The sequence below is a fragment of the Moschus berezovskii genome, chromosome 20 (genome assembly GCF_049115385.1).
Source record: "Moschus berezovskii isolate FMDL1 chromosome 20, NW_MosBer_1.0, whole genome shotgun sequence".
NCBI classification, from domain to species: domain Eukaryota; kingdom Metazoa; phylum Chordata; class Mammalia; order Artiodactyla; family Moschidae; genus Moschus; species Moschus berezovskii.
The window spans coordinates 57,338,104-57,402,859 of NC_142479.1; the positions used below are offsets into that span (position 1 = coordinate 57,338,104).

The 64,756-nt window shown below is 50.7% G+C and overlaps 1 protein-coding gene across 1 annotated transcript; it reads right to left on the minus strand.

Annotated features, from left to right (window-relative positions):
* Positions 1–19,271: 19,271 nt before the first annotated feature.
* WNT9B (Wnt family member 9B) lies at positions 19,272–44,017 on the minus strand. Its single transcript, XM_055408107.2, has 4 exons — positions 43,898–44,017; positions 25,286–25,539; positions 24,453–24,718; positions 19,272–23,613 (listed from the first exon to the last, which is right to left on the minus strand). The coding sequence occupies exons 1-4, from the start codon at positions 43,975–43,977 to the stop codon at positions 23,140–23,142; spliced, it is 1,074 nt and encodes a 357-aa protein (XP_055264082.1). The 5' UTR covers positions 43,978–44,017; the 3' UTR covers positions 19,272–23,139.
* Positions 44,018–64,756: the final 20,739 nt, after the last annotated feature.

The window sequence follows — 64,756 nt, forward strand, 5'->3', positions numbered from 1 at the left end:
AATACACACACACACACACGCACATGCACACACACATGCACACGCACACACACACACTATCTAGGTGTCCGTTGGATTACTCTAAATCCTACATCTACATGAGGAACACGCCTATTCTGGTGCATTGCCCCCTGCCCAGTTTGGACAGCACCATCCATTTCTGACAAGGTTTGCACAAGCAGGCATCTCTGAGCCACATTTCTTCATAAATAATTCACAGCCAAAGACTGAGCTTGATCTAAAGCAAAGGAAAAATGACATCTAATCTCATGTGTTCCATGAGAACACACAGGGAAGCTGCTTAGCCAGGTGGGTCCAAAGCAGGCACCAGAAGGAATCTCAGTGGTAAAAGCCCTGCTCCATCTAGCCCAGAGACAGTGCATGGCAGCAGGACATTGCAAAGAAAACCCAAAGATTTGCTGCAAATGACAACCCTTTTACTTCACTGCCATAAGCATAAAGAGACACCATCCCAGTGTAGTCCATGGGATGCTACTGTTGCCTTCTGGTTCCTCATTATAAGAAATCTAAGAGAACCTTCCCACAGCAGTCTAGCACACTAGATACAAAATCAAGCTCTTGATGCAAACCTACTCGCTGTGTGACAGGGGCCATGCCTACCTCGAGACCCCGCCCCCCCTCACTCCCCTTCCCTGCCTTAGCTCCAGCCACTCTGGCCTTCATGCTCTTCTTGAAATGTGCCAGGCTTCTTCCCTCTACCTCAAATGCCCTCTTCCTATCATAGCTCAGAAGCCAGCTTTTCAGAGAACCCTTCCTTGAGCACCTAGATAATAAGGAAGTCCTTCTAACTTTCTTTTAATTGCATTATAGCTAATCAGAAAATACATTCTTTCTAGGCTTTCTTCTTTCTTATTTGCCTCTCCCCACTAGAATAAAAGCCTTATGAGGGGCAGACCCTTGACTCTCTTGGTCCCTGGAATACAGAGCTTGACCTGTGGATAGTGGTGAACAATGAATGAATGAATGATATCTCCCACCGGGATCACTTTTCTGAGATGAAATGAACCAAAACAAACCAAACCAAAAACAACAACAAAAATGAATAAACATAAATCTCCTTCCAAAGGGCTGGAGAGAGATTAGCTACAACTGTAGTTTTCCCCACTCTGCAACACTGATTATGCAGAAGTGAGCTGACAGAGAAGAAGGTGGAAGACTGACTCATCACTGCTTCTCCTTCTCTAAGGGTGATGGCACTTCAGGGGACTTGAGAAATAGAAAATGAGGGGAAGACAGTGTGAAGGAAGCACCTCTAATGGTAATGATGCCTACACACTCCAGGCACCACGCTCGATGTGTAACACACAGATCCGTGTGCCCATTTTACAGATGAGAACTCTGAGTCTCATGAAGGTCAAGAGACTTATTCAAGGTCCCTGAACACGAAGAAGGTGGAGTTGAGGTTGTGTGCATGCTCAGTTGCTCAGTCGTGTCCAGCTCTTTGCAATTCCATGGATTGTAGCCTGGCCAGCCTTCTCTGTCCACTGGATTTTCCAGGCAAGATTACTGGAGTGGGTTGGCATTTTCTTCTCCAGGGGGTCTTCCTGACTCAGGGATCCAAAGGAATTGAAGTTATACATTAGCAATCACTCCCATTTCCTCCTCCCCCGGATCCTAGGCAAGCACTGCTCAATTTTCTGCTTCTATAGATTTTTTTCTATCCTAGCCATTTCATATAAATGGAATCATACAATAGGTGGTATTTCGTAACATGACCTGTATTCTTGTACTCAGCAGGATGTTTTCAAGGCTCACCATGTACCAGCAGAGATTGGTACTTCTTTTTCTGGTGGCCTAATAATATCCATCATATGGAAGGACCATGTTCGTTTATCCATTCACCAGTTGGTGGACTCTGAGTTGTTTCCAGGTCCCCACTATTATGAATAATGCTGCTAAGAATATTCTTGTACAAGTTTTTGCATAGACATATGTTTCAGTTCTCTTGGGTAAATACTCAGGAGTGTAATTGCTGAGTCATATGGTAACTCTGTGTTTAACATTTTGAGGAATCATCAAAGTATTTTCTAAAGCAGCTGCACCATTTTATGTTCCCACCAGCAGTGGAGGAGGGTTTACAATGCTTAAGGGATGCAGGGTGCTGTTATTTTTACTGTTAAACTGTACAGTTGGCTAGAGCATCCTGAATTTTGAGGTTCCACAGGCAAAAAACCCCAGCATGACTTTTGTTTGGTTTTTTAGTTTTTGTTATTTTTTTAACTTTTTATTTTATATTGGAGTATAGCCGGTTAACAATGTTGTGATAGTTTAAGGTGGGCAGCAAAGGGACTCAGCCATGCAAATACATGTATCCATACTCCCCTCCCATCCAGGTTGCCACATTCCATGCAGCAGAGTTCCCTGTGCTGTACAGTAGGTCCCTGTTGGTTACCCACTTTAAATACAGCAGTGTGTACATGAACATGACTTCTATTTTTGTTTCAGTTGTCTCTTCCCTTCACGGACTCTTTACCTTCCTCTTTGCCCTAATCTCTAACTCTCCTCCAATCCTGTTACCCCCATGATTCTCACCTTTGCCCTGATCACACATCATGTAGTCACTGAAGGCCCTGGTGGACTGGAGATGAAACCAGGCTTCATGAAAATAGCCATGGGCATGGACCGTGGCCAGAGTGGGAGGAGAGCAGCTGAGCAGCCCACTCCCCGCGGAACCCTTGAACTCAGCGGTGGAAACCCTTGGCAAAGCAGGCCAAGGAACCCCATGGGAATTATTTAAAGTGTACACCTTTTAAATCACTATCACTAAGATTTGAGTTAAGAGCCTGAAACTTTTACTGTGTACATTTGTGACATTTTGAAGGTGGCGCTAGCGGTAAAGAACCCATCCTCCAATGCAGGAGATGCAGGTTCGCTCTCTGGGTCAGGAAGATCCCCTGCAGAAGGAAATGGCAACCCACTCCAGCATTCTTGCCTGAGAAATCCCATGGACAGAGGAGCCTGGCAGGCTACAGTCCATGGGGTCACAGAGTCAAACACGACTCTGTGAAGCAACTTGGCACGCACACACTTGTTGGCTGGGGGAGGGTGGGGAGGTGGTAAAAGTCCTTTCCCACATTTTGTCTGGGGTTATCTCAGGGAGGTCACAGTACTGTCCAAGGCTGAACAGTGAAGAGCAGGGTTGGTCTTTGGGTGGGCGGCATGGAGAAGGTGTGACTTAGGGACGTCCTGGCCCCAGTGACCAGTACTCTGATGAAGTTCTGCTCTGTCTCTGGGGCGTTAATGCAGCCTCCTCCAGGAAGTCCTTAGATTCTACTCTCCAAGGAACTTTCTGTAAAAAGAGGAGAACACGTTGGCGGAGACCATGCTCTCCCTCCTGCTGAGCAGGCCCCACTCATGGGTGAACACTGGGTGTGTAGGATCCACCTCTCTTTTCCCCTCTGGAAAGTTCACAGTGAGAATCCAGCACCCGGTGGGCGAGGAGCCCTTTGGTTCAGGCAGTGGAAGAAGTGGCCCAAGAGGTTCCGGGCTATTTCATTGCTGAGCAGTCAGTAAAGGGAAATACTCCCTGAGCCAAGCTGAGGAAAGGGCTTCCCTGGTGGCTCAGAAGGTAAACAATCTGCTTGCCATGCAGGAGACCTGGTTCGATCTCTGGATTGGGAAGATCCCCTGAAGAAGGGAATGGCAACCCACTCCAATATTCTCGCCTAGAGAACTGAATCCCATGGCCTGGCAGCCTACAGTCTGTGGGCTTTGCAAAGTCAGGAATGAGTGACTAAGCATACATCTGAGAAAAGCCATTTCACTAAGTGCCAACAGAAGCTTACTACAAAGTTCCTCAGTCCTCCACATGTTCAAGGATGGGTGACACATTGACGAATCTCTAGTTCAGCATGCTGGCTCATGGTGACTCTAGTTTATGGCAGCCCTGGGTGGGCCCATCTGGGGTTCCAGATGCCTGTGTCCTGTGGGTCTAGGTGGCTCCAGGTGTCAACAGCACCAGGCAAAGGGAGCCCTGGGTTTCTAGGTGAAGCTGGCCCTGGCTAATAGTAACTTCTGATTCTAGGCATCCCTGGCCTGTTTATGACCCTGGGAAGCAATGGCTCTAGCCATTGGGAGTCCTAGGCAACCTGGGTGCTGATGACCCTGTGGCGTTAGTGACAGAGGCCTCATGGTTCTAGATGCTGGCAGGCTTTGGCACTAAGTGACCGACAAGTCTGTGGACATCAGCCCGTGCTAGTCAGAGAGAAAGGGTAGGGAGCTTAGCCAGAATTGCCCCCTGCTCCTGGGGGGCAGCTCCTGAGACTGCATGGTTAAGTCCTGGGCTGCAGGGCTGAGTGGAGCGTCTGAGTGGAGCGATTTGGAAGCATTTCATCAGGAACCGACCCTGCACACAAGTTAGTTATTGTAAGGCACTGATGGGGCGGGGCCAGGGGTGGGGTGGGGTGGGGGGGCAACCCAGATAGCAGCCTCTGCACTGACCGGTGGCTGAACTCAGGCTGGGCTCCCTGCCCTGGAAGCAGGGCAATGCCTGGGGACGAATGGCCCCGCGTCCTCTCGGCCTGGCCCCGTGGGAGCCTGAGGCGACCTCCCAGTGGGCTCTGCCGAGGTCCCGGAAGGGGCTGCGGCTGAGGAAGGTGGGACTCAGCAGGTCCGGGCAGGTCTGCTCCGCCGAGGCCAGGCCCTCTCCCGGGTGGCTGGGGCACCCCCCTGAGCAAGCACGTCCTGCGTGAGGGCCCCTGCCCGGGAGGCCTGGCTAATGACCCTGCGCATTCCGGCCTGCATGGACCCGAGAATTGGCTGAGGGCAGGCCCATTAGCTGGAATTCTCCCAACTACTCACACATCAGAGTGAAAAAGGGGGGGTAGAAGTGAAAAGTTGAAAAAGAGCTAATTATCGCTTTTATCAGAGCGGGTGGGTTGATGGGTCCTGCCCGAGGGCAGCTGGGGCTGCATTAAAGATTAAACGCCAGGTAGGGGGGAGCGGGGCTCGTCATTCCACAGGAGGGAGGCCGGCGGGCCGCCTGGTGGAGACCTGGTGGCAGGCGGCGGCCTTAGATCTGTCAGCCGAGCCCCCGGTCCCAGCGCCCACCATGGGCACATTCCATCAGGGGACCCCAGCGGCGCCCAGCGCTTCCGCCCCGGCCTCTGCGGGGAGGGCAGCTGCTGTCCCTCCAGGGACGCGGGGTCGGGGCAAGTCTAATTATCCAATTGGTAGGTTTCCTGGCACCTGTCTTAAGGGGACTTAAATGATTTCTGCACATCACCCAGTGACCTTAAGTGTGGAACCTCCAAGGACTCAGGGTCAGGGAGTCTGATCCTCCTTGTTATTACCGAGTGGGAGCCCAGGGCCCAGAGAAGAAAAGGGACTAGCAGTCGGGTTACCTTGCGGTTAGTTCCATGTGGTTGTAAGGCCCTCAAGGATGAGGGCTGCATGTTTTTTTAAAGGCAATATTTATTTGTTTGGCTGCGCTGGGTCTTACTTGTGGCAGGCAGGATCTTTCCTTGCAGCACATGGATTCCCTAGATGTGGCATGAAGGCTTAGTTGCTCCACCGCATGTGGGATATTAAGTTCCTGGACCAGGGATTGAACCTGCATACCTTGCATTGCAAGGCAGATTGTTGACCACTGGACCATCAGAGAAATTCCAGGGCTACATCTCTAATTCTTTTAATACCGAAAGTATGGGGGTTAAGGGAACTGGGGTGATTAGCTTAGAGTAATTAAGGCCGGCGTGACTTCATTACGCCATTGAACCCTACAGTGTCTGGGACATGCTGGGTGTTCATTGAGCATTTGATGCTGTGTGGATGATAAAAAGTTTGTACCTGGGGCTGCCCTGGTGGCTCAGTGGTAAAGAATCCAACTGCCAATGTAGGAGACATGGGTTTGATTCCTGATGTGGGAAAATCCACATGCCATGGGGCAACTAAGCCCATGTGCCACAACTATTAACTCTGCACTCTAGAGCCCGGGATCTGCAACTACTGAAGCCCATGCACCCTAGAGCCCATTCTCTGCAACAAGAGAAGCCACGGTAGTGGGAAACCCACACACCACAGCTACAGTAGTTCCAGCTTGCTGCAACTAGAGAAAAGCCTCAGCAGCTATGAAGACCCAGCACAGCCAATAAATAATTTTTTTAAAAAAAGTTTGTACTTAGGAAGAGTGATGATCATTTGGAACATTCTCCAAATCTTGGGGGCTAACTCACTGGCCATAAAGAGTGGATGTAGGTGAGAACCATGGTCTAGAGTCACCAGAACAAACCAAGGTACCAGTGGGGAGTGAGTAGCTGGATGCCACAGGCAGACTGACTGTAGGCAGCTGGTGTCAAGGCAGTCAACCGTGCCAATCCTGCTGTGCTAGTCTTCACTGTGTGTGTTGGCAAAGATGTCCACTAAGCCACCTCCACCCCCACAGAGACCATGGAAGCATGATGTCCCCTATCTGGCCCCACTGGGGATCCACAGCTCCATTTGGCCAACTGGGCTTTGAGGATCTGCCCTTGCCCCTTGCTTCTGTCTCTCCTCCTAGCCTCTAGAAGCCAGAGCCTTTCCAGTTTGGTTTCTTCAGGCTTCTAATCTCAACTTCAAATTTAATACTGTTCTTACCTCTCCCCATGGTGAGTAAATCCTACAAATGACATGTAGGTAAAAACCTGTCCAAGTCAAAGAGACCCTGGCCTTCCCAGCATGTCCCATACACTGTTCCACTGATGTGATCTAGACTAGGCTAGGAGATTCCCTATTAATGCCACGTGGGGGAAATGAAAGAGTCTGAGCAAGAATAGATAGAAAGGATCTGGGGTTCATAAAGGACCACAAGCTGAAACTATACTGGCCACATGGGTCTTCTGAGAGTCAAGCCAACAGGATGCTGGATTGCTGGGAAAGATCTGAAGGTAGAAGCCTGCTCTTCACTATCAGGTGCTTCTTCAAAAAGCTCAGTTAGTCCTCCTAGCCAATATAACATCTTCAACCGGCCACTTACCACAGTGCTAATTAATCTTTTGATTAATTGTATGAATATTTGATTATCTACGTCCTCCACTAAATTGCAAACTCCATGACTACCAGGATTGTGTCTTTTTATTCACCCCTGAACCCCACCTAGCACCTGGCTTGGCACATTGCAAGACTGAATACATATATGTTGAAGGAGAGAGGGGAGGAGAGAGGGAGGGATGGGGAAGAACTTTTTCAGAACTTTCTCCTACCAAGAAAAGAAGCTCACAGTCCAGAGTTGGGGAGCGAGAGAGAGGTGGACGCACATTTACCCACAATGCAGTGTGGTTGGTGCAAATGGAAAAGAATATACAGCCTGATGGTGGGAGCTCAGAGGAGAGAGTGATTCAATCTGGGAGCGGTGGAAGTTTTCTATAACTGAGTCTTTAAGGCGGATCAGGATGAGTCAGGTGGAAAAAGGGAGGAGGGTCATTCTCAGCAGGACTGGATGGGAAAGGCACAGAGGTGGGAAAATGAACCCCATTCAGGAGGAGGTGAGGTGACTCAGCTGAATGGGGCATGGGACACTTCAAGCAGGGCCTGAAGACCTAGATTGGGAGGGCGGGGGAGGTTGAGGAGCTCACCTTGAGAAAAACAGCCAAGGATTTCAAGCGGGGGTGTGACATGCCCAGCTACCAAGAAGTGTGAATGGAGGGACTCAGAAACTCTGAGGACCGAAATTAACTTTCACTAAACACAGAGACCATTTTGGGACTTTCCTGGTGGTCCACTCTTCCAATATAGGGGCTGTGGGTTTGATCACTGGTCGGGGAACTAAGATCCCTCAGGCTAAGTGGTGCAGCCAAATTTAATAAATAAAGAAAAACAGAGATCATTTTGTTTAGAGGCAAGAAAGCTCTGGGGTCCCTGAGGCCCCTGCAGAGGATGGTCCTTTGGCTTGTGTGACCGGAGCTCAAAGAAGGGCTGGAACCTGGCAGCAGAGTGAGATGGGGCCACATGAGGATGTTTTGGAGGGAAAGTTTTAGGGCCAGGTGGAAAGGGAGACATTTCCTGGCAATTTCCCCCTGGCTTTCTCTATGGGCAAACTGACATCCTCTTGACTGAACTGACAGACTGGGACAGGAGAAGATTTGAGGCGCCCAGAGGAGATCCTGCCCCTGCTTGGGTACCCGCGGGAACATCTCAACTCTTGAGCAGTACCGCTGGGACCTTTGCAGAGGGTGGGGAGATCAGGGTGCAGTGTCCCTACCCTGCATACTTGGACACCGAAGACCTTGGATTGAGTTCTGGGTCGGTCACCTTCCACCTGTGACCTCAGCAAGGTGGTCTTCACCTCTCTGAGCCTTGGGCTTCTCATCTGCAAACTGGGATGACAAGTCCCTGTTCACCCTGTGAGCTATTATTGGAGGGTCTCCTGTCTCTCCTTTCTTCATGGAAAGAAAGCCTTTCTTCATGGCTCTGCGATGGAGACCAAGGGACTTGAACTCCCATCCTGCCTTCCCTTTCTAGCTGTGTGATGCTGAGCAGGTCACTTCCCATTTCTATGCCTCAGTTTCCTTACCTATCTATACAGCAGTGACAGGGGTGTCTATACCAGGAGGCAATTGCGGGAATTAAGACGCGGCCTGCAGAGGCCCGGCACACCGCCAACGCTGAAAGTGCTCATCAAAGGGGTCATTTGTCTTCTTTCCCACCTCACGATCAGCCCCCTTCTCAGGCTCAGCCCCCTCCCATTCCTCTGCTCCCACTTTTGTCTCTTTCTGGGAGCTTCTCCCAGATTCCCCAGGGTTCCCTGAGGCTGGGGAGGTCCCCAGAGCTTGGGCCTGAGGAAGGCAGGCTTGTGGGTGAGGTCTGAGGAGTTCTGAGCAGAGAAGCCTTTTCATACTGTTCAGGGGGCTCTCAAGGCAAGAATACTGAAGTGGTTTACCATTCCCTCCTCCAAATCACTGCAGGTGGTGACTGCAGTCATGAAATTAATAGACCCTGCTCCTTGGAAGAAAAGCTATGACCAACCTGCTGCTGCTGCTGCTAAGTCGCTAGACAGCATATTAAAAAACAGAGACATTACTTTGCCAACAAAGGTCCATCTAGTCAAAGCTGTGGTTTTTCCAGTAGTCATGTATGGATGTGAGAGTTGGACTATAAAGAAAGCTGAGCACCGAAGAATTGATGCTTTTGAACTGTGGTGTTCGAGAAGACTTTTGAGAGTCCCTTGGACTGCAAACTAGTCAATCCTAAAGGAAATCAGTCCTGAATACTCATTGGAAGGACTGATACTGAAGCTGAAACTCCAATACTTTGGCCACCTGATGCGAAGAACTGACTCCTTGGAAAAGATTCTGATGCTGGGAAAGATAGAAGGCGGGAGGAGAAGGGGTCAACAGAGGATGAGATGGTTGGATGGCATCACTGACTCAATGGACATGAGTTTGAGCAAGCTCCGGGAGATGGTGAAGGACAGGGAGGCCTGGCGTGCTGCAGTCCATGGGTTCACAAAGAGTTGGACACGACTGAGTGACTGAACTGAACTGAGCAGAGAAGCCACACCTGTGGCTGAAGGAGCTGGACCCCAACACAAGTGCTAGGACTGGTGGCTCTGCCAGGAGCCTTCCAGGCACAGAATTCCACGACTCTGGGACTCTTCTCAGACTGAGAAACCAAGACAGTCCTCAGTGTGGTTCCATCTGTCACAGGACACTGCACTGGGAGTCTACACCAGGGCAAGGAGGCTGAGATTCTAAGACCTCCAGTTCCCTGGAGTCTGGAGCACAGCCCAAGAGGGACCACTCCTCCTGGTGCCCCACCTGCTCCCAACTCCAGCCGCAACCTCTGATGGGCAGGAATCCTGGAAAGCCCACCTGGGGAACTCACAGACTCGCATTCTTCCTCCCAAAGCTTCCTCCAGCTGGGCAGCCCTTGCCCCTCACGGAGCATTTTGGGCAGATCTGGGAAACCACAAAAATGTTAAGCTTAGATGAAGGAAAGTAATGGGCTGTAATCTGAATTGACAGTAGCATGATTAGCCAGCCCAGGGCCGCAGGAGCCAGGACAGCAAGGAGGGAAGGGGAGAGAGGAGGAGGAGGAATGGAGGACAAAGAGCAGACACAGGCGGGGCCCCAGGGAGGGAGACTCTGGCGGGGCTCTCTGACGTGGTGCTAGAGGGGCTGCCTAGGAATCTGGAGGACAGTCTTCCAACAACAGCAATGATAATAGTAATAGTAGTAGCAGCTAATGCTTCTTTGGAGCTGCAACAACCCAGACTCTCTTCTAAGCTCTGTTCTAAGATGATATTAATGAATATTATCCTGATGATGTAGGTAAGGTGTTACTATTACTACCCCGTTGTACAGATGATGGAGAAATTATGCAACAGAAAGGTCCATTAATGAAGAACACCCATCCTAACGACAAGGCTAGGGTAGGGTCTGGCTACTCACAGAGGCCGTCTTCTTCTGTCTAAAGGTCAGAAGTCAAAGACCTACCTCAGGAGTCAGTGAGATGCAGCTACCACGTACCAGGCTGTGTGGGGCCCTCTGTGCAGGGTCTGGAACAGAAGAAAGGATATGTGCTCATAACCACCACCGAGGCTTGAATAATGGGGGCCAAGGGAGTACAGGGAGAGGAGGGAGCAGAAATACAGAGGTCAGAGGTCTTCATGAGCCCTTAGGGGTTGAAGATCAGAGGTTCATGTAGTCAACCAGGAGCTGGAGGCCATGGCTAGTAACATCTGCTGAAGCCATGATAAAATGGTTGGTTACGATATGACTCCCACTTGGGACATCCCTGGCAGTCCAGTGGTTAAGACTCTGTGATTCCACTTCAGAGGACACAGGTTTGATCCCTGGTCAGGGAACCTAGATCCCACATGCCCTGGCGGTCCAACCAGAAAAATAAAATAAAAGCTCTAACTCCCATCTTCTACAGAGGAGAGAGGGGACATGGTAACCAGCATGGCTTCCCTAGGGTCAAGGCACTTCCTTTCTGGCCCCCAGCCAGTGAAGACATGCTGACCCCCCTCCTGAGGGAAGCACTTCCTGTTGGGCTAAGGCTATCCCACTCTTTGGGGCCTGATTCTGAAGGGAGCACCCCTGAGTGAGCAGTGAACCCCCACCCCATCCTGCATCTTGATGGGGTCACCTCCTGACCATCCAACCTCCCTGGAAATCAGATGTTCACAATTTTATTGATGTCATCATGGGTTCTAGTCCGGGACAGAGAGAAGGTTTCGGTTATGCTTAGTGAGCTCGCCTGAGATGGAGGAAATAGTTTCCTTCCTGTTGCAGGGGAGACCTAAGCAGCCAAGCAGAGAACTTTTGAGGTAGTTGGGGCTCTGCTTTGGGGCCAGCATGTGGCTAAGAGGCTGCCTGGAGGGGGGGCAGTGTCAAAATCTGATCATGTGACCTCATGAAGGGTCCTTAACCCTTGTACCCCTCAGTGTCCTCATCTGTGAAATGGGGACAGTGATTGTAGCACCTCGCTCCTGGGAGGGTGTTTGTGAGGGTGAGGAGTTCATTCGTGCGTCATTCACACTCACGACACTGGTTCGCATTGCTATGCTTTGTACCACCTTGGGCCTGAGGCTGGGAGGGGACAGAGTCCCTTCTCTTCCCAGCTTGGGAAGGTCTCCTGGTCTGTGACATGAGGTGAAACAACCTGGGCAACCGTTCCCTGATCAGACAGCTCGGATTGATTTTGGTGCTGTGTCTGAGGATGAGCAGATTCGAGAAGAGCCATGGCCTCCCCACAAACACGACACCCTGAACTCAGGCCTTCTCTGTGCTTTCCTGCCCCTGGGGCTGGATCCTCGTAAACCAAACCACACTGCGGCAGTACCTAGTTCCTGTTGCCAGGAGACCCCCAGACACACGGGAGTGTATCAGAGTCAATGGCAACATGAGGGCCCCTTCTCCCTAGCCCCTGCCAATGGCAGCAATCATAATTGGGGAATAATAACAGCAGTGGTGGGTTTCCCTGGTGGTCCAGTAATTAAGAAATCTGCCTGCCAACGCAGGGGACACAGGTTCCGTCCCTAGTCCGGGAAGACCCCACGTGCTGCAGAGCAACTGGGCCCGTGTGGCACAGCTATGGAGTTCATGTTTTAGAGCCCAGGAGCCGCAACTACTGAAGCCTGAGTGCCTGTGCTCTGCAACAAGCAAAGCCACTGCAATGAGAAGACCTCCTGCAGCAACTAGAGGGTTGCCTCTGCTTGCCACAACGAGAGAAAAGCCCGTGTAGCAACAAAGACCCAGCACAGCCATAAATAAATAAATAAAATAAAATAAAATAAAAGCAGTGGCTACAATACATTAAACACATCGTGTGTGCCAAGCACTTTCTAGAGACACCCTGTAATGCTCCCGATGACCCTGCAAAGTTGGTTTTATCACCCCATGCCGTAACATTTCTGCTGACACCTGCATCCCCCATCCCCCCAAACCCTCATTTGGCCAAGACCCCACGAAGCTTCAGGCCGAAGCTGGGCTATCACTCATCTGCTGAGTCTCGTCTCAATTCTCCTCAGCAGGTCTGCTCACATCACCGACACGGTTCCCAACAGCAGCCTGTACTTACCCCTTGTTAACCCTCATCACACTTAATTTTTATTCCATTTTAAATTTTACTCATCTAGGGGGTAAGCAATGCGTTCACATGACTCAGAATCCAAAAGCCACAACAAGGGATGCAGAGGAAAAGTCCTCCTGCTCTCCTACCCCTGTTTCCCCACCACTGAGTTCAGCCGCCTGGGGCCCAGGGCTGTCAGCTTCATCACACCAAATAGTGATGACTTGTTTATCTGTCTTCCGTGCTTTAGGAACTGGGCCTGCCTTGTTAACTGCTTCATCGCCAGGGCCTGGCACAGTGCCTGGCATATAATAGAAGTTCTGTGTATGTAATCTCTCTGTTTCTCTTTAGGAGATACCAGTAGAGAGATTTTTGTTTTTGTTTTGTTTTCATGAATGAGACTTCGAGAAGAAAGTTAACTTGGCTGTTAGGCTCTAACTCCCAAGGCAGTGCTTATCCAAAGACTCTGTTTATCTGACTTTTTTTTTTTTTCCTGGCCATGCCACACGGCTTATGGGATTTTAGTTCTCTGACCAGGGATTGAACCCAGGCCCTCAACAGTGAGAATGTGGAGTCCTAACCAGTGGACCTTGAGGGACTCCTCTGCTAATCTGATTTATAAAGACCACCTATCCCTTCTTGGATATTTGACCATCCTCTGTGAAATGATTTCATTTTTTTAAGTTTAATTTTTAAATTGGAACAGAACTAGAACCCCTCAATAAATTTCACACAACAAAGAACCACGTTTCAGGAAACAGAAGGTCATTACATTTTAGAATTCCCCCTGATCCTGCCCAATGCTGGCCCCAGTGTCATAACCCCAGGATGTTATTGCTATAGCTGCTGCTGCTCACCGTGGGCCTCAGCCTCCTCATCTGTAAAATGGGAAAGGACCCACTAGGTCTGAAGTTCTATGGATTTTTTTTATATCATCTCTATTTTTACCCCTTATGGCTGATGCTGCTTAGTGCCAACATTAAATGAAGTGATAGCTGTAAAAGCCTTTTTAAAATATGTATTTGCTTATTTATTTGGGGAGGCTGTGCTGGGTCTTCGTTGTTTGAGCCCTTTCTCTAGCTGTGGCTAGCAGGGGCTACTCTTTTTTGCAGTGCAGGGGCTTCTCAGTACTGTGGCTTCTCTTGTTGCAGAGCATAGGCTCTAGGGCGTGCAGGTTCAGTAGTCACAGCTCATGGGCTCTAGACTGAGGGCTCAGTAGTTAGGATGCACAGGCTTAGCTACCCCAAGGCATATGGGATCCTCCCCGGACGAGGGATCGAACCCACGTTCCCTGCATTGGCAGATGGACTTGTGTCCACCATACCACCAGGGAAGTTCTGTGAAAGCCTTTTGATTAAAACTAATATTTGATACCAAGACAACAAATGCATGACACGGGTCAGGACCAACCGATCTGCCCATGTCCCTAGCTCTGGCCCAGGTCAAGGTATAGCACACACAGCCACCAGTCCTCCAAAGAGCTGGAGGGAGAAACAGGAAGGAGAAATTGATCCTGGGGAAGCAGGTGGAGCAGAGCCTGAGGACCACCTGGGGGAGGGTGGGTTGGCCCTGGCACCATGTTTACCACGGGACCGATAGGTGGCTTTCCAACTGGATCAGCTCATGCCCTGCTTAGGGACTCAGCGAGCAGCCCTCATCTTGTTCAGGCTTCTGAATGGCCTTGTTCCTGGTGGTTGAGGCAGCCAGGAAGTCCAAGGGTTGGGAAGGGGAGGCAAGAGGGAATGAGGGGAAGGAAAAGGAGGAGAGGAAAAGGCAGGGAGCTTGGCTAGTGAAGAGTCAATGTATCAAGGAGGCACATGGTGCCAGAAAGCCTGCTACTGCAGAGGGAAAGTGAAATGGGGGAACAGTACAGAGTGCAAGATTCAAACCTTCATTTGTTCATCTTTTAATTCACTCATCCAATAAAATGAAGGATGCCCATGTTGTGATAACTGCTATTCAAGATACAAGTGTAGGCAAAATGATAAGAAAATGTTTTTAAAAAAAAAAGGAGCAAATAACTGTTCGGTGGGTGGCAGGAGTGGGGGAAATTAGGAAGCAGACATATTTCACTAAAGATATTTAGGTCAAGCCATGAAACAATCAAAGGAAAAAACCAGCTCCCAAGTCCTCCCCAGCTCTGTGGCCCATTTCTTCCCAGACCTCTAAATCCCAGGCTGGTTTCTGCCTTCACTGGGTTTGAGCCTAAGCACTGCTATATACTTGCCATGTGACCTCAGGGAAGTGATCTAACCTCTCTGAGCCTCCGTTTTCTCAGCTGTCATGTAGGGATGACACTGACTTGGAGGGTTGTCATGAGACTTAAATACAACAGGGCATGAGAGTCACTTTGAAGGGTGCCTGGCCTCTGTATAGAACACGCTCAAAATGATCCGCTGTAGATGTATAGTCAGTATCAGCAGCCACATCAACTTCATTCTCCCACATCTGGGCCTCTGTCTTTGGGCAGAGAGGAAAGCAGAGGCTGTTCCCATCATCCCCCATCCTGGGCTCCCCCACCCCTCCACCAGCCCTTGGGGAAATATGAGAAGCAGAGCTTGAGGATCTAATGTGTGCCCCCCCACGCCCCTTAATCCTTCCTGAACTTGGGGGGTTGGGTGCGGGGTGGGGGCGGCACCGCCGTAACACCTGCGCGGCTCTGACATCTCCTGCCTCTGGGCAGAGAAAGCAATTTCAGAAATGACATGTTGCCAACAAGCAGAAATCAGCTTCTGAATTAAAATGTGTCGGCGTCAGGCGACCCTGGGCTTGGAGGGCTGGCTGCACGAAGACAGCTGAGATTAGGGCCTGTCAGCCCGGGGAGGGGCTGTGCGGGAAGGGGTGCGGGGACCCCATGGGCTACCTGAGGCCGCCCTGGACTTGTTTGGACAGGGGGGCAGGAATTTGGACCCTGGGTCAGCGCTCCTGCGGCTGTGATGAGCTACAGCCTCGGAAGTGTCCACGCTCCTCTGTGGTGGGGGCGGGGCGGGGAGTCCAGCTCCCCTGGGACCCGCTCCAGCGTAAACACGCTAATGGGCCCGAGAGAGCCAGAGAGGAATGTGGGCCCCACAGCCCCTGGGGACTCGAGGACTACGGATGGGAGTAGAGGGGATAAGACACCCAAGAGGCAGTGAGTCTCTGCTCTGCAGGTATGCAGGGAGGAGAGAGAGGGAGAGGGAAGGAGAGGAACATGAGAGACAGGAGGCCAAAGGGAGAGGGAGGAAGATGCCACCGGGCACACTGGATCCTGGCAATTCCCCAATGCCACCTTCTCCCTGGTGCCCAGGTCTTTGCACAAGTCACGCCCTACACTGTGGGAAAATATACACGATGAAGCTGTTTCATTTCCAGCCCTGCTATTTACTGTAAAGCTTTGAGCATGATGGGGAGCCTCTCTGAGCTTTGGTTTCCTCCTCTATAAAATGAGTTCATGGGGACTTCCCTGGTGGTCCAGTGGTTAAGAATATGCCTTCTAATACAGGGGACTCAGGTTCGATCCCTGGTCAGATAACTGAGATCCTACCTGCCTTGGAGCAACCAACGCTGCATGGCAAAACTACTGAGCCCATGCAACGCAACTAGAGAGTCTGTGGGCTGCAACAAAAGATCCTGCATGACGCAACCAACATGCCACGTGCCGCAACTAAGACCCAACGGAATCCAATGAATAAAAATAGAATGAGATCACTGGTGTATGCACCCCTAGGGTTGCCATATCAGTTAAATGAGATGATCTGTGGAGATGGCACTAGAATTTTGGTGCAATCAGGCACCTCTCACAGTGCTTAATCCCCAGGGATCTTTTTACTTGTCTGTCTCCTTATCTGCAGCTCCCTGAAGGCTGGAAGTGAGTCTTGGCACCACAGCGCCTCAGCACATGCCTGGTACACTGTAGGCAGCCAGTCAGTGTTTGCTGAGCAAGCAGTTCCATGAAGGGACCAGGTGCGAGGTGTGTAAGTAAAGAGCGGGAAATGAAAGCGAAGGGTCCGGGTAGGCAGGGGACCCTGCTGCCACTCTCCCTCCAGTGTCCCCACTCCAATCATAGGTCATCCCTCTGACCTTTCTAGAACAAGGCGTAGGCGTGATATGCTTGCTGGTCAGATAGTGACCCTATTTCCCCAATGGAAATCGGACCTAGGGGATCATTCCACCTGTCTTTAGGAGTCAGGGGGCAGAGTCATCGACCTTGGGCCCATCTGAGGGGGTCACCTCCTGGACTTGGGGTCACCAAGTGGAACAGTCATGTTCCACAGCTCTGGGGACCAAGCAAGGATGGAATGGGGTTGGCAGGGGTGAGGGGCCCTCAGGGGCAGCAAAGAGGGAGGCTGAGGCATTCTAGAGCCTCTAAGGTGGGAAGCAGGTTGGGGAAGCTGAAACAAGGCTGTCTCATGATTTCAGGAGAGAAAATCTCCCTGCCTGACTCCCCACCAGCACTGCTCTGAACACCTTCCCCACTTGCTACAGGAATTCCACGAGGAGAAGGCGTGGCTTCTCACCATGTGCTCAGATATAAGCCATCAGAGAAGAAACCCAGGACTGGAGAAGATTACAGAAGGCAATGGGTATGCGCTCAGGCATGTCAAAGGCCTGAATTTGAACCCCAGCTCTGCCACTTATACAGTGAATGTTTTTAGCTCCCCAACCTCAGTTTCCTCATCTGTAAAATGGGGGTATCACTTCTTACCATGCAGAGTGGAGAAGCTCTAGTTTATGAAGAATGCCAACTAAAAAATACATAAGGGATGATGGAATTTAAAAAAATCTCCACTTGCAATTGATTTGAGCAAGGATCGTCACCAACGGATGCTAAAACTTTTGGGTAAAACGTTGCTGGGAAACAAGATGGTCTCAGAATCTTCAAGTATCAACCCCCATGACAGACAAGGTGAGTCATGAACCACAAAGGGAAAAGGTAACTTTATATGGGAGAGAGCTGGAGGAAACCACCTTAATCAAGTGATGAAACTGAGCATCACCGGTAATGCTGAGAAACTCCTGACAGACTCACAGAGAAGGGCGCACACCACTAAGCCGACCTCTTGCCAAAATATTTATCCGGAATCTAGTTATAAGGAAACAATCAAACAGATCTCAGTTGAGAGGCATTCTTCAAGACACCCAGTCTGAACTCTTCAAAATATCAGTATTGTGAAAGCAAAGAAGGCAAGGAGACTATTCTAGAAGAGAGGGGGCTGGAGAGACATGACAAAAAAATTCAATGGCCAATTCTTGAGTGGATCTTGGATCAGAGAAAAAAAGCTATGAAGGATATTTTGAGGGGCAACTGGAGAAATTTGAATGGGTAACGTATATTAGATAATATTGTGTCAATGTTAAATCTCTCTGATGGGATCATGGCCTTGTGGTTCTTTTGGAGAATGTGTGATAAAGTATTTAAATGCCTTGGTGTCTACAGTGTCCTCACATAGGGATCAATAAAATAAATATACATATATTTATATATTTATTTATACATGTATTTAACTAGAGAGAGAGAAAATATGGCTAAATGCTTTTAAAAGGGGGTCTGGCACAGATGAAGTACCCACCTGGTGATTGACTCTCCAAGTCCTGATCCCCAGGGAAAGTAGTGGCCCTGAGCAGTTAAGGCTGGAGGGGCCCAAGGGTCTGTTTGGGAGCTGGTTTGGGGGCTGGAGAAGGGAAAGGCTCAGATATGGGTGGGAAGAGGCTGAAGGCAGTAGAGGGTAGACAGCAGACAGGGTTTAGAGGCTAAGACCTGGGTCTGCAGTGAGTCACTTAACCATTTTTTGCCTCAGGTTCCCTCTCTGTAAAAAGGGAAGAAAGGCGCGTGCCTCGTGAGGCTCAAGTGAGGAAACAGGTGAGAAATCCTTCGGTGGGCTGGAGCCTGCTGCTGTGGGTGTGGACACGCCTGTCACTACTCTGGGCCCAAGAACACAAGGGAGCAGGAACACGTTAAGACAGGCAGGGGGGTGGACCTCACTCTGCCTCCCTCCCCGGGGACCCCGTGTGGATCCCAGAAGGCTGAAGAGCCAGGGCAGGCAGGGCCAAGCCTTCTCTGCTGCCCTTTGTTCTGAAAGGGGCCTCCTCTCCCATCAGACCTCCAGGAGCAGCTGGTGGAAGACACGCATTTGCACCTCCCAATGCATGCTGGGAAGACAGTGACCAGGAAGGGACTTGAGGCCAATGTGTAAGTGACTGAAACCATTTTATAGCCATGTGTCTTGTGTCTCTTATGGGACCACAAGTCCCTGAAGGCTCCTGCTCTGCCTTAACTTGCCCCCACCCCACCCTGCATGGCTGGCCACAGGCTGTGGGCACTAGAAATACTTGTCATCTCCAGGAGGGCACCTGGGCTCTGGCCTGGTCCTACTTGGTGTTTAACCTTTAGTGGGTCACCTCGTTCCTCTGGGCCTTGGCTGACCCAGGATCCATAAAATGGGACGATCCATCGCTGTGCTCCCTCCTTCCAAGGGGAGGCAACAGTGCAGAGGCAAGAAGTCATACTTTGCACACATACGTGTGTCTGAGTCCTTTTGATGTTTACCTGAAGCTATCACAACATTGTTAACAGCTATGCCTCAATACAAAGTAAAAGTTTTTGTAAAAAAGAACTCATCCTTTGGCGATCATGCACTCTGTGTTCTAATCCTGACACCGTTGCTTGTCATTAGGAGCCTTCACCCCTCACAGCCTCTGTTCTTGACCATGAGATGGGGGTGGTCACGTCCAACACACAAGGTCATTGCTATAAAGTGAGACAAACAGGTAGCAAGAGCTAACACGTGGTTTATTGATTTATTGTCTCTGTGTAGAGGGGCAGCCCCACAAGGCAGGGACTTCGTCTCCTTCCCTGCTACACCCCAGCACCCCGGCTGGTGCCTGGAGCTCAATGGGAGCTCCCTAAACCACCACTGACTGCCTGGATGAACAGAACGGGTGGTTGATATGTGATGGCTCCCACTGTGGTTCTCAAATGTGCTGAGACATAAAGCATTTGAAGGTCATGATGGTTGAGAAAGGAAATTCGGGGAGGCAAGAAGTAATCTTCAGGGCTGGTCTGTCTGTTGGCCAGCAGAGGACACCAGAGAAGCTGGGTTTATCCGAACCAGGGACAGACATGATGTGCCCACAAGAGCCAGCAACATGCATGAGTGAGGTGTGTGTATTGAGGTGTACTTGGCAAACTAGGGAGCCTCCATGTATCCTATCTAATAGGGCTCCATGTATACTGTCTAATAGCCAGTTGACTGTGGCCAGGGTGGGAATGAAGGACCAGCATGCCAGTGTAGCTGATTTTACAAAAGAACCCAGAAATCCAAAGGAAAACAAATCATTTTTAAAGGAAAAACACAGGGACTTCCCTGGCCATCCAGTGGTTAAGACTCTGTGCTTCCAATGCAGGGGGCAAGGGTTTGATCCCTGATGGGGGAACTAAGATCCCACAGGTTGGCAGCATGGCCAAAAAATAAAAACACAAACGAGAGCAAATAAAACCCATCTTTGGGCTGGGAGGGTCCCTCAGATACAGCCAAACCCTCTCAGGCGGTATGGGCAAAGGGAGGGAGGACCCATTAGAGACCCTGGAGTAGCCTCCACAGGGTCTTCAACTCTCTAGGCCCCTCAGGCAGTCCCAAGCCCTGAGACACAGAAAATGCTGACATGCTGTCCAGATCCAAGAGGCAGGGTCACACAAGCCTGGGGGAGCAGCCACTTCCCTGGGTTCTTGGGCTCCAGGTGTATCCAGACTTTGGGGCTCCCAGGTCCAGGATAGATCAGCTCCCGTCACTTGGCCCATGTCGATGCTCAGGAAATATTCAGTGAAAGGACCTCTTCAGTGTGACTTTGAGAATAGCCCTCCATCTCTTGGCAGCATATGTGCAACGGGTCGTGATGTGGCCACATCTACCTCATAGGGATAATGGGGAATCGAGGGACACTAGAGGGACCGAAGTGTTTCTGAAGATCAAAAGTGCTTTCCAAATGCCAAGTGTGGTCATCCTTGTTATCATTATTATCATAAGCAGGACAGTTTCTCCAGAGCAGAAGAAGGGGTCTGGGACCCAGAAGAGCCGAGAATTTACAACGACTTCACAAGGAGGATCTGGATGAAGCCCATCAGAGTTCATGCTCAGGGAAGATGCTGCTCACCAGCTCCAGGACAGAGCCAGCCAAGGGACGTGGAGTCCACCAGACCTCTTCCCTGGCCACCCGGAGTCCAGTTCAGTGGGGACCCCAATCAGGCCAGCTGTATTTCCCCAGATATACACAGGCTTCCATCAGGATACACAACCCCCACAGATGCTGCCCATAAAATATAGAAACTATATAAATAACATAAATATTCTCTCATATATATCTTAGCTATATAAATTATTTTCTTTGCCCTAAAAACTATATATATATATATATATATGTGAGGTAGACAAAAAATACCCTGTGAATGTTTCCCTTAATGCTATAGAATGAGTGGTCAGTGGTCACTGGTCCCTGGGGCCCCAGTTGGGCTGAGATGGAACTTTGGGGCAATTGGAAGAGAAAGGGGTGGGAGCAGGGAAGAAAGAGAGGAGAGACAGCTGGACAGCAAGGACCTGAGGGGCTGCGGGGCCCTGAACCACATTCTAGGCTTGGTCAGTGTTACTGGCCAGCCGTGGCCTCAGTCCCTCAGAGTCCACCCTTTATCTTCCTGCCACCCCTGCACTGCTGGCTGTGGACCTGGGTGCGAATGGCATGTCGGAGGATCAGCCCTCCTCTTCCTGCTGCCTCGTGCCTCGGGTTGAGCCATGGTAGAGGCAGAGCTGGGGTCTCAGAAGAAAAGGATGGATTGGGCAGCAGAGAGAAAGTCTTCATGCAATGGGGGCATGGAGGGAACTGGGGAGACAGCCCTTTCTCCTTCTCTTCCTGCCAAGATGTGGGCCTGCTGCTCGGGTCAGCAAAGTCACTCTCAGGAGGGGTCTCAGGTCAGTAGGGCTTCTCCTCAGAGCCTCTGCAGCCAAAGATCCTTCCAGCATCCCTCAGGAGGCTGTGTGATCCACCGAAGACAGGGCAGGGTCTCCTTGCCCTCGGAGATCACAGGGAGCCCCCGGGGGCTGCTTCCTGGGGCTTGCACAGATGGTTTCTCAGCACTTGGCTAATTCCGAAGTTTCCTGTCCCGGCAAAGGGTCAGCAACTCTGGGTTCAGGGAGAAAGGAAGCTGACAGAGGGCGCGGCAGGGCCAGCAGAGCAGCCAAGGGCGTCCCGAAGGAGGTCACTTCCTCCCGGCTGGCATCGGGCCCTGCTCTGGGAAAGCACACGGCTTCCAGCGAAGTGACCCCTGCAAGGTCTGCATCCTGATCCAGAGAGGTGTGTGCTGCTGAATGAGAGCCCTCAGCCTGGCAGGTCCCAGGGGTGTGCCTGCATGTTGGAGTGGGGAGACCTGTGTGTACCCATGGGTAGTACCAGCTCCTCTCGCCTCCCTCTTAGGGCCTTAGTAGGTAGCCCTGAAAATGTCCACAGTATCAAAAGGAATTAGCAGCCACTTCTCCTCCTCAGGTAAGAGCCAAGGTGGGGGGCCCTTAGTAAATGAAAGAGGCCCCCAAAGAGCCCAGCTTAGCAAACAGTTCCCATGTTCATAATTCCCACCCAAGCAAAAGCCTTAATTAGATGAGTAGCTGTAGAAGTAGAAATGTTACTGAATCAAAACTCACACACCAACTCTCCTATATCATGAATGCTAGCTGTGCAGGGCCTCACCGCACAGGGTGACCCAGGCCACAGGGAGTTGACCCAAGTGGGCTCATGGGGGGCTGCTGAGAAACCGAGGGGTCTATGTCTCCCTGGGCAACCTCGGTGTACTTTCTGAGCCTCACCCTGGGGACTGGGCTCGCGTCCACTGGTGTTTTTACTGAGCAGCGCTGGTTGGGCGTGGATTACTCAGCTCTCAAGGGGAGAATGAGGGCTGGTGGAGGCAGATTTTAAAAACCAAATCACAAGGATCCAGGGCACATATCTGAGTCCTGCTTTCCTTTCTCCAGACCAATGGCTCCTACCACCTGGCCTTTCCTCCCATCTCTAGCACAGCAAAGCTCCAGGGTGGGGAAATGAAGGTGTATGACCCCTGGGGTTGACTATCACCTGGGTGGGGCCTGAGGGCTGACCTGACCCATCCCAGCCAGACTCCAGCCTTAGCTTCCAGCTGACCCTGCCTCCCTGGGCCTTCTTGGCCCAGAAGTTCACCTCCCAACCTCTGGCTGGCTTTAGGCCACTAATCCCAGGGTTAGTGATGGCGAGATGTACTCTCTCTCCTCTCTAAAACCTTAGTCCTGCCCTCCTCTGGGTCTCCCTTAGATCCCTCCACATCCTTTCCACTCTGTCCTCCTGCTCCAAGTCCTCAACCAGGCTGGGGACCCTCAGGTTCAGGGGTGGGGCTCTCCTTGCTGAGAGCTGAGAGAGGGGAAGACTGATGGGAGTCAATGGGGAGAGGGATATGAGTGTGCTGGCACGCATGTGGGTGATCATAGGCATGCCACATGCTCCTGCCCGGGTTGGTGGGAGCGAAGCGGGGCAGGGCGGGGCAGGGGAGGGGAGCGGCTGGACAGCTGGGCCGCCTGGAGGTGGCTCGGTGCCATGGGGGGTCCTGGCAGCGCCTGGCTGGCACACTGGGCAGTGGGCCTAGTGCTTACAGGTGTACACAAGCTCCTCCCGCACACACTGCTGGCACTCCACATAGCAGCACCACTGCACCTGGCAGTGGCAGGAGAAAGCCGCCAGGCGGCTCTGGGTGTCGTAGCCCCGCCCGCAGCACAGGCTGCTGCAGCTGGCCTCGCGGGAGCACACCCTGCCCCCTGTGCCAGGCGAGTACTTGCTGGGCCGGCAGAAACTGGGGGAGTCCTCCATGTAGACCAGGTCCCCAGGCCGCGGCGCCGGGCCCTTGGTGGGGCTGCCTGGTCTGGCCGGTGCCCACAGTTCCAGGTGGCCCAAGGCCTCATTGGTGGCACTGGACACCTTGACGGCCGAGTCGTAGCGCAGCTTCAGCACCTGGCCTGTCTCGCGGAACGGGGACAGCTGCTTCCAGCAGGTGCGCACGGCGCAGGAGCCTGACACGCCGTGGCACTTACACGTGGTCCGGAGGCCACTCTTCACGGCCTGAGAGGAGAGGCAGGAGGGAGGCGTGGTCAGGGGCCCCCAGGCCGCAGCTCCCAGAGCATCAGCTGTGGCCAGGGAGCCGCAGGAGGATGGGAGAGAGACAGGGGAGTCCACATGAGGCGGGCAGCTAAAACTCAAGCAGGTCCATGTGGCACATTAGTGCAAACTAGCTCTAGGCGCCCCTTCTCCTGGGCAGAGACGGTCCTCACACCTTCGTGAGAGCAGCGGGGCCTGGATCTCACCCCCAGCATCTCCCCTGGCCCGAAGTTCCTATGGAGCAGACAGCTTGCACAACTGAACACAGCAGCCCTGGTTTACACCAACTCAGTGATGAGAACACAGGACACAGAACTCAGTCTCTTAAATAGAGCCCAAGCTTCTCCCAGCTTCCTGGTCCCAACAGACCTGGATACTTTTTACCCTCCAGTCTTTCCTCTGCTGCGTGACCTCAGCTAAGTCCCTTCCCCTCTCTGGGCCTTTTCTGTCTTCCCATCTGTAAAATGGAGGAGGGCTAGGGGTTGTACCAGATCAGTTTTCAAACAGCATTGGCTCCTAGGGCCTCCAGGAAGGGCAGTGCTTGGAATGGAGACCCTTCTCCAAACACGTTCCTGCCTCACCAAGCCAGGCTCCCACCTGCTGCCCATCAACCTATGATGCGCAGGACTCTTCCCCACTGCCTGGTACCTGACAGTGGTCCAGAGTAGATCCCCAAGGAACACCGGTTGAAAGGATGAGGTTCATGCTGGACTGCCTCTGTGTGTGTCCTGGAGGGGGGGTAGGGTGGATACTGGCCTCCTAGAGACCCGGCTCCCCGGCTCTGCACCCAGCGACGCACTCACCTTGATGCCCACCTGGGTGTTGTGGGCGTCTGCCCGCGCCCGCAGGTCTTTGCTTCCTCTCTTGGGCCCCAGGAAGTTGTTCAGGAACTTGGTGCTATACTTGAGGTTGTCGCCACACACGCCCCACTGCCAGGCCTGCCGGCTCTCAAGGCCTGGGGAGTCATCACAGGTGCACCGCTCCATGCGGCCAGCGCTGCAGGCCCGGGCCAGAGTGTGCGTGAGGGCGGCCGCAGACACCGCATACAGGAAGGCCGTCTCCTTGAAACCTGGGCCAGGCCGGGGGGTGGGATCGGGAGGGAGGAGGAGAGTGGGCTCAGGGGCTGTGAGTTACCCTCTGAGGATAGACGGGCTGGAAGGAGGGGCTGCTGTGGTGAACAGGACGAGGGGAGTGTGACCCCGAGGACACAGTTCAGGGCACTTGCCCTGTCACCCACCCCTTAAACTCAGGCTGCAAGGTGCTGTCTAAATGGAGCTTCCTGTTCCCTGCGGGGTGTGTGCCCAGGTTCTCAGGGTGGCAGGATGGGGGCTGCTTCCTCTACTGAACAGATGAAAACACAGTTGCAGAGAAAAGTGACTTAGGCACCTGGTGAGCGCCAAAGCTGTGTTAAACCACTGACCCTGATTCCAAGGTGATGCGTGAGCAAGTTGGACCAACCCATTTCTGAGCCGGATTCATAAAAGCAACATGGACTAGGGACAGGGGCTTGGGGAGTGAGAAAGGCAGCCCTCCTCCTCCCAGTTCTCCCCCCAACCCTCCTGCTCCAAGACTCCTCCTCCCAGTTCTCCTCCCCGGTCTCCTTCTCCTTACCCTCCTCCCCAGCTCTCCTCCCTACCTCTCTTGAGCAGCCCCGTCCTCCCCTCCAGGCTGCAGTTCCAGCGCTCATGCCGGAACTGAAACTGGCACTCGAGCAGGCTGAGGTGTGCGGCGTCCTGCAGGGTCTCAGCCAGGCCTGGCTCCCGCCGGCAGAGCTGCTTCTGTCGGCGGGACAACTTCAGGAGGTCACACTGCTTCAGGTGGGCCCCAACCTGTGCTGGGGCAGCGGTGCCCAGCCCAGGGAAGGGCGTCAGGACCTCCCGCCCGGTCAGGCTAAAGGGAGCAAGAGAAGGGAGACCAGTGATCCTTGGGGACTGTGACGGGGGGTGAAAGATGACAATCCCTAAGGATGGGGGGCAGGTGAGGGGAAGGGGGCCTTCTTGGGGGCTGCATTATTTCGCCTTCTGAGAGGGAGGCTGACCCCATTTTACAGAGTAGGAAACCAAGGTGCTTATAACAAGGGTGAGTGCAAGATCTCAAACTCAAGTTTTCTGGAAGCCAAAGTCTCTGCTCTTCTTATCCACCTTGTTTCCCAAACATGCCGAATCAGAAAAATCATGGCAGACTTATTTAAAATACAGATGCCCAGGACTTCTCTGGTGATTCAGTGGCTAAGACTCCATGCTTCCAACACAGGGGTATGGGTTCAATCCCTCATTAGGAAACTACGATCCCACATGCCACATAATGTGGCCAAAAAATAAAATCTTTTGAATTAAAAAATTTTTTTCTTTTAAACTTCAAAAAACCCACAGATACCTAGGATCTATACTTAACAGTTCTGCTTCTCTTGGTCTGGAATAGGACCTGGGAATCTGTACATCTACCCGCTTCCCTGGGCAGCGTTGAGAATCAGGGCAGTTTGGGAAATACTGCATGTAGTTATTGGCTGCTTCCAGGAAGGGAGAGCCATGTTGCTCAGAGTGGGTGGCAGAGGGATGTAGACACCGAGAAGGTGTCTGGCCAATGGCCCTGGCATCCCTCTCCCTCTTACATTAGGTAGCTGCCCAAGTAACACCAGGCCAACCTAACTTGTCTCCAGAATCCCCATAGATCTTTAACCATCTGGCCACTCCATGTCTGCTACCAAGAGATATTTAGGGAATACCAGAATGGATGGAAGATTGGGAGGATGGATAGATGAAGGAAGAAGGATGGGTGGATGGATTGACAGGTGGCTTCAGATGAAGAAGCTGCATTGCCATCAGCCTATCAGCCCCTTGACTTCTTATTCTGCCATATCTGAAGTCCAGGGATGCTTGAGTCAGGCTGCCATGTTCCAATGGCTTGACTGTCACTTCCTAGCTGTGTCATTCAGAAGCATTGATTTTTCTCCTCTGGTAAGTGGAAAGAGTGATCCTCTCCACCTCCTGCGCTGCTGGGAGGATTGTATGAAAAGTTACTAACTACAGAGTCTGGGACTTGCTGTTTCACTTTCCCCCTGGCTGGAGTTTCTCAACTCTTTCCTCTTGAAAGATGCTTTACTCTCTAACCTTGCCAGAATCTTCCCATTGTCCAGAAAAGGAAACAAAAGTTTTAGGTTTTACAAAGAGGTGATGACTAGCCCTAGTTTTACAGCAGATCAGCAGCAAGGTGAGGACTACAAATAGAGCTCACCTTCCCTCCCCCGAGAAGCGATCCATGAGATGCTTCTCCCAGTTCAAGTTATCTGCTGTTTCCTGGACCGTGGTGGCCCTCGGTGTGGGTGGAACATATACATCAATCTGGCAACCAGAATGCAGCCCCTTTCTAGAATATGCTGGCCTTATAACCACGGGAAAAGATCAAAGGTGGAAGCAGGTGCTGGCTCTTAAGCTCCTGCTTGGATGTGACACTTGTCACTTGTGCTCAAGTACCACCAGCCAAGGCAAGCCCTGTGGCCAAGCCCTGAGTGGTCAGAGAAGCCCACATCCCACAGATCCAAGGGCATGGCTCTCCTGTTTGGAGCCACCTGCCCCAGCCAGGACATCTGGCTGGATGCCACACCCTGCCTGTCTGCCCCAGGGAGGGTGTGGGTCCTGGCCAGGCCCCAAGTGCCCCCAGATAGATTCCAAATCCATCAGGTGCAGCCAACCCAGTGTGGAGCATATCTCCGAAACTCCTGAGTAGAGACAGATGCTATCAGGCTCCTCCCGGCCCAGCCTGGCCCTGGGCTCCCCTCCCAGACAGGGTGAGGGCAGGGACCCGTTAATCATTAATCTGGGGGCAAATGGGTAAATTTCCAGTCCACCAGGTCTACACCCAAACCCCTCCCTGCAGTCTGGCAGGAAAAACTCCTTAGAGCTCGACCCTTGGCAGGTCCAGAGCAGAACCTGATGTCAACTCCAGCCCAGGAGGCCCCACCCTGACCGGCCTCCGGTGTGGAGGGCAGCTCGGGGGCTGCAGGAGCAAAGGGCACAGCAGCCATCTAGCCCCTCAAAAGTCTTCCTCCCCACACCAGTGGTGGGTGTGAAGGACAATTTCTGCTCAGGCAGTTCTTGTGTTTCTACCTCCCTTGGAGTAGTGATTGACAGGTAAGAGGACAAGCAGGGAATGCTGGGAATTTTTGGCCAACAGGGCTGCACATCCTTCAAGGTTTGTCTCAAATGACATTTGCAGAACAATGGCTATTATTTTTATATCACTAGATCTACCCACTCGATGGACATGAGTTTGAGTGAACGCCGGGAGTTGGTGATGGACAGGGAGGCCTGGCGTGCTGTGATTCATGGGGTTGCAAAGAGTTGGACAAGACTGAGTGACTGAACTGAACTTATAGTCTACTACACAATATTATCTACCATGTTTTGGGTTTTTTTGGCTGTGCTGCATGGCTTGTGGGATTTTAGTTCCCAGTCATGGATTGAAGCTGGTCCCGGCAGTGAAAATGCTGAGTCCTTATCCTTGGACCACCAGCAAATTCCCTTATCTACCGTATTTAGAGTCCCTAAATTACTAAGTCCCTTAAATTACTCTTGCAGACACCTGTTGGGTTGGCTGCCTACCTGGTCTTTCCACCTCCATGGTTACCCTGTCAGCCATTTTATACCATGTGACCTTGCTACTGTGGCCTGTTGATTGGACCACTGAGGATCACATGACCCAAGCTGGGCCAATCCATTCTTTCTCTGGGAATTTGGAATTTGACTTAGAGAGAACACAGAGTTGCTTTCTCTCTCTTTCTTTGGGTGACTGGGTTTGTAACTCAGGAGATAAAAAGAGAAAGCTGATCCAAAGAGAGAGAAAAAGTGAATCAAACACACAGAGAGAAGCAGAAGTGAGAATGGGAGGGAGAATTTCGGGAGCTTTTCAGTCCCTGGCCCCCGAGTCTTTCTGTGGTCATCTGTGTTCTTGCTTGAAACACTCCTGTCTGTAGAACAGTATCAAGGCTGGGAGTCAGTTTGTCTAATTAAGGGTGTCGTCACTGATCACCACCTCCTGGCAGCTGTGGAGTACCACACTCCCTGGGCTCTCCTTGTGAGCTCGGCTCAGCAAACACCTTTCCCCCCATCAACAGTTCCTTGTCTTTTTTAATTTCGTGTAATTGACCCTGTGATTGATGGCCCCAGGAGTCCACTATAAAGTCGGTTAATTTTATTAGCAGTAATGACACTTAGTAGCGATTAATGGTCAGGAAAGGCAGTCAACCGTACAGGAGCCTCAGGCCACACTGGGCTCTGGTCTGCCCAAGGTTGCTCTCAAAAAGTACCCCCTCACAGACTCAGGGACCCTCTTAAGGGCCTAGGAAGACAGTGAGGGACATACCACCCAGTTTCCCTTTTACTGGGTTGGACAAAATGTTCAAGTTTTACTGTAAGAAGTTATGGAAAAACCCGAACAACATTTTTGGCCAACCCAATATTTGTTTTCTATGTTGCAGTCTGGGATCATTTTTCCTTTGAAGAAAGAGTGCTGTGACATTAAACTTGGAAAATACTTCAACTGGTTTCCTTAAACCGTGCTAGTAAATGCTGTAACACATGCCCTACGGATGCCAAGGCAGCTGCTAGAGATGGTTTCTTCTTGGACCTCAGGAGAATTATAGGTGTTGCAATTTCCAGTCTATTCCAGGGTCCATGGGCATGATCAGTTCCCCTTTAAGAAACCATCCTTTCTGGCACTCCAGGCCTGAGAACCTCACCCACCAGGCCCTTCTGCACAAATCTCCATCACCCAGGTGTTAGTTGAACTCCGTGAAGTTCAGATGAACCATCAGAGATCAAGTAAGCATGAAGACAAAACCTGTGGTTGTAATGAAGACCCTGCCCCCCGGTCAGGCCAGATGCTATCAACCAAGCAAGTGACCAGTGTTCAGAACTGAAGTGCAGAGGATGGATGCTCTGCGAACTTGCCAACTGCCCTTCCGGACTGAGGAACAAGAGTGCCTTCAGGCCCCTGCCTGACTCAAGTGCCCCTGAGCCACACAGGACAACCCCGCCTTCATCGGTTGTACTTGCTTTGGCCCAGCTGGTCTGTCTCCCCCATTCCTGTTTCCTGTTGGGCTCTCTCAGGCTGACTTTCAGCCTCTCATATCCCATTAGGAAAGCAACGACCCCATGTGACCAGCTCCATTCTCCCCAGCCTGTGGCCCTCTGCACCCTCAGCCAATGGCCCTTGGTGCTCAGGATGGTAAGACCAGAAGTCATTCACACACAATGAGATGCCATTGGCTTTGACCCCAGAAACTCTCAGTCACTTCCCAGGCTACCATGTCTCCCTCCAAAGTGGGAAAAAGTCAAGGGTGCCCCTCAGGACTTCATCTCACATCCCATCTTCCCAAGACCCCTTGCAATCACCCGGCCTTTCCCACCCCTGCCTCCTTTTGCCTTGTCCAAGGCTCACCTCATCCATAGTTTTGGCTAAAGCTGCTCCATCTAGGGCATTTCCCTGGGGGTCCAGGGGTGAAGAATCCACATTCCAATGCAGGGGATGTGGGTTCAATCCCTCGTCAGGGAACTAGGATCCCACATGCCGTGGAGCGACTAAGCCCATATGCCACAACTACTGAGCCCATGCTCTGGAGCCCACATGCTGCAACTAGAGAGAAGCCCACACACAGCAACTAAGACCTGATATAGCCAAATAAATTAAAAAAATAATTTTTTTTAAAGCTGCTCCATCTGGGATGACCTTGAATGAAGCAAAAGCAGGCTCTCCCAGGCTTTAAGGGAAGCACTGGTCTAGCATCAACAGGACCCCAGGGACCACCAAGCCCATGAGCAGAACTGGAAGTTCTCCCTGGAATGATCACCCACAATCTCCTAGAGTGTGGGGACCCAAGGACCCTCAAGGCTGTTTAGCCCTGGGGAGTCTGGTGCCAGATCTGCCCTCGTCCATTGGTGACCCCAGGGATATCCTCTCAGCCCCAAGCTCATTCTATACAATAAATACACCTCATCTAGCAGGAGAGCCAGAGAAGGCAATGGCACCCGACTCCAGTACTCTTGCCTGGAAAATCCCATGGACGGAGGAGCCTGGTAGGCTGCAGTCCATGGGGTCGCTAAGAGTTGGACACGACTGAGTGACTTCACTTTCACTTTTCCCTTTCATGCACTGGAGAAGGAAATGGCAACCCACTCTAGTATTCTTGCCTGGAGAATTCCAGGGACGGGGGAGCCTGGTGGGCTGCTGTCTGTGGGGTCGCACAGAGTTGGACACGACTGAAGCGACTCAGCAGCAGCAGCAGCAGCAGCAGTGGGAAAGCCAGACCAAAGCCAGACTGCCTCGGTTCAAGTTCCACCTCCACCTCCTACTAGCTGTGTCACCTTGGGCAAGGCACTTCACGTCTCTGTGGCTCACCTGTGACATGCAGACATCACAGGACCTTTCACATGGTTGTTGTGAAGACTGGGCTTCCCTGGTGGCTCAGACAGTAAAGAATCCACCTGCAATGCAGGAGATCCAGGTTCCATACCTGTGTCAGGAAGATCCACTGGAGGGTGGCATGGCTACCCACTCCAGTACTCTTGCCTGGGGAATCCCATGGACAGAGGAGCTGGCAGACTACAGTCCATGGGGTCACAAAGTGTCAGACAGGACTGAGCAACTATGCATATTGTGAAGATTAAGTGAATTAACATCTGTAAAGCTCTTAGAACAGTGCCTGGCACACAGTAAGCTCCAGGTCATTGGAGGTTACAAAAAGTGTAAGCTTACAAGAAGTGTCATTCTTCTTCTTTAAATAAGCTTATAAGAAGTGTCATCCTTCTTCTTTCAAAAAAATTTTTTTTTATGTATTTGGCTGTTCTGGATCTTAGTTGCAGCACACAAGATCGTCAACCGTTGTAGTGGCATGTGGGATCTAGTTCCCTGATCAGGGACTGAACCCGGCCTCCCTGCATTGGGAGCTCCGAATCTCAGCCACTGACCACCAGGGAAGTCCCGTAAGTGTTATTCTTAAGCATCTGCTTATGTGCCAGGTGCTGTGCTGGGTGCTGGGACATGCCGTCACAACCTCAAGGTTGTGAGGGACCCCAGAACCCAAGGGGGCAGGGGAAGGAGAAGGCTTTGAACCAGCCCAGCTCCTGGGGGAACCATCAGTAGCTGCTCAGGGACCGGATCAGATCTCCTAACACCGTCAGGGTAAAAACCTGACCTCAGCCAGGCTCCTCCTGCCTGCAGTGGGAGGCCTGGGGTGGCGAGGGGGCAGGAGGAAGCTCTCAGGAGCTCACTGGAGAAGGCCGAGCAGGGGGAGAGCATTTCCCATCACTGGGGGTGCCTGGCTCTGTTCTTCCAACCCCCACCCCCATCCTTGTTTCTGCTTGAGAGGGTCCGATGGTTCCAGGGGAGGCCACCCCCAGGAGTGAGCAGGTAGGGGGCACAGGACAAGACTGGCGGTTCCCAGGGGAACCTTCCCGCTGGGTAAGGCCAACCTGTCTGGACCCTTAGCTGGAGAGACCAGGAGGTGTGCCTGGCACCCGGGCCTGTGCCAACTGCAGGCAGTTACCTGGGAACAAGGAAAGCCTTGCCCTGCCTGGAGCATTGGCCTTGGCCCTGAAAAACCCTATTAGATCCTCCTGATAACAGATTTCCGCTGCAGGGCCATTTGCATGGTGAGTGGGCCTTTTGTGCTTTCATCTCAAATATCTCAGCCCACCTCTCCTGCCCTCACTAAGCCCCCCTAAACACACACACACTCCTCACCCCAACCCGCGCCCTCCACTCCCCACCTCTTCCCAGAAGGGGAGAGTTAGTGAGGGCAGTGTCTGGCCCAGGAAGAGGGCACATGGCTCCCGGCAGTCCTTTTTCAGAGCAGAGCGGGGGGGCTCCTCTCCCCTCCCGTCATCTGAGGGGCCCTGAGGTCTATGCTCCTGAGAAGCACCTCCCTCCCTCCATCCTTCACATTCCTCCCTGCTTGACAAGACTCAGTGTCACCTCATACCTCCTCCAAGAAGATGTCCTTAGTGAGCAGCCTTAATGGCAAATTTGGCAGGTACCATTTCCCACCTTTATTCCAAGTCCTTCTCCCCACTCCTTTCACTCACTCATTTATTTAAATTTCAATACTGAGCATCAGCTTCAGGCCAAAGAAAACCAAAAGCCACCAGACTGCTCACTACTTCCTGGCTCGGTCGCAGCCTTCCTTTCCTCCCCAGCTCTCTGCCTCAGAACCTCGAGGACTGAATCAGTACACCTCCCCCTGCCCCACCCTGGAGCCCACCCCAGAGCCTCGTCCCCCAGCCCACCCCTGACTCAGAGAGAAAAGAGCCTGGCCCAGCTGTGGGCTTTGTCTCTCCAAGAACCGCTCCACTTCCTGTTTTCCAGGGGCTGCCTGCGGAGGATGGCATCATGGACTATGTGCTCAGGAGCTAAGTGGGCAGCAAGCAGCCCGCCCAACCAGCTTGCTTTGCATCTCAACAATCTCGGGTATTTAGAGCGTGGCTGGTGCAACATCTGTGGAGGAAATGCTTCCCTCTTCCTCCTCCTGTCTCCCTCCCACTCCACTCAGGCTCGGGCTGGAGATGAGGAGGGGGTCTTTGTCCCTGGCATGTACTGTACAAATCAGGTGGCATGGTGGCTATGGAGGGGTGGCCTCCCAGCCCCACACAAGTCTGGGGTGATCAACATCTCCCTTAGTTCCCTGGCCGTGTCCAAATGTACATTATTTGAATCGGTACATTCTAGGACTGGGGAAACCCTTCAGGATCACCCAGTCCAGAAGTTTTGCCCTAATGCCTCCTGGGAGCTACCCCAGAACTTTCTGAGGGCAGGCAGGAGGGCCAGAGGTTTATCAAGTAGGTAGGTCTCTGTTTTGACTTCTCTGGTGCTCTGGAGGTTCATCTAAGGGTTGTTTGTTTGTTTTTTTTTTTGTCTCAGATGACCCTGAGTTAATGGCAAGCCTGGGTCTGCACCCCGGGTCTCCTGATTGCTTCTATCAAGACTGACGGTTTCTGCTTTCCATTTTAATGTAATATTTCAGGGAAACAAAATCAGCCATCATCATAGTAAATGTCCAGGGTGATGGGAACACAAGATGGGTAGGATAGAAGGAATGGAAGCCTGGTCAGGTCTCCTCCTCAGGCCCCCTGGGCAGTTAAAGGGAGAGAAGGACCCTGGTCTAAAACTGAGTTTCTCTTCAGCCAAGAGTCAAAAATAAAACTTAGAGAAGTGGACTGCCAATTCATACTAAAGTGTGACAGTCTGATATAATAAGGCTAGTACCTGAGAACGCACTTTGCTAGACAAAGAAGCTGAAAGGAGAGAGTCTGGGATCATGAAGAGAAGAGAGAAAGGGGAAGCCTGGGGTGAAGAAGGGAAGGGGAAGGGAAAAGGGGGGCTGGAAGGCTTAAGATAAACTTCCCCAGCTTCTTGGGTTCACAGGCCCAGCCCCAAGCCAGCGGAGAAGTATTAACAGTTTGGAAGACACAGTGTGGCAACTGCAGAGAAAAGCAAGTAGTCACTGAGGCTGTATCACCATGGGCCAAGCAACACCCCCACTGGCTCTGCTCCAACCATGGGACCTGGCTCATGGGCTGGGTGACTTCTGCCAAGTTTTTTTAACCATAGTAAGCTGACCAACTAACCAGCTTGGCAGGCTCTTGGGTGGTCCCCCTCCTCAATGCGGATAGTCAGGCTCAGGCAGGACTGTGGGCCCTGAGAGTTTGGCCCCTAGTGAATGTCCCACGTGCAACCACCTGTGATGAGGACAATTCCATTGCTTGCGGATGCTCCAGAGGGAGATGTCCCAGGCTGCAGGTTCCATGCAGCCTCCATTCGTCTGCCGGCAGGACCCAGGAATGGCCCACGCCCCTCCACACCCCTCCCCTCTAAAGATGGCAGGAACTTCCACCTTGTCAAGAAACCCCTCCCTAAATAGGCCTGGTGAGGGCCAGAGTGGTCAGGACAGCCCCGAGGAATGGATGGAGTTGTAAGAGGCTTCCTAGGGAAGAGAGCAGGGTCTTCCAGAGTGGGACCAGAGCAAGTTCCCGTGTTGGACTGTCCCAGATGCAGAGCCAACCAGGGCTGTAGCAAAGGGCCGCTCCTCTCAGGCCAGGCTCTTCCTTGTCCTCCTGCCTTGGCTAAAGTAATCCAGCCTCCATGCCTTTCCTCATGATATAACCGCTACCCAGGTTGCCTTTCCCAGTCCAAAAAGCCCTCATGGATCCCCGGGACTCATAACCACAGCCTTTTTCAACGCTTGACTCAAAAATGCAGGGAATGGGAAAGGTGATCCTGAGTCCCCACCCAGCTTTAAGAGGCTAAGATGCTTGTCTGCCTCTTCCAGAAGTCCTCCTTATTGCCAGCCCCATCCCACTCTAACCATCCAACTTCTCTGACTTCTCTCAGTTTTTGGGGATTATAGCACCATTAGTTCTGCATGGTTCACACTTTTTTCCCCTTCTTCCTCAGGGCTGTAGAGAGCGTCTCTCCAAGTAGCCTGTAACCCCCTTGGGAAAGGTCCCGGTTTCTCAACCCCGGAGGTCCCCCAGCCCCAGCCCAACACCTGCTGACGGCATACATCCCTCAGATGGACAAAGCAGAGAGTATACGTCGAGGCTCTTCCTCAGCTTCTTCCCAACCGTCCAGGCCCAAATCACTGGCCTCCCTGCTGTCTCAGTCCCAGGCTGCAGGGGTCCCCAGTGACCCCCAATCCCACCACGAGATGTTCTCAAACTCAAGCCTTGCTCTGGAAGAGCAGTGGCTCCGGAAGGGCGTGGCTCCGGAAGGGCGTGGCTCCGGATGGGCGTGGCTTTGAAGGAGCTGCCCTGTGGCCACACCCTCCCCAGCCCTCAGACTGGGAACCGGAGTGCGCTCTCGCGGGTACCAGATCTCCAGGCAGTCTGGCTTCAGTTAGTCAGACCCTGACTCCTCCGACTAGCTCAGCCCCTCTGAACCTGTTTCTGGGGACAAGCTATGCTTGGTCAGCCAGAGCCTCCCTTGATATGCAGTGAGAACTTGGCCCAGGTATTTCTTTAAAACTCAACCTGCACCTCCTCTCATGATGATGTTCTGGAAGTTTACTGCAGGTTCACAAAATTTCTTCCATGATTCAGGACTCCAGAATGCTCAGACAACTACAGTTTTTTGGTATGGTTCTGGTGAACTCAAGTGGCAGCAAGACTTGACCTAAACTGAAGTGAGAATACTCATGGTCTTTATCTCAATGGATAGATGTTTTTCTTCAAAAATAATCATGTCTTATTACTGGGTGCTGCCTTCCACATTGCTAAGGATGTTATGTGATACATGGTATACATATTATCTTTAATATAAAAATAATATTATACACATCTGGCCTCAAAGGGATGGTCACTATGGGGAAAGTGGAACTTCTCTGCTCTTACCCTTAAACTAGACTCTTCGGAATTTCCAGGACTGACCAAATATGGTGGTTTGATTTTCTCTTGGCTCTTTGAAAGTCTCCCAGTGAGAGAGTCTGGGCTTGAAGTGTCTGGCCCCCACCCCAGCTCATCTCTGCTGCCCTCAGGATTCCTACGGAAGGTCAGGTGTGGCTGACTTCCAGAGTCTGACGGGGGCTCGCCACTTTGCTTCCCACTCCTGTCTAGACAGAAGCCAAGTCATGGCCAGGCAGCATGTGCTGAGAGGGCCATGCAGAAATAGCCAACAGACAGGGCAAAGACGGAGGTTCAGGGGGCAAGGAAGGGTCAGCAGAAAGGAAAGGGGACTCCCCACCCCAACACTCACTATGGACCAGGAGGCAATGCTAGGGATTGTGGGGGGAGCTGACCAACAATGGAGTCCCAAGACTTCTGCTTAAAGGATGCTATGCATGAATCCGAAACATAAGCACATAAAAAATTAGGTAACATACCTAGAGTTGAAGACATGTAGTGCAGAGATACCTATGATATATGTCAAGTGAAAGAGGCTACAGGGTGGAGGACTCAGGAAGTCAGAGCTGCCCCGGTTTCGGCTGGGCATCAGCAGGAGAGAGGGATGAAGAAGTTGGCTCCGGATTCTAACAGACTAGAATTCAAGTCTAGGTGCTGCCAGTCATAGCTCTGTGACTTTGGGCAAGACACTTGGCCTGTCTGAGCTTTTCCCCCTATTTACCTTTAAAGGAAGAGAATTCCACCATCACCTACCTCCTGGGATGTCTGTCATTTGGTTAAATGAAAGTATGCACATAAAGGGCATAGGAAGGATTCAAATTATACAATGACTGGGATAAAAGGAAGAGAGGAAGCAACAAATGTCAAAAAGATGCTCCTCTATTTGGGATTCTCTAAGACAGACCACTAGATTTCTTGGACTCCATATATGTGGATAGCATTTCAGCACTTTTATATACAGAAAACCCTCATAACAACCCTATGAGGTAAGGATTAGCCATTTTATAAATGGGAAAACTGAGGTTAGAGCCGCTAACTGACTTGCCCTGGGTCACCGTTAGTTAAGTGGTTGGCAGGAGGATTTGCACTCTACCTGTGTGATTCCAAGTCCAGTGCTCCTCACACTAAAGCAGGGCCTTAGGCTGTGTCCCATCCTGCTTAGGCTGATTCCAAAGGGAGGGTGACCCTCACAGCACCCGGCCCACTTCCTCCTGAGCACACAAGCCTAAAGGCACCAGGACCTCTCTTCCTGAGGAGCTTCCAGCCCAGGAGTCCCTCCCCACCCCTTGCTTCTCCTTCCTCTGCTTCCCTCCATCAGCCTCAGAAACTTCACCACCATCCATGGAGGAGGCTGGCTTGACCTCAACTCTCGAGCCCAGCTTCTTAAGAGTTAGAGTTGAGCTGGAGACGAGCTAGTCTAAATTCCTTTCCCACATTCAATGATTCTTATCAGTGATGTTTGGCAGTAAAATTTCTTCCTTTCTTCCCTCTAACCCTGTTTTTCTCAGGACCCAGTCAATTCCTACCACTGTTCAAAAAAAATCCAAATACATAAAACACTTAGGAATAATTTTTTAAATGTTTGTAAGGTCCATACACTGAAAATTACAAAACACTACTGAAAGAAATTTTAAAAGCTCCCCTAAGAGAGCTATGGCCAGTTTATAAACCAATGGACTCAATATTGTCAAAAGGCAAATTGACTTACAGATTCAGTGCAATCCCAAGCAAAATCCTAGCCAGCCTTCCTACAGATATCAATAAGTTGATACTAAAATTTATGTGGAAAAATAAAGGATCTAGAATGGCCAAAACAATTTTGAAAAAGGACAGGATGTATAGTACTGGGTTTCAAGATTTACCACACAGCGGCAGCCATCAAGACTGTGGTACTGGCCCAAAGATAAGCTTTGTTGTTGTTGTTCAGTTGCAAAGTCATGTCCGACTCTTTGCAACCCCATGGACTGCAGCAGGCCAGGTTTTCCTGTCCTCCACTATCTCCTGGAGTTTGCTCAAGTTCATGCCCATAAGCTTACCAAATAGAATAGAGTCCAGAAATAAGCCCTCATGTATTGGGTCAATTGATTTGCAATAAAGATGACGCTAAAGAAAGGATCACCTTTTTGACAAGTGGTGCTGTAACAAGTTGATATCTACATGGAAAACAGTAAGCTTCAATTCTTACCTCATACCATCTATATAAGTTAACCCACCAGAAATCATAGACCTGAGTGTAAGTGCTAAAGCTGTGAAGCTTCTAGAAGAAACCATAGGACAAAATCTTTGCAACCTCTAATGGACAGAAATTTCTTGAATGAGAGAAACAAAAAGCACAAACCATACAAAAAAAAGTTCAAAAATTGTACTTCATCACAATTAAAAACTTCTGTTCCAGGATTTCCCTGGTGGTCCAGTGGTTAAAACTCTGTGCTCCCAATGGAGGGGGCACAGGTTCAGTCACTAATCAGGGAAGATCCCACATGCTGCATGGTGTGGCCAAAAAATAAATAAATAAAATTCCTCTGTCTAGAAAGAGTTTTTTAAAAATTTTGTTCTTTGCAAGGTAACAAAAAGAAAAATGAAGAGGCAAGCTACAGACAGGGATAAAATATTGCCAATAAATTCTGATAAAGGACTTAAATCCAAAATATGTAATGAACTCTTACAACTCAATAATAATAAGACAAATAACTCAATGAAAAACCTATTCAAATGATGAATGTGCACATAAAAAATGTTCAGCACAGTATTCATCAGTGGAAAAACGCAAATTAAAATTGCAATGAGACACCAATACATACCCACTAAAATGGCCAAAATTAAGACTGAAAGCAGAAAAGAATATGGAGCAACTAGAATTCTCATACATTACTGTGTAAAGTGGTACAGCCACTTTGGAATACTATTCAACCTTTTCTTATAAAGTTAAATATATATACCATATGATCCAGAAATCCAGTCCTAGATACATATCCAAGAGAAATAAAAACATCTGTCCACTAAAAGGGATGTACGTAAATGTTCACAGCAGCTTTATTTGGAAGAGCCCCAAACTGAAAACAATCCAAATGTCCATCAACTGGTGAATGAATAAACAAACTGTGGTACATCCAAACAATAGAATACTACTCAGCAAGAGAAAAGGGGAAGTGCTACCAATACATGCCACCATGTGAATAATTTCAAAAGCATTATTTTGCACAAAAGAATTCAGACTCAAAAGGCTATATACCCTATGATTCCATTTATATGAAATTCTATAACGGGCAAAACTATCTCAAGTGACAGGAAGCAGGGAAGTGGTGACCCGAGGCTGGTGGGCAAGTGTTGACTGCAAACGAACACGAGGAGTCCTTTGAGATGATGGTACAGTTCCATATAGTAATTGGGGTGGTGCTTACTCGGAGGCAAATATTTGTTAAAACCCAAACCATGCACTTAGAATGCATGCATTTCATTGTGTGTGATGTTGGTTTTGAAAAAAAATTAAGGTTGTATCTTGCTTCTTCACAATGATGACACCTCTACAACCCAAGAAGATAAGGAGAATCCCAGCAGCCACCAAGAGTGAGCCCGTACTGAGCACTTAGTATGTGCCAGGCACCCTGTCAGGCCCTTTCATTCATTGTCTCAAGCCTCACACCAGCCTTTAGGATGGGTATTATCATCACCCAAAGCTCAGAAAGGTGAAGACATGTGCCTGAGGTCACACAGCTGGCAAGAGGCAAAGATCAGTGATCACTGTTAGTTGCTCAGTTGTGTCCGACTCTTTTCCACCCCATGGACTGTAGCCCCCCAGGCTCCTCTGTCCATGGGATTCTCCAGGCAAGGATCCTGGAGTGGGTTGCCATTTCCTTCTCCAAGGGAATCGAACCCAGGTCTCCTGCATTGTAGGCGGATTCTTTACCATCTGAGCTACTACTTAAGATTGTGCTTTCCTAAACCTATCACCATCCTCAGACAGGAAAGAAACACAAACAGTGCAGAGGCCACACATGTACAAAGCACCATCAGAGTCAACTACAATTTTAACAATTGCATCCACATTAACTATTTCTGGACACAAAATTCATGACTTAAAGACTGAATTGGATGGCAAGGCTTATCATATCCTCAGCTCATCACATAATACAGTGAGTATTCATTTATAAAACACCACAGAAGTTAATATTTTCAGAATTCCCAAGCCAACTGAACCAAAACGTGAACTCTTGAGCAATCCTAGACTTCCAAGCCAGAGCCGTCTGGTTAGGGAACTTTAAGCCCTCCAGATGCTAAAGACCTTGGAGGCAACTGACTTGATCATGAACAGCACAGACAGTGGTCTGGAGTTAGGGCAAACTTTTCTATCTCCTATCCCACTGTCATCATGCCATCGATGGGAGCCTACCTGATACCTGAGCAGAGTTCACAGCATCCTATCTCATTGTTGAGGACAGAGGAACATGTTGGGGCCCCACCCAACCCACAACAGCCAAGAGTGTCTAACAGAGTTAACCAAGTAGCATAGAGAGGCAACCCTCTACCCACTTCATCCTCTGCAGCTCCTCTGCAGGCTCTCTTGGATGACCACACGGTATTAGCTCTGGGAGGTAATGCTCTCTGTCAAATGAAGAGCCCAGACTGGCAGCAGGACCTGATTTCTATGCTGCCGCTCCCACGAGCTTGCTTTGTGACACAGAGAGAGTCGTTGAAACTTTCTCACCCTCAGTTTCCTTTTGAAAACTATTTACATCCATCCTGTATACCTCAAAAATGGTCTGAGAATCAGATGACGGAGGGGCTGAATAAGAAAATTATTTGTAAACTCTAATACTAACCATACTAATACTATCAGCAACACCAGAATTAGGTGCTAGACTCATGTAAAAGCACCAGAAGCAGTTGTGGGTTCACTGACTTGGGGATGATGGTCCCTTCAACTGAAAAATAGGAATAATACAGGACCTGCTTAAAGCAGGGAGTTAGACCAGAGAAACTTTGGGGGTCACTTCCAACTCCAATGACAAGCCACTCCAGTACTCTTGCCCAGAAAATTCCATGGATGGAGGAGCCTGCTAGGCTGCAGTCCATGGGGTTGCTAAGAGTCGGACACGACTGAGCAACTTCACAACTTCACTTCACTCACTCCAACTCTTAAGTCTGATTCTATGATTTAAAAAACCCCAAGAAGATTGGCCTTACCTATTCTCCTGATGTTTGAATTTCGTTTTATCACGATGACAAAACACTTGATCTCATAGTCAGAAATGAGATTTCAAATGTAAATAATCTGGACAAGGGAGAAGCACATTACCTCTTATTCTCACTACAGTGTGAGTGACTGATACAGATTCCTTCCAGAGAGCAAATTCAAATAGCATGATGGAAACCCTGGCCTGTCTGAGTCACAACAGGGCCTCCTCAGGGAGAATTTAGGCTCATTCCTGTCCATTCTCTGAGATCAAACACATAACAGCACGAAGCCCAGTTTTATCTTAATCTCTGAGAATGTGTCTTCCTCCTCAGACTGGGGTGATGGTGGCTTCAGTGCATTTTGCCAGCTACGTCCAGTGGAGCTCACAACTTGGAAGAGGGACTCACATTCATATGATCCATCTCAGCCCCAATTCATGCTCAATCTATGATTTCCCTTTTCATTTCCAAGACTGCCCCGTTGCTTCCAGCCCTCAAATTCTAACCTGGGCACTGCCACAAACTCCTTTCCCTTCCAACCACACCAGCCTGGGTGGTCTCAGCTTCCTGGAGCCCCTCTCCTCCCATCTCACCTGGCCCTTGCCCCATCCTCAACCCTTGAGCCCAAGCAAACAAAAGGATTGTGAAAATGAGCTGATATCCGAGAGGCTGCAGGCACCATTTGTCCAGCACCCCACTCCACTCCAGCTCAGAAGCGCCTGCAGGGCTGAAATATCAAGACACTACCTCATCTCCTTAATAATTAGTGGCATTAGTTGTGCATTTACTATATGCTATACCCTGTTCAGGCTTCCCTGGTGGCAAAAGAATCTGCCTGGAATGCAGGAGACTCTGGGTCAGGGTCTAAACAACAACAACAAAGATCTTGTTCTAAGTGCTTTACATATACTAACTCGAATGATTTGCTGTTGTTTAGTCGCTAAGTTGTGTCCGACTGCTTTGCGACTTTATGGACTATGACCCACCAGGCTCCTCTGTCCGTGGAATTTCCCAATCAAGAATACTGGAATGGGTTGCCATTATCTTCTTCAGGGGATCAGATGGATTCTTTACTACTGAGCCCCCAGGGAAGCCCGACTCACATGATACTCATATGAAATAAGCACTATTATCCTCATTTTACAGATAAGAAACTGAGGTAAAGAGAGGTTGAGTGGTTTGGCCAAAATCACACAGTTAGCAAGTAGATGGACCGGGGACTGAACCCAGAGACTGTGCCTGACCATTTTATCCTGTTTGCTGAGGCAGCAACAGTGCCTTTCCAAGCCTGAAATCGCTGGGAAACAGCATGAATGCGCAGTGCTCTTGACAGAGCAGGCAGAGGGGCTCAGCCACACCAAGTTCAGCCAATTCTTTGTACAAAAGGGGACACTGAGGCCGGAGACTAAGTGGTCTTCCCAGCAAGCTGAGCCCAGAGCCCTAGGGTCTGGGCTGACATTACTCCCACCCCAACCCCTATATATTTCAAGAGAGGCCATTGCCCACAGCCAAGGCATGTTTTAACCAGGGGTCATGACCTGGAAATTAGCCCACAGCCCTATTCCTGTGTGGAACCTCTCAGACCTTCTCTGACCCTTATTTGCCCCTCCCTGCCAGGTCCATAAGAGCAGTCTCTGGCAGGTCACTTGTTTGGTGGTTTATGTTTTTGGGTTTTGTTGGCTTGCTTGCTTATGCCTTTGCTTGGGTCAGACTGTAAGCCTCACCTTGATTTGGGTGAGGATCACAAAAAGTGCCATGATTTAAAGAAACAGACTGTATATACTTAGAGTAGGCTTTGGGGGGAGGTCAGGAAAGTCCCTTCACACCCATGACCCCAACTCCTATACCAAGTCCCTGCAATTCAGGTTCAGAGAAGGAGGGTCAGTTACCCTGTAACCTGCTCTCCAAACACTGCCCGGTCCCACCCATTCTCTCCCCAGATGTCACCCTCAACTCGGAGCTTCCTTTTCCAATCATGTACACCACCTTCCCCTTACTCTCTTCGTCATTCTCCTGAGAATTCACCTGACGCCAGGTCTGAGATTTGGTTGGATTTCCCCCACAGACGTTTCCCTCCTACTCTCCGCACGGTCCGAAGGTTCCTCCATCCCTTTTGGATCAGCGCGATCCCCTCCCCCGACCTCGGTAACAACCCACCCTACCCATCCAGCCAGCCCTCCGGGTCTCAGCCCCTCAGGGCTAAGGCAGAAGGTGTGAAGGGAGTCCCAGGCAAGGATTGGTGGCTGGACAGAGCCCAGGATGGGGACGGACAGGGCACAAGTGAGGATGGGAGAGGACGTCCGAGCGTGGGAGGGACTCCTTGGACGGGCAGGGACAGGGCGCGCCGGGGCGCACAGGCACCAGGTCCGAGACGCCTGCAGAGTCCCGGAGCTTGAGCCGGGATCCGAGACCCGGCTTAGTGGGCGGGATGAGGTCTCGGACAGGACTGGGTGAGAAACGCGGAGGTGAAGGGGACCAGAGTTCGGACGCTGGAAGGTGCGATCCGGGCCCAGTCCGGGAAGCCAGAGGAGTTCTGGGCACTAACTCCCACCCCGAGATGGGGTTGGGTACTAAGGTCTGAGTTCGAGATCCCGCCGGGGCCAGGGCCAACGGAAGGGAAAAGTTGGCCTTGCTGCAGCGAGAGGAGGGGGAGGCAGGCGGGCCGGGGCGCGGCGGGCACTGACCCGAAGTAGGCGGCGGCAGCGGCGGCGGGCAGCGCCAGCAGGCAGAGCGCGGCCAGGGCCAGCGCGGGCGGGGGGCGCATGATGCCGGCGGCACGGAGCCCAGTCGCATCTCCTCGCGCCGCGCAGCGCTCGCAGCGCAGCCACCAGCCGCCCGCGGGGCTTTAAACCCAAGCGGGGCGGAGCGGGGAAGGGGGGAGGGAGCGGCGCTGGCGGCACCCATCCCCGAGCGGCGAGCCCCCCGCCTCATTGGCCCTGCCGGCTTGCCCCGCCCCTCTGGGGGTGGGGCCACCTCTCCAGGTCCGCCCCCGCCCCGCCTCCCAGCCCCCTGCCCACCCTCCCCAGGTGAGAGCTCACCTGATGTAGTGCGGGTCAGGGGACTGGGCGGCTGAAGGACCCGGGGGTTGGAGAGGCAAGGATGGGGATACGAAGGGGGACCAGGGAGCTTTTGCCTCTCCGGGCGGGGTGGAGGTACCCGCAGGAAGGGGTTGGGGCGTAAAAGGAGAGAGACGCCTGGAGTCTGAGAAGTCGTGTCTCACCAACTCTCCAACCGGTCGGTGCGGGTACCTCTGCCCCAGCTCCACGACAGTAAAGGAGGGCCGCTGTGGACACAGGAAAAATGCTAAGGGTGTCCTGGGACGGGAGTTTCCATGGTCAGAGCGGGAGCGGGATAAGGGAGCTCAGTTTCTAAACTAGAGTCTGTCGGGGAGGAGGCCTCACTGAGCATTAGTTGGTGTTCATGGAGCAAAAATCCAGGTTCTTTGGTCAGTGGGGCAGGCAGAGCCTGGGACAGGGTGGGAAGGAACTTACTTTCCAAAGTGCATAGACCCCAGAACTTCTGTCAGACGGGATGGATATGTTCAGTGTTGGGCCATAAAGCTCTGCCTTGCTTCTTCTTTTTTTTTTTTAAGTCTAACCCCAATTCCTGCACTGAAAGTGCAGTGACCAAGGCAGTAGGTGGCTCCCATCTGGGAGGGAGAGACACAAATCACCCCAAGGTTTAATATGTTTTTGAGAGTATTGAATACTGGGTCAAATCGAGCAAAACAAAACATAACTCACACTGAATGTCAAGATCTGAATGTAAAGTTTCCAAAAAATCAACCATGTATGCAGAACATCAGGTGACAGCGACCTTGGCTTTGTGGACACAAAGGTGCTGGGAGACTGGGGGAAGATGGGAACTGCCATATTAATGGCTATAGTGAGCCTCTCTGAGCTCAGTTTCCCTGTCCAATAAGGGCAGCGGTTAACCGACGATCTTTAGTAACTCTGCCAGCGATATCGCATCTGTGTATCGAGGCATACAGTCCAGTGTGGGCAGAGACCTGAATTCAAATCATGGAAATTATAAACCTCAGATATGAAATGGGGAAAATAATAAATAGCTTACAGGATTTTTGTGCAAATAAGAGTGATGCCATGGGAATTCCCTGAAGGCCCAGTGGTTAGGATTTCCCACTTTGACTGCCAAGAGCGCAGCTTCAATCCCTGGTGGGGGAACTGAGATCCTGCAAGCAGTGTGGTGTGGCCAAAAAAGCAAAACAAAAAAAGTGATGCCAAATGCCAACAGGTGCTGGCACTCAATATCAGGGATTGTTAAAACTGTAGACAAGGTGTGCTGCTTTGCCAGGTGGGTGGGAGCCTGGCTAATAGCATTTGCTGATTCTCTGGTGCAAATATTACCACTGTGGGTGATTTCAAGTTACTGATGTGGCATCATCCTTGATCTAAGGAGTTAGGAAGAGATTTGCTCAGGTGGCTGTGCAAACCAGTTGGAACTGGCTCCAGCATACCACTGGTAAGACCTTGAACAAGGCTCAATGAAGCTCAAGCTGGACCAGTGTGAATCAGGAAGAAGGACCCCCACCAGGCTCCAACCACCCCAGTGGGCACCTGAGTTCAGGCAGATGAGGAGGGAGCTGCCCCAGCTGCCCCTCCTGTCCTTATGCCCATGGGCCCCCGCCATATATACACAAGCACACACAAGCATGCAATTGCCTGGAGCAAGGGCAGGGTGAGGCATCCTCTCCCAAAGTGACACATTTTCAATGTTTCCGAAAAGTTACCTGTTGACAGTTAAAGCTGTAAGGCAGGGAAATTGGAGAAAATACTAAAGATTCACCAAGGACATCAGTGACTGGATGCTGAGATACACATGGAAATATCCAAAAAGAAGCTCTCTCTTTTTAAAAATGTTTTATTGAAGTATAGTTGATTTACAATGTTGCATTAATTTCTACTGCACAGCAAAGTTATTCAGTTCTAGAAACATGTACATTCTTTTTCATATTCTTTCCATGATGGTTTATCACAGGATACTGAATATAGTTCCCTGAACTATATGTACATGCTAAGTCACTTCAGGCGTGTCTGATTCTTGGCAACCCTATGGACTGTAGACTGTTAGGCTCCTCTGTCCATGAGATTCTCCAGGCAAGAATATTGGAATGGGTTGCTATTTCCTTCTCCTTGGGATCTTCCCAACTCAGGGATCGAAACCAAGTCTCCTGTCTCCTGCATTGGCAGGTGAGTCTTACTACTATTGCCATCTGGGAAGCCCATCTGTACTAATCAGTAGGACCTTGTTTATCCATTCTGTATGTAATAGTTTGCATCTGCTAATCCCAGACTCAGAAGAAAATTCTTGAGCCTCCACCAGTCAGTGCTTAGGATGCCATGCTTGGGCCCAGCACATGTCTCACTGAAGTCTCAGGCCTCCTGTGAGGTTAGTGAGCCACCATTATACCCATTGCACAGATGAGTTAACTGAGGCTCAGGAAACTTAAGTAGCTGGTACATGTGACCCAGCTGTAAGTAGTGGAAGCAAGAGTTAAGCCCAGCCTAGTGAGACTGTCGCACTGGTTGCGGCTCATTATTGGTCATGGCTGGCTGAGGGCCACCCAGACACCCCGACTCACAGGGGTCTTGGCATAATTCATCCTTACAGAGTATTACAGGGCTCTAGTCTGGAGGAGGAGATGGCAGTGAAAACAGATCATCTCCACAGTTGGGATATTGTGGGAACCCTCAGGAAGGGCACATAGGGCAGCCCTCGGGACTTAGATCCTTGACCATAATGATTTGTTCCTCCCACCTCACCCTCTGCCCTGGGAGCACCTCAAGGCAGGGACAGGTGGAGGCCCTGAGTTTTATTTCTTTCTATGTCTCCAGGGCCTGGCACAGGGCCCAGCACATAGTAGGTGCTCAGGTAATATGTGTTGTTGCCAGCTTGTATCTCGGGCCTGTTGGCCTTTTTATGGGGCTGCAGAGATAGAAATAATAGATTGTGCTGTTCTGACACAATGCATGTTCACAGACACACTCCTTCCCATAGCCAGACACATGCCCCATCACACACCCACACACACATACCCCTTGACACTCTACAACTCAAGTCCAGGCATTCAGTGACACAGACTCCCCCCACACCTCCCCCATGGCTGTCTAAATTCCTAGGCAGACCCACAGCTGCTCCCAGACCTGCACGTTCACACAGGTATGCAAGAGGAGCATTCTTAGACATCCACGTGCAGCTACCTGTCTCCATGAGCCAGCCCAAGGCAGTCATGGCTTAGGGATGCAGTTCTCCTGCCCCCCCGACCCCCGCACACGCACATGCGCACACACTGTGGCAATCACAAACAAGTGATCTGAACGACTTGCGGAGGCTGTATCCAATCCAGCTCCACATCTCTTCATCCTCCCCTCAACCCTGCCCCCAGACCAGACCACCCTTCCTGAAGCAAATCCCCAGGAGCCATTCAGCCTTGTCTGGCCCCAGGTCCCTAGGGCTCCCAAGTCAAGCCCAGGGCCCCAGACAGAGGCCAGCACTCACACAATCCTCTGAGTTCACCACCTGGCTGTGAGCAAGTGGAAATGAGGAATTCCAGGCTGGCTATCTCCCTCTGATCACCCTCAGGGCTGCACTGGAAATGGACTCGACCCAACAGGAAGTGGGGTCAGGTGATGCCCGGGGGGCTCCAAGGGAAGGCACCTGCACCCAGGCCGAGCCCGAGGCATGAGGCGTGAAGCATGAGGCGTGGCTGCTCAGGAGAGCTGGTCCCAGGGAGGGCTCAACAGGACTGGTGTGGGAGTGCTCCCTTGTCCCTCTGCCTGGACTCCCACTCCCTGTGACCCAGCCTTCTTGGCTATGGTCTCATTGTAAATAGTTCTGTTCTGACCACTCCCATCCGTCCTATCTGTGCTCTTCTGAACTGGCCTTAACTCTCACTCTCTCTCTGATTTGGCTCCAGGGTGCCATGAGTTATCACACAGAGCATCACTGTCCCCACTCCACAGGAAGGACACTGAAGTTTAGACAGGTAGGTAATTTCCTCAACATCATGGAATTCACTGGTACTTGGTGGCATGTACGTGACCTTGTCAGAGCATCAGACAGAACTAGGACTGATGCTAACTGGGGAAGTGGGTCACAGAATCTCACACAGGGGGGACCTACAGCTATGCGTGAAAACAACAGAAAAAGATGGGAGAGAAACATATCAGAATATGTATTAAAAAGTGAGTGCTTTGCAGGCTTCTCCGGTGGCTCAGTGGTAAAGAATTCGCCTGCCAATGCAGGAAATGTGGGTTCAATACTTGGTCCTGGAAGATCCCACTACCGAGGCTACGCTCTAGAGTCCAGGAACCTCAACTACTGAGCCCACGTGCCACAACTACTGAAGCCTGTGTGCCCTAAAACCCAGCTCCACAAGAGAAGTCACCACCTTGGAGCCTGTTGCAACTAGACAGTAGCCCCCACCAGTGGCAGCCAGAGAAAAGCCTGTGCAGCAGTGAAGACCCAGCACAGCCAAAAGGAAAAAGTGGGGGTCTTGGACCATTCAGTCCAAAATAAAGGTCATGATTATTGTTTTAAAAAGTGAGTGCTTTGGAGGTTGTGAGGGTGTGTTAAAATGTTTTTATCTTCTTTGAATCTTCTAATTTAACATTTATAATGAAAAAAAAGTTTTTCTTCAAAGGGAGAGGCAACAAGGACACAAGAAAAAAATCTTTAATGGTAAAACTTTAAGCCTTGGCAGGAAAGATATTTGTGAGAAAACAAGGGATGTATTCCTGGACATCTCCTATGTCATCCATCCACATATTTTTCTAAAGGAAGGACTCCGGTCCTCCATGGGGAACTCCCCCTATAGCTGGCAGAGCACACCCATCCGTGGCAATTCCAGTTTGAAACCTTCCCGTCTCTGATCCTCCCTCCCTTTCTTGCCTTCTCTGCTCCAGAACAATGCTCTGGGTGGAGGCTGTGTTGTGTGGAAGGTGATAGATGCTTCCTTATCCCTTGCCCGCCCCAGGCCCTTCTCCAGCCCAAAGGTGTTTGAGCTTAGCCAAGGAAGGCTGAATGCAGAGGTAGGTAGAGAAACGGCAATGTGGATAGACAATCCCAGTTTCAAAGAGCCTGCTCCACTGTCCACATAAATCAACTCAGAACTGTCAGGTGACACATAAGCTTGTGAGCTGCCTGGGCAGTGGGGTCACCATGAGTATACATACCCTCTGGGCTTCCACTTCTAAAAACACTAAAACACAGTGAGATGACTGGGCAAGTAGCACTGAGCAGCATGCTTTCTGCCTTTGACTACTAAGTACCCCCCTCTAGAGCCACCCCACCAGCAAAGCAATAATGAAAGACTCTACTTTCAGGTGTTTTATAACAGAAAGGTGTTCTGGACAAGCCACAGCTACTAGTACAGTTCAAAAGAAAGAAAACAAAGAAGGAAGAGTAGGAGAAAGGCAAGAAGAATCACTTTCTTAGGAAATAGAAAAATCATCCAGAATAGACTATCAATAACATTCTAAAGATTGGATTCTGAACAGAGGCACACTTCATGTATTCTTGTTAGCATGTTTCCATCTGAGTAACTTCTTGCTTCAGAAAGTGAAGGGTAAGAGGAAAGGGTCCCCATTTTGAAGTGCAGAATATTCAGCTGGTTCCTGGAGGAATGCAGTCCCTTGCATGGTTCTAGATGGTGCCCACTTCCTCCTGGTCACATTTGCACAATCATAGGCACAGGTAGGAAGTGCTTGTTAACAAAGTCTTGACTAGGAGATAACTGGACCATAGCACGTTTTCCTAAAGTTGATATATAGTTCAGTGGCCCAGAAAGATGTCTTTCCTTAAACTGGGGAGAGACTCAACTCTTTGTTTACCTCTGGGATATAGTAAGCTCAGGCTTAACTACACACACACACATACACACACACGCACGCACACAGAGACACATACACACTGACTAATTCCATTTTACTACAAAATTTCCTTTTCATAGAAAGCATGATTATATATTATACAATTTAACAAACTTTGAGCATCTGGGAGTAAGAGATGATGAACTAGGTCCTGTCCTCTAAGAAGCACAGTTTGTTGGGAAAGACATGTACATAAATACATATAACATTTTGACATTTCTATATAAATATAAACTGGATATTGAGTACTTACCGCATGCCAAGCATTGTTCTAAGTCCTAGAGTCATATTAGCTCATTTCATCCTCACATCATTTTATAGATGAAGAAATGGAGGCACAGAGAAGGTAAGTAACTGCTCAGCTAGTAAACTTGGGATTAGAACCCAAGGAGTGGGTGTGTGTTTCATCACTGAGCTGCAGTAAAGAGAGGAAAGTGCTGGGAATTCTCTAGTTATCCAGGGTTTAAGGCTCTGTGATTTCATTACTGAGAGCCTGGGTTCAATAACTGGTCAGGGAACTAAGATCCACATGAGAGGACAATCCATTCACTGTTCCAGGGAAGGTGTGTCTGGGGCAACACTGAGATGCAGTAATATTTGAGCTGGATTTTACAAAGTGACTTTTTTCAATCCATCTTTCTTCACATTCCAAATGGCACAATTCAATCTAATTTACCACACAAATGTTTGAGAAGGAATCAAGTGTTACCACCATTTGTTGGTATAATTCTAACACATGAGCCCATGGAGCATCCCTTTGCTATACTGAGCTCACCTTTGGAGTGAGAAGTAGATTGACAGGGTGTTGGGTACTTTAGAATAGGAAATGCTTTTGAGACTCGCTGAACCTTGCTGCTTTATGTTATTGACTCTGGAATCTCATTTTTAGCCTCCAGCTCCGATGAAATGGTCTATCTCCATCTCTCCCTCTTGGATTTCACACCCTGGTCGTGCCTGCATTTCTCCTCTTGACCAGGCTGTGTCTGCCTGCATGTAATAATACCACATGTCTCCAACAGGGGGTTGCTGACAGCAAAGGGATGGGACAACCGTGGTTGAATGGAAAGTTCCCTGGGTCCTAAGTTAGCCTTGTCTGTGGTTTCCTCTGTGACTTTGGTTTCCTCATCCATAAAATAAACATACCACTTCTGTCTGTCTTCCTCACACAGCAGTGGTTAGAAACGTGAGGATGAAAATGAATGTGGCAGAAGAGGCAGCTCCTGTCACTTTCTCACAGCTCAGTCATGTCCGACTCTTTACAACCCCATGGACTGCAGCACGCCAGGCTTCCCTGTTCTTCACCGTCTCCCAGAGTTTGCTCAAACTCACGTCCATCAAGTCGATGATGCCATCCAACCATCTCATCCTCTTCTCCTTCTGTCCCCTTCTCCTGTTATCAGTCTTTTCCAGCATCAGGGTCTTTTCCAATAAGTCGGCTCTTCGCATCAGGTGGCCAAAGTATTGGAGCTTCAGCTTCAGCATCAGTCTTTCCAATGAATATTCAGGGTTGATTTCCTTTATATTGACTGATTTGATCTCCTTGCTGTCTAAGGGGCTCTCAAGAGTCTTCTCCAGCATCACAGTTCAAAAGCATCAGTTCTTCAGCACTCAGCCTTCTTTATGGTCCCACTCTCACACCAGTACATGACTACAGGATAGACCATAGCTCCTGTCTAGATGGTTTCAAAACCCCAGTCATTCCACAACTACCTGTCAAGCATCATTCATTGTGCCAGGTGCCATACAGCACCTAGAAGTCATTTCTACATTTTTACAAAGGGACTTTGAGTAAAAGTTTGAAGCAAAGTGTAGCCCTGACGGTGAGCAAGGAGGCTCTGGCTCTCCCTCAGTTCAGTTCAGTCACTCAGTCGTGTCCCACTCTTTGCGACCCCTTGAATCACAGCACGCCAGGCCTCGCTGTCCATCACCAACTCCCGGAGTTCACTCAAACCCATGTCCATCAAGTTGGTGATGCCATTCAGCCACCTCATTCTCTGTCGTCCCCGCCTCCTCCCACCCCCAATCCCTCCCAACATCAGACTCTTTTCCATTGAGTCAACTAGTTGCATGAGGTGGCCAAAGTATTGCAGTTTCAGCTTTAGCATCAGTCCTTCCAATGAACACCCAGGGTTGATCTCCTTTAGAATGGACTGGTTGGATCTCCTTGCAGTCCAAGGGACTCTCAAGAGTCTTCTCCAGCACCACAGTTCAAAAGCATCAATTCTTCAGCGATCAGATTTCTTCACAGTCCAACTCTCACATCTATACATGACCACTGGAAAAAGCATAGCCTTGACTAGACCGACCTTTGTTGGCAAAGTAATGTCTCTGCTTTTTAATATGCTATCTAGTTTGGTCATAACTTTCCTTCCAAGGAGTAAGCGTCTTTTAATTTCATGGCTGCAATCAGCATCTGCCGTGATTTTGGAGCCCAAAAAAATAAAGTCTGACACTATTTCCACTGTTTTTCCATCTATTTCCCATGAAATGATGGGACCAGATGCCATGATCTTCGTTTTCTGAATGTTGAGCTTCAAGCCAACCTTTTCCCTCTCCTCTTTCACTTTCATCAAGAGACCTTTGAGTTCCTCTTCACTTTCTGCCATAAGGGTGGTGTCATCTGCATATCTGAGGTTATTGATAAAAGCCGCATGCCCTGTCCTGGGAAAGATAACCGGGTGTGAAATGGCAGGACTCATCCTGGACGACTGCTATGGTTGGAAACCTCTCCCACCCAGTAACTCATCTCTTCTTCACATAACCCGGAAAACGGAGGCATAGAGAAGGGAAGTGGCCTGCCCCCAAATCTGGATTCCAGGAACCTCCTCCACCAGCTCATCCCAGAAAGTGGGGTGGGAAAGGGCAGTGCAGGAAGAGGAGTGACCGGAGCTGACCGGGAAGGGCAGAAAAGGAAGGCCGGGCGTACGGAGCAGAGGGCGGCCGCGGCGGCCAGCCTTCTGCAGGAGCGCCCCCTGCTGGTCACCGGTGCAGCCAGTCGCGGAGGCTGCGGGTGCAAGAGGCTGCTCAGCTCTGGACAGGTTGTTTTCTCTCCCCAGAGTAGAGCAGGGAGGGCCCAGGGGAGTCGCCCCCACCTCCTCACTTAACACATGGCAAATGCAAAGCTCAGAGGAGAAGTGACTTGCTCAAGGGCTCTCAGCGAGCCAGCAGGATGCGGGTCAATTAGATGCCCCGCCTGACACCGCAGACGCGTCCATCTCCCCTCCCCTCCTGCTCCGCCTTCCTGAGCCCAGAGGACCCCTTCCTCAGTGCACTGCGCCTGGCCAGCCCCCATTCCTCTTCTCTAGTCTCTGCACGTTCCACAAGTTCATCTCCTCCAGGAACCCTCCCGGACTGCAGCCCCAGAGACCTCTCTTCTCCAAAGCCGTGTTATCTCCAGGATCGCGAGTTTAAATGACATTTGGAGACATGGCTTTGTCAGCCCATGGGAACCACAGATGAAGCTTCCTTCCTTTGGAATTCTCCACTCACCCACCCAGCCGCTCCCCACCCAGAGGTGCCTGGTGTAGGGCTCACCTCGCTGAGTGATAAATATTGTTTTTTTTCTTCTTTCCACTACAAAGCAGTCCAGCAGTGTCTGTGGCCCTAGACAGCCAGAATGTCTGTGCCCGCATTGGAGCTCTCCTTCTGAGCAGGTGACCTTGGTTAGGTCACTTAAAATCTCTCAGAGTTCTCATTTTCCCAACTGTAAAATCAGTGATAAAGTTGTTCTTCTGGCAGGATGTGAGGATTAAATGAGATAACATGTAAAATGTGCATGGAACTTTGTAGGTGTTCAATCGTTGACGAAGTCGATTAGTCAGACTTCCAGGGAGCCTTAGGCTGGTCTCTCTGACCTCACCTTTCCATCAGGCACCCTCTTTCCCAGATGCAAACCTTCCAAGCCTAAACCTCTCCCACCACCTTCACAGTGTCTATGGAAGGATCACAGGAAAGGAGGATGCTGTTGGAAGACAGAAAAGGCTCTGTAATGAGGGCTAATCAAATCACACCACCAGGCTGATGTTCTCAGGTACTGGGGTCTGCCTCTCTCATTCCCCTCCTTGTGCTGGCTTCCTCCCCCTGCACGCTTTCTAGACAGGTCTTTCTGCTTCTATTAACTCCTGGTTCCTGCTTCTCTCAGAAGGTACAGCCTGAATGTGGCCCATCATGACTGCCATGACACCCTCATGGTGCCATGGCCATTCAGCTCTGGGGCCCAGTGGCATCTGCTGTGTATCCTAACGTAAGTCTTAAGGGGAGAAGGGGACCCCACACTGACACTTCTGGGACCTGTCAAAGGCTGTGGCCAGTTGTGAACTGACTGCCCAAGGGTCAGGTCTAATTGGTCTAATTAGACCAGGTCTACTTTGTTGTGATCATAGGGACAGGGTATCTGCTACAAGCATAGCCACAAACATAGTTCCATGTTTAACAGAATAAATATTCAATAAACACTGGTATTATTAATAATAACTACAATAGAAACTGATGAAAATTCATTTGAAATTCATTATAAAGGAAACAGCCTCTTGTGAGCTGTTCTGTGTGGTGGATAATCCCCTCTACTGCACAGACCTCCTGACAAATGATCTGGCTTGCATGTCCAGATTTTTATGTACTGCATCAGCCTGAAGCTTGATATACTCATTTGCTTGTTACAGCAAATACTGCTCCAGGAAACTGTTTCAGGGCCCCCAAACTTGACTGAGCCTATTGAGAGAAGGCCTTTCCCTTTTCCTGAATAACCTTTGGTGTTATTTTAAAAATGAATTTGTGATGTAGAGAAAACAAACAAACAAACAAACAGGCCCTGCTCTGTATCTTTCCTTCAGCTCACCCATGGGACTCCAGACTCTTTCCTCTTTCTCCTTAGCTCCCCTCCTCCTCCCCGCAGTTAGAGGTCCTGCCCCAGCAAGGAGAGCAAAAGCCTGAACCTTTAGCCAGAGACCTCTGAAAGGAAACAGGAGGACAGGGGTATTGTGACGGCTTTGCTCCCTGTTGTCCCTCTGATGACTGTTGGGAGAAACGAGATGGGACAGGAAATGCCCCTCCACTCCCAGTGCCTGCTCACTCCCTTGGGTGGAGGACTCAAGAAAGATGATGCAAATACCTGTGGAATAGGCTGGCAGGGCACCGCCTACCCACCATGAAGCCTATCATCATGAAATGAATGATTTAAAAACAACTATCTCCTCCTCTAGGCATTTCCCATCTGTCAGAAAATATGCAGATATGCCTGTGATGCCGATGGGGCCCTCCTAGGTGGGGGGCGGGGGGAGAGAGTAACCTTTAGCAGTACACAACCCGAGCAGCTGTACATGGCAGTCCTAATGGTGTATACCCAGGCATCCTCCACCCTGTGAGTGGTACACTGAGTCTTGCTGACCATTTTAGCTAGCTATCCCCCCACCAAAATCTTCCTGTGTCCATTTCCAGTGGGGACACCACCACCTTTCCATGTACCCAGCCCCAGCCCTTTGGGGTTAACCCTCACTCCGTGGCTTCAGAGTGAGGTGGGCCTGGATGCATATCCCAGTTCCCACACTTACTAGGACTGTGTCCCTGTGAAGTGAGAGCAGTGCCAGCTCTCATGTGGGGCTTTATAGAGAATTAGATGGGAAAGCAAATGAAACCCACCAAGACCAGGGTCTGGCCTGTGGAGCCCCCAACATCAGCCCTGTCCCCCCAATTTTCCCATTGGGAAATCCCAACTTATACTCCAAACTCTGCCCAAGGGAGGAACATCAGCACCTAGCTACATGGGTGGGTTTTCTCTGTAGCCCCGTCATCACCGGTGGAGCCTGATTATCCAAGTTAAGGGGTGTAAGGATAAAATAGATGACATGTGAAATACTTGCAAGAGTCCTTGACTGGGTTCTTTCTGGAGTGAAGGGTTATTTTGCAAACTGAAATCCTTACCCCTGGATTTCTTATTTATTTGTTTGTTTGTTTACTTTTGGCTGTACTGGGTCTTCATTGCTGCAGGAGGGCTTTCTCTAGTTGCAGAGCACGGGGCTACTCTTTCTTTGTGGTGCATGGGCTTCTTATTGCAGTGGCCTCTCTGTTGCAGAGCATGGGCTCTAGGCACATGGGTTTCAGTGTTCGCAGCACACAGGCTCAGTAGTTCTGACTTGCTGGCTCTAGGGTCTGCCGACTCAGTAGTTGCAATGCATGGACTTAGTTGCTCTGAGGCATGTGGGATCTTCCCAGACCTAGGATCAAACCCATGTCTTCTGCATTGGCAGGCAGATACTTATCCACTGCGCCACCAGGGAACTCCACCCTTGGATTTCTTTATTTGCATATCTAGCTTTTCATTTATTTGGGGGAAGTTACTGAGCCCTGTGCATTAGGAGGCAGGTCAGTGGAGGGCTTCCAACCAAGACATCACCCTGTGCTCTGGGCACCTCTGCACCTCTCCAGCCTGGCTCACCAGGGAGGCTGATGACTCTCCACTGTGGGTTTCCTCTTGTCAAGGAATCACCCTAACATAATGAGTGTTTATCAGGTGTCAGGCACTGTGCTAATTCATTTCACTATATTCTTTATTCCTCCCAGTTTCTTCAGATTGACATTACAACGATCACTGGGACTGTTTTTATTCATTGACATTGGCAGTATTACATACTTTTCTTCCTCTTATGGAGGCGATACAACATAGAAATGTACAAGGCATGTCCTTGTCCTTTGCCCTTAAAACTCCATTCCACAGAGAAATGAAAAGAACAATCTCAGACTTCCTCTGGTTTCTTCCCTAGAAACCAGACTCTGTGAATGAAGTTCAAAAAATACCACCCGTTCGAGAAACACAGATCATGTCCCTAGGAGCCCTAGGTGGAATTCCAATGGCCCCGTTGCCTGTGCATCTTCCTGTGCTTCGTTCCTGCAAAGGAGATGAGGGGTTAACAATCTGAGGCTAACTTCAAGGCCTGCAGTGAGATGTTACTATCTGCCCTTAACCAACCCCCCCACCAACATTCATTGTCTGCGACTCCCCAGATGCTGTTCCTAGAAGCCCCAGCAGGTGTCACTGTGACCCAGACCATCCTCACAGGCCCCTGTCCTGGGTCCGTGCAGACAACACGTTTGTAGCCTGGAGGCTCAGAAGTGGGACCTCACCTCTAAGGAGTTCCACAGGGAGGGTCTTGTCCCAGAAAGAAGGGCTTTGTCTCTGCTTTGGTCTTTCCCAGGACCATTTTAGGGAAGGACTGTGGTTTAGTGAAGGTTCAGCCTCATGGTCAAGGGGCTGAGGGTGCAGACCGTGTAGAGTGAAGGGAACTGAGGGAATCTAGACCCTCCTCCCTTCCTTCCAACCCAGCTGGACCTCTACTTCCATTGCATTAGTAGACAGTCCCCGACCCCCACCCCCACTCTCTTTTAACCCACATGACCACCAGCCCCAAGCTTTGGGGACACATCTTTATGGTTGCTAAGGGCCACTCAGGGTCAGGAATCACAACATTGATGAAAAGCCACAAGGCACAAAGAGGGCTGTAAGTCAGGGAGGCTTCCTGGAGGAGGTGAGTGTGCACCCAAGAGGTTAATTCATGGTTCTGCCCCACATTGAGAACAAGGAGGCTGAGGGGCCAATCTAGGGGCTTCAGTACTGTCTCAGAGCTGATGTGAGTTCATCAGCGACCATTTGGGGAGATGTTTCTGGGGTCCGGGTGGGCTTCCAGGGACTCTCCCCCAATAAGTCAAAGAAGCAGGAGCCTCAGAGTAAGAGAGTGTGAGGGGATGGGAGGAGCTGGCCAGGAGTTATAAGGGGAGAACAGCATGCCTGGTCATGAAAGGGGAGAGGGAGACTCTTTCCAGGCTAAAAGTTGGGTCCTCTGAATGAGGGAGGGGTGTGACAGCCTGGGTTGGCAGGAGGCAGGACAAAACCTGTGCCCAGCCTTGAGAACAATGCTGCCACCAGGCGTGTCTGCTTCCTTGAGCCATGGCCTTCCCTGGGATGGAAAGTCATTGACAAGCCAGGGAGACGCTCAATACTTCCTACTGTAAAACAGAAACCAGGGGACTTCCCTGGTCATCCAGTGGCTAAGGCTCCAAGCTCCCAATGCAGGAGCCCCTGGGTTCAATCCCTGGTCAGGGAACTAGATCCCACATGCCACCACTAAGAGTTCATGTGCTGTAGCTAAAGATCCCAGATCCAGTGTGCCTCAACTACGAAAGACCTGGCATAGCCAAATAAACAGATGAGTATTTAAAAACAAAACAAAAAACCCCCAAAAATCTCTAAGTGTCTGGCAGAACTTCCCAGTTCCCTAACAGTCCAGCTTTCCACCTCTAACAGAGCTGTGCTGCCTCCCTGCCCAGCCAGCCTGCCCTCCCCCAGAGGGCCTCAGGCAACCACCCACCCCTCCAGCCACTGTCCAAGATACCCCCACCCCCTACTCACACCCACACCTCATTCTCCTCCCTGAGCGTTGGCAAGTTTGCCCTTTTGGTTATCACCTCATGGGTATTTGACCCTTCTGGAAGCAAGTCTTGACCCCTGGGGTGGGGCCTGGCCTCAGATGGATGGGCCCAGGAAAGAACAGAACTAGCGGGATTTCCCTGGTGGGCCAATGGTTAAGACTCTTCACTTCCAAGGCAGGAGTTTGATCCCTAATTGGGGATCTAAGATCTCACATGCCAAAAAAAAATTTGGAAAGAAAAAAAGGAAAAGAAAAGCCAGAACTAGTTAAAACATATACTTCAGCAGAAACAAGATGCAAAAGAAGTTGGAGGAAAAGCAAGCCTTCCCAACAGGAGCCCTGGATAGACAGCCTCCCCTACCTGCTTCCTCCAGGAGTCCTGTTTTCCTGGACACCAGCTTGCATGGAAAATATCTCAGCTCACACATGTATGCAGAGTAAGAGATTTCTTAGAAGATGCGATGACTTCTCCATTTTATCCAGAAATGGCCTCTGCTGAGCTATTTCACTCCCTCTTTCACTCCCTGGGTCAGGCTTCCCCAGTAGCTCAGTCAATAAAGAGTCTGCCTGCAACGCAGAAGACCTGGGTTCGATCCCTGGATCAGGAAGATCCCCTGGAGAAAGGAACCCACACCAGTATTCTTGCCTGAAGAATCCCATGGACAGAGGAGCCTGGCCAGCTGCAGTCCATGGGATCACAAAGAGTCGGACACAACTGAGCAACAAAGGCCAGCCGGGGCGGGGGCAGTAGGGATGCAGGTCGCCCACTGCCTGGGGCAGGAAACAGGTGTCTGAGCCCGGGGGAACCTCCAGCAGTGCCCCTGAAGTTCAAACAGAACTTCCCAGATGAAGTTGGGGTGAGCTGGCTGGCTGCATCTTTCCAGCACTAACACTTTGAAGCTCTGAAGCAGGTTGGAAATGCTCACAGGACTAGAACTCAGACCTTAAAGGGTGTCAGAGGAGGAAAAGAAACTGCTCTTTCTCTAATCTGACTGCTACATGAAACAACAGATATGGCAGCTTGTTTTCAGCGGGTCAGAAGGACACAATGTTGGACGAGCCTTCATACCAGGGAGCTCACACTCAAGTCCAATAGGAGTGGTCAGGGCTCCAGCCCAGCTGCCAGGCACACCTGGCAGAGGATGCCCCGGTCTCCTTTACTGACAGCCCCTCCGCTGAGTGCACCGTGCACAACCCGGATGATTGACATCCATCTATTGACAGCTGGGGCTGGGGACACAGGAGTCCTTGTGTTACCAAAATCCCCGACCCTCCATCCATCCGCGTGGCTGTGTGGTGGACTCCTCATTGAAACAGAGACAGTCACCGGCTGACCAGGCTGCAAAAGCACTGTCCCCGAGTACCAGGGCACAGCCCGCTGTTTTTGTTCGGTCTGTAAGTCACGTTCAACTCTTTGGGACCCCGTGAGCTGTCGCCTGCCGTTTCCTCTGTCCTCCACTATCTCCTGGAGTTTGCTCAAGTTCATGTCCATCGAATCAGTGATGCCATCCAACCATCTCATCCTCTGCAACAGCTGTTCCCACTAGGGGACAGGGACCAGGGGGGCAGAGTGAAGGATGGGGGAGTTGTCAGCCCCCTACCCCACCCTTCTAAGTCCCCTGCTAAGGATTCCTAGACACCTGGACACCTCCAGGCACTGCTTGGCCCACCCTGAGCCAACAGAATACTACGACCTGCCTTGTTAGATTCCCCCAGCCTCCCCCACCCCAACTCTGCCGGCTCTGATAACTTCCTGGGGCCCCAGCTGGTGAGTTTCACCCCAGAGGTGGCTGCGGCATTTTGGTGGCCAGGCCACGGCCTTCCTGAATCCTTTTCCATTGCTCTGTAGCCCAGTCTTGTTCATCCATAACCCTCAGGAGCGGGGGGCAGGGCTGGGGGAGAGAGGGGCTCTCTCTAGGCAGCGGCGGGGGCGGGCCTGGGGGGCTCCCCTAACTGCAGAGGCTAGCCTTACACACCCAGCAACACATGTCCCCCTTTATGGACAGGGCTTTCTCTCCTTGCTTAAAGGCAACTGTGAAAAGAGCAGGGCTGATTCTGGCTGCCTAGCCGTCTCCTGGCAACAGGCCTGGCAGGAGGTCTTTCTTTCTCCACCCCCCCACCTCCCTTCTCTCCTCCACCACCCGCCTCTTTCTCTCCCCCCTGTGTCTTGTGTTGTGTATCATTAAAACTTCCCTCCCAGCCACTTCGCAGCCAACAACCGGGCCCTTCTGGGGCCAGTTCCCTTGGGGCGGCTCAGCCAGCCGGCCCTGGGGGTAGGGGCTCTGAGGGGTCAAGCCCCCAGAGATGAGGCTTTGTGTTCTGGAACCAAGGCTTAAACTCAATTTGGCAACCTTCGGCATGTTCATGAGGGCAGCCACTGTGACCGCCCCCAGCCAGGCACCTCTTCCTTCTCCCATCCCCTCCCTCCTTCCCAGGTCCCCATCTCTTCTATTAGCGCCTTAAGCCTGCCAACACGGCCACTGGGCACTGCTCAACACTACCAGAGCCTCACCGGGCTGGACACCAGTGGTCCCTCACCTAGAGGAACAGCCCAGCCATGAGCCTGGAGCCAGCTCTGGCTATTGTCCTGGTCTGCCCTGAAAGGGACAGGAGCATAGAGTGGAGGTCCCAGGATCCCGGGGAGGTGGACCAGCCAATCTATGATGTCGGGAATAGAAGGACTCCTCACTTGGCCACTGTAACCTAGACAGACAGTGAGACCCAGAGAAGTTAAGTGCCTTGCCAAGGACACACAGCCAGCTGAGAGAAAGCTGAGGCTGAAGCCCCAGTTCCTGGTCTCCCGCTTCTGCAGCTCTTCACACTCCTTACAGGAGGGAAACAGGTGGCTCTCCAAGGCCAATGCACCTTCTGGGCCTTGTCCTCGCTCCTCCAGTCCCTCCGCCTCTCCTGTGTCAGGCCTAGACCGGAAACTCAGCCCCTCTGGGCAACTGGGACACCATTAAGCTTCCTCTTCCATCCCTTCCCAGGGGGCTTCCTTGGTGGCTCAGTGGTAAAGAATCCTCCTGCCAATGCAGGAGACATGGGTTCCATCCCTTGGAGAAGGAAATGGCAAATCACTCCAGCATTCTTGCCTGGGAAATCCCATGGACAGAGGAGCCTGGCAAGCTACAGTCCATGGGGTCGCAAAGAGTCAGACATGACTTAGTGACTAAACAGCAACAACCACCACCCCACCCCCAGTAGGAGTATCTGGGTCACTGAGGCCTTGTGCTAGGCCACCTTGCCATCCAACACAGTCCTAAGGCTGGATGACCGGCCTCAAGGCTCTTGTCTGTACCTTAAGGCAGAAACGATGCTGGGGTAATTCTCGGCTCATGGCCGGGGTGACTGCCTGTTACAACCCCAGTGCCCTTCCATTCTGCCAGCTTCTGGAGCTAGGTCACCCCAGAGCCCTGACCAACCAGCAGGTGCCCATTATTAAGATTCCCTGGCCACACAGTGGAACTTGAGGGCACCCTGACTGCAAGTACTCAGCTCTGTTATCCGCACGATCCAGGGTTTTCCAGACTCCAGGCCTCTCTCTGTCACCCTCAAGGAAACTTTATTTATTTATTTTGTTTCCGGCCACGCTGGGTCTTCATTGCTGTGCATGGGCTTTCTCTGGTTGCGGCGAGCTGCAGCCACAGTTGCGGCGAATTGGCTTCTCATTGCTGCGGCTCCTCTTGTTGCAGAGCACGGGCTCTGGATGCTCTGGTGGTAGTGGCACACAGGTAGTTGTTCTGCGGCACGCATGTGGAATTTTCTCCAAGTGGGGATTGAACCCGTGTCCCTGCATTGGCAAGTGGAGTCCCATCCACTGTGCCACCAGGGAAGTCCGATTACAAAGGAAACTGTAGATTATTATCATTTTCAACAACGTCTCTCTAACCAGCTATTATGCCCCCTCCAAAGGCTGGATGTGTGACCTTCTCTCTTTATCACAAAGGAATCTTAGGAAGTGTTGTATTAGCATCAAACAGACTTTCTCCTCCCTCGACAATACTCAGGAAGAGTGAAGGGAAACAGGATAGAACATATGAATAAATGAGCTTTCGCACATGTGACCCCACGTGATTTAACACCACATTTCATATTGTGGGGCATCCATGGTCCTCTCCAGCCTCTGAGAAATACTACCATTAGCCACAGAAAGGCTCTTGAAATTCTAACTTTTAGCCAAACTATACATCAGACTTTCTTAAATTCTGGAGCAAGAAAAAAAAAAAAAAAGATAAAGAAAAATATTTTGGTTATGCCACATTCTCTGATGTGGGTTTCAGAAAATGATTTCTCCTCTTAGCACAACCCTCTTAAATGTGTGGAATAAAAGGCAGAGGGGACCCGGGAGGGTCAAGGTCAGAGTAGGTGAGGAGAAGGAGGGGGACGGTAAACTTTTGGGCCAGACAAAGCAGAAAAGCTAGGAACATCAATCATGAGACATTCTGATCAAAGTTTTGCCATTTGTTTGGTCACAAGTTAATATGTCTTGGGGAACCAACATTTGTTGTCAACTACTGGGCTTCCCTGGTGGCTCAGAAGGTAAAGAATCCACCTGCAATGCAGGAGACCAGGGTTTGATCCCTGGGTCGGGAAAATCCCCTGAAGAAGGGAATGGCAACCCACTCCAGTATTCTTGCCTGGAAAATTATACGCACAGAGGGCCTGGCAGGCTATAGTTCATGGGGTCGCAAAGAGTCAGACACGACTGAGGGACTAACATTTTCACTATACGCCCAGGTCTTGGGGGTAAATTATGCCATTTGCCCTGTGAGCTGTGGCATTAGTACATGTACCCATTTGCCAGATGAAGAAACAATCACACGGAAGTCTAAATAAATTGCCCGAAGTAGTAGCTAAGCAGTGGAGCCCAGGTTGGAAATCGCCCTGTCTGATCACAGAGCCCATGTGCCCCCACAGTATCATTCTGACACCCTTTCCCCAACCTGAGGCAATCTGGCCAGTAGGGACAGGAGATCCTGGCTCCTCAGGTGGATGCACAGAGGCCTGAAAACTCTGGGTGGAAAGCGGAACTCACCTTCTGTCCCTAGACGAGCCTTCCTCCAAGCCCGGTGAGCACCAACCTCAGAAACTGCTGCGTGGATGTGTGGGAGTGGGGCACCTGAGAAGGTCAGTGACTGCAGGGCTAAGATCACAGTTGGAGGAGAGAGTGTGGAAGAAAGGCAGGTGAATTGCCACAGCTTGTTTTTCTGCTTTTAAAACCATGAAGATATAATTCACATACCATGAAATTCACCATTTTATAGTGTACCACTGACTTTTCTGCATTCAGTAAGTTGTGTAGGCAACACCATTATCTAACTCCAAAACATTTCATCATCTCTAGAAGATACTCTATACTCATTAGTAGTCAAGCTGTAGTTGTTTAAGGAAAAAGCAACACCAAACTTTATTCTGGATTAACTTTAAGCTCCACCTCAACCCTACACCTCCCTTTTGTTATTTCCTTCTTCCCCCAAACTGTGTCAGAGTGAGTCTCTCAGCTCCAGGCTCCAACTTGCAACCTCATTAGCAGTGGTATCAGAGATCCAGTTTCTTTCTCTGGTTTTGTTCTGTTCTTCCCCTATTAGTCAGCCTCATCCTCAGGCAGCTTCCCTCATGGCACAGAATGGCTGCTGCTGCTCCAGGCATCATACTGAGATATAATAATGTCCAAAAGCAGGAAAAAGCAATGTGTATAGTATCATTTTCAGTTCAGTTCAGTTCAGTCACTCAGTCGTGTCTGACTTTTTGTGACCCCATGGATTTCAGCAGGCCAGGCTTCCCTGTCCATCACCAACTCCAGGAGCTTACTCAAACTCATGTCCATTGAGTCAGTGATGCCATCCAACCATCTCATCCTCTGTTGTCCCCTTCTCCTCCCGCCTTCAATTTTTCCCAGCATCAGGGCCTTTTCCAATGGTTCCAAGTTCTTTGCGTCAGGTGGCCAAAGTATTGGAGCTTCAGCTTCAGCATCAGTCCTTCCAATGAATATTCAGGACTGATTTCCTTTAGGATGGACTGGTGGGATCTCCTTGCAGTCCAAGGGACTCTCAAGAGTCTTCTCCAACACCACAGTTCAAAAGCATCAATTCTTTCTGTATAATCCAACTGTCACGTCCATACATGACTACTGGAAAAACCATAGTTTTGACTAGATGGACCTTTCTTGGCAAAGTAATGTCTCTGCTTTTTAATATGCTATCTGGGTTAGTCACAGCTTTTCTTCCAAGGA

Excerpts from the sequence above, each read along its gene's own strand:
- WNT9B (XM_055408107.2), bottom strand. The coding sequence starts at position 43,977 with ATGCGCCCCCCGCCCGCGCTGGCCCTGGCCGCGCTCTGCCTGCTGGCG. Across the intron at positions 25,540-43,897 it reads GCTGCCGCCGCCTACTTCGG|CCTGACCGGGCGGGAGGTCC; the intron begins GTCAGTGCCCGC and ends TGCTCCCTTTAG. Across the intron at positions 24,719-25,285 it reads GACGGGGCTGCTCAAGAGAG|GTTTCAAGGAGACGGCCTTC; the intron begins GTAGGGAGGAGA and ends GGCCTGGCCCAG.